The following is a 72,089-nucleotide window of genomic DNA, read 5'->3' as shown; positions in this document are numbered from 1 at the left end:
TTCAAACTCATTAAGATCTGCTTAGGAATAAATATAATAAATAAACTCGTAAGCATCTAGAAGGGCACTGAATTCCATCCTTTTGAAGAATCAATTCTGTATTCCTCAAATTATTCTTGAAAATTTGGAGGGTGAATATAAAAAGCACACCTCCTTTACCTAGGTATTAGTTTATAAAGATACATAATTTTCCAATATAATGATTTAAATCAAAATCAAGAGCATTTTTTTTTTAATTTTTATGATTTTTCCAAATTCATTTTGGTAGTGTTTCATTAGCATTTTAGAAGTACTTATATTGCTTGCTATCTTAATGGAGGGGGTTGTGATCCTCAGATGCTGGAATAGCTTGCAGCAAGGCTTGAGGGAAAGGAAAAGTGAGTTTCTTCATGTTCCTTCTCTTAATTAAATTAGAAATTAAAATTTTCTAAAAAGGTTGGGATTTAGGAAAAATGACTCGTAAAATTAATAATTTTCAATTTATTTTCCCATATTTCTTTTTCCTCCGCGTCTTCCATGGTATTTGAACAAGATAAAATGATTTCCTTTGTGTTGTTTTCCCTTTCCCTCGCTAAATTCAACTTATTGTCATGAAAACAGTGAAAAGGGCCATCGTTTGGGGTTATGAGAAAGTCCTGATTGAAAATAATGTGCAAGTACTCATTATGGCTATTCTAGAAAAGGAAGCTCCACCAGTGGATATTGAGACGTCAGTAAATTGGCTCGAAATTTGTGCTTCTGTAACTTTGTTCATATTAGTTGTAGTTATAACGAGGCACTCTATAGGGTGGCAAAAGACGGCCTTGCTGTTGGACTGGATGCTGCATTGAGGAAGATTTTCCTCTATGTATTGTTCATTTGATCCTTCAGGATTATAGGCCTTCTGGTCACTAACTTCTATTTAATAGCACTTGTCTTTAAAAATATATATACACATATGTAATTGTGAACTTGGAGGGAGTGTGGAGGGTCATGGTTGCAGGGACATCCATTCAGTTTTGGATAATGATATAATTTAGAATAAATTATACTATCCTGCCTGAGGTTTGTCAATTCCCACTCTTGGTTTCATAATTCCACTTACCTCTCCTAAGTTTGTGGTTTATGTAACAGATTCCCCACTTTTAGGGCACTTGGAGACAAATAGAATATGCTGATGTCACCAGTAAAAAATGGATAGGTCAGTTTTGCCCTTCTAATGCCTTAGATGATAGCAAACATTTCATGGAAAAAATGGTAAGTGGGATTATGAAACCAAGAGGGGGTCTATTTGGGATATTGACAAACCTCATGGGAGGTAAGTGAAATTTATCCTATTATTTATTGCGGTTTGAGCGGATTTCAGGTCTTTATTTGAACGGACTGAGATGTAGAGAGACTATTTTATGTGTTAATTATCTTATTGCAGCTTCATTGATTCTTTTTAGATAGTTTTAGACGACTACGAGTATCAAATAGGAAGATAGTGGTTTTGTAGTATTTGAAATATCTTGACTTGTTAGTTGGTTTCAGAACTTGATTGGTCTTGAGTTATTATGTTTATAGCACTTATTTTTAAATGTTCTGGATGTTGTTATCATTGTCAACTCACTTGCTTTTGAATTGTTATATCCTTCTCGGGAATTCTCTTTTGCTACTGCATTCTGCAGTTGGTAAGTTGAACTGTTACATTATGATCTTGCTTGGGTCCTTAATGTCACTGTCTGTGCTGATGTACAAACCAAGCCTGTGATGCAGACTCACAGCTTAGTCTATGGAAACTTTACTCGTGAAACTTAGCTCGGGCAAAGTTTTAGTGCAATATTAATGCTTTTGAACTAACATGTACGTAGTTCTACAGGTGAGTGGGGTAGACCATAAGACATCCTTCATGGCCTTTTTTTTTTTGTTGGCCGTGTGGTTGTGCGGAGAGGGGTCTCATTTCTCTCTTTTAATTTTTTGTCCGTCCTTGTTCTTGCTATGCTTCTTTGATCATCATCATCAGTTCCTTCTTGGAGCAGATCATCTTTATAATGTAATTATTAAAACTTGGTTTTCATACTACGCTTATATTTCCGTGTTTATTTATTAGAGGTTCACATGGAAGGATGTGGTATGTGTCAGAGGCACTAAAAGGGCAAGGGAAGCCAAAGTTACAGGTTTAAGTGGTTTAAATGGTTTCTTGTAATACACTGAAGATATGTTCCGAGATTGAGAGGAATGGTGAAACATTATTCACAGGGCCAACTTTAACTGAAATTATATATATATAGATATAGATATTCTCATTCAAGTAGTTGCTTTCTAGTATTATATCAGAAGGCTGTCAACAGGCCAAATGGTAGTAGGCTTTGATCATTTTCACTTCTACATACCCTTTACAGTTACCGTCTGAAGTTCCTCCTAATCATCTGTATGCATGTGTAATCTAAAGCAACTGGAGAACTGACTATATTTAGATGTATTCGTAGTCTTTGTTTCTTTATCATATTAATCTGAATCCGTTCCTGAAAAAATAGGTTGCACGTATGCTCACTGTTAAGCGGGAAAGAGAGATGGAGGATGGAATTAACAAGAGGCTGTCGAGAAAGCTGGATCGACAATGGAAGAAAAGTATTATTGTTAGACCACCTCCATCCCTAAAGAAGTTGCGAGAGGAAGAGGCAGCTGAAGAAGCCAAGGAATCATCGGCATGAGCTAAATGAATCCCTTTTTGATGAAAATGTTTGTGGAGTTCTTAATTTGTGACTCTATTTCTGTATCAAACAGTTCAATGTCAATATTATGTTGTTCCTTCTCTACAAACCTTCATCTTTTTGTTGGAATGACTTGTGGTAACTTGATCTCTTATCCATTTCCAGTGAAAACAAGGCTGATGAGCATTTGTTCTCCTCATAAATAGCTCCATTTGTGGTAATCAACTCCTTCCTATCATGGTCTTTCAAAAAATATGTAAATAAATAAATAAAATCCTTCCGATCATATTAAAAGAAGTGGTGTCGGGTTGATCTATGCAAAAACAGCCGTTTAATAATCGTGGTAGGAACTATTGGCACGAGCATGACCCCTTTTTTAAACGAGTTGTATGGGTGTCTTGTTTAGCCTGTTTAATTTAAATGAGTTATGTTACTGGTTTATCAATTCAAGTATAACAGAAAATAAAATTCTTGAAAATGAGAATAATTTAGACAATACAATTATAAAAGAATCCAAATGCAATTGTCATATTGAATTTGTATGATAATAATTGGATTAAAACTGGTTGATTGGGTTCACCGGACATGATTAATTAAATAGGTTTAATTAGATTTAGCGAATTAACCTCCAAAATACATGACACAACACACGATTAATTAATAACGTGACCGTTAAGATCAATCCAAGCCCATTTTTTTCATAAACATTACTCTTTTTAAACACAAAATGACAAGTTCTTTTTCAATCAAAGATTTATCAGCTTCAATTTTTTCAATAGTTGCAAATATAACGGAACAACTACTGCAATTGTATGAACCATAATGCTGCAAATTTCGTTACATAAAAAGTTTGACATTTGTTGATTTTATTGAATGATTAAACTATTAAAAATGGGAAAATGAATAGAAAAACTAACTAAAATACACTAAGAAAAAAAATTGGATAGAAATTTAGGCTCCGTTTGTTTGGACGTAAAATATTTTTCAGAAAATATTTGGAGCAGCCCGATAAACTGAAATCAAGGAGAGAATTCAACGCGAAAATGCACAGAGGAATCTTCTGAAGATTATGGCAATTCTTCAAATTCAAGACAACAAGATTTTTCAGACGTTCAGATGAATCATGATTCAGTTCAGATGAATCAGCGGACTGATTGAAGACCCAATAGCAATCGGTGACACACCCAAGTTTCAGTTCAGATGAACCATGATTCCGGTGATCTCCCATCTGTGCAAATGAGAAAACTTCATCTTTGGTGTACTTTTGTCGGTGCGAACTCCGGCGAAGACTGAAGACATACCCATTTCGGTGATGGGGACACAACCGCGAGCTCCAAAACTACAACTACTAGCTTCGGTGACATTGATTGAACTAGCACACCTCTAGTTCAGAAGTATCCAGCTTTTCAGGTGATCTTCATTCTGCAGCAACAAGTCCGGCGAGCTGCAATCAAAGACCGAACAACCCCAGCATGTCTTAGTTAAGGTGAACAATAGTTCCGGTGATAGAAATCTAGTAAGTTGTAATTTCAGCAAGACCCATAACAATGAGACCCATGTTGGTAACCATCCAGTGAAGTTGCAAGACATGCATGCGACTCCGGTGAATAAACGGCGAGCTTTGTCCAACCTCTTTCAGTTCCCGTTCAGACCAAACAGAGAGCCAAATCGGAAAACAACACGACCAAACCGACCGGATGTAGAGCCGTGATGTTCATGGACCAAAAACAGAAAGCTTTCATCTTAATTCATCGCTCTTGAAGATATATATATGGATGTGCTCAGGATAGTGATGTTGTACTGCAGCGAATAAGGTCTGATAGTGATGGGTAGTTTAGTAATTTCAGATGTCAAGGAGAGGGTATTTCAATAATTTTGACAGGTCTGTTAGTGTATTTAACGGTCCGTCACACATAAGGGAGATCCGTGTAGGATATTTTCAAAAATAGGGGAGGTCCGCGTAATTCTGAAACACGAAGGGTGCTGCCTGTAATTATAGCAAACCATAGAAGAGGTCTGCGTAAATTATCCTAAGAACAAATATATTGAGGTTATAGGTGTGCCTTATAATCTTGGTCCCTGTGGCTGGGTTTTGAGCCCCTTTTGTGGGCCCTCCTTACCCTTGGGCTTGCCTGTACATCTTGTGCATTTATAAAAATAAAAATGTTGAATAGTTATAATTATTGAAAAATTAAATAGTTATATAATTTATCAAAAAAAATAAGAAAAAGAAGGAGATATATATATCCATTGTGTACATAGCGTTGCTGGTTGGATAAAATAGACCACATACAAGTCCTATAATAGGATCCACCTAAACCTGTTAATAAAGTCAGATAACTAGTGGAATGTAGAACATGATTTTGACGGGAGTTATGGAATTATAAGAATACAAACAAAATGAACCTATGAGGATTTCACATTTAGTGGACTTACCAATCAGATATTTATGCAAAGACCTTTTCTAAGAAATCGCAGAATATGATCACGGTCAGTCCACCTTTATGTTTTAAGCAACCTCAGAATGTGATCATGGTCAATCTACCTTTGTGAAAGACGTAGTGTCTTTATGCATCCAATTGTGTGTCGTGTTTATATAAAACAAAAAGATACATTTTTCGAATCGAGAGAATTCTGAAAGGGATAAATGTGAGTGGGGGACATTAACCCACCACTTTCATATAATATAATGTGCCCCCACAATCCTTTCTCACGTTCTACATCCATAATTATGCGTTGATAATTTAAAGTTGCACAAAATCTACTTAACCTGCAAATAGAAGAGTGTTGATTAAAATTAAAAATATAACATAATTAATGGTTTTTCGTTTTTGTTTTTTTGTTTTTTTTTTTTACATTACAGTATTGAAAAACCTATATATATTAGAAAATGTATTAATTCAGAATGTAACCTTACTTGAAGCTTTCAGTTGGTGCTGCTGGCATCATGCTTGTCACCCCATCATGCTCGAAGTAATAATCCTCATTTCTGGATGAAAGCAAGACCTTCCTCTTTCTAATGGCTGCAACGATAATCCAAGAAAGGACTTCCGTGAGTCACGATTTTCAAAACATGATACTTATTTTGAAACAGAGGAATAATTGATTAATAATTATTATTTTATTAAAAAGCAATAATGTTTTTTTCTACCTTTTTAGGACTTGGTTGGATGCAATTTTTGATGCCGGGAGGTGGGGGGTGAAAAAAGGCTAATTTTCATCGTGCTAATCAAATCTTAAGAATGTGAGTGTAAAAGGAGGGAAAAGTCCCTTAAATCAAGACACTCTTTTAAAACTGAAACATCGCGTATATACATATATTTCACAGAGATATTGAAAATCATAAACATTACTCCTTTTCTACACAGAATGACAAGTTCTTTTTCAATCAAAGATTTCTCTGCTTCAATTTTTTCAATAGTTGCAAATATAACGAAACAACTATGAACCATAATGCTGCAAATTTCATTACATAAAAAGTTTGACATTTGTTGATTTTATTGAATGATAAAACTATTAAAAAATGGGAAAATGAATAGAAAAACTAACTAAAATACACTAAGAAAAAAAATTGGATCGAAATTTAATCAAATATGTTCTGAAATTCAAATTGAAACTTTTAGTGTCTCTTTCTTGGCTATTCTGGGTAGCTTTTTACCTTTGGTTTCGGGTACGGTATATTTTAGCGTTGATCATGATTATATATGTATAGGTAACGGTGGATTATTAAAATAACTTTTACCTTTTTTTATTTTTCGTTTCCTTGCTAGGAATATTGCACCACATTCAAGTGTGAAATGAAAACACTTACTTGGCAGTATTAGAGGAATCGTCCAAGTTAATTTTTTGCATTATTAATATTATATATTTTAAATTTGAAATTGAAAAAAATTTAGTTTATATTTTAATAATTTTTTTTTAATTTTAAAATTTAAATTCTTATTAAGTATCATTATCCCTAGCTATTACATTACATTTTAATCCCTATTAATAGTACATTATATGTCATGTGATTTATAAACTTGAAAGTCGTAGCACGTATTATATATACAGCCAATGAGTCATAAAAGAATGAAATCTATTATACTGAATTTAATGATATTTCTAAAAATTAAGGATGCAACCATGAAGATATTTTTAAAACAACATTTCCAAATTATGAGGATGCACATATCATGAGTCTTATATAAAACTATTACTAGATAATACTTTACGTAGGTGGATGGATCAATTAAAGTGATAATTTGAAGTAGCACAAAATATCTGTTGGACGGTTGTGAATGTGATTCTTTATGCCTCCAAGTTTACTACTGTACATACAAATTTTGTTGTCCTGCAAATAGAAACAAAAATTAGGAGCAAAATAATAATTTTATTAATCAATAAAGATGGGATACAATCTTTTGTAATATTCTTTATAAAAAGAATAGTTCTCTGATTCGATCTCCTTTTTGTTGTTGGTTGGATCTAAGGGCTGTACGAGCTTGTTCTTGAATCGTCTTGGAATTTGGGTGAGAAACGGCACGATTTATTGTGCTTGTTGTTGATCACCATGGAATTTGATGAAAACCAGCACGATTTGATGTGCTTGGTGTTCTTCGCCTTTGGATTTGGATGTAGGGGATGAGAGCTTCTGTATTTCTCTCTGGAATTCTGGATCTCTCAATGCAGAATTTTTGTCCCCCTTTCTTCTTCCTTCAGGCCTCTATTTATAGGCTTCTTGGCTCTATAGGATGATGACATGTGTCATCTCCTGATAAGGATAAAATAATAACTGGGCCGCGCCGGTTACATAATAATAATTATTCTTAAAAATAATTATTCCAAATATATTTTATTAGGAATAATTATCTTTATATTTAACCAACTGGGCTGGGCTAATTAAATAATTTAAGTGGACTAAACTTGGGCCAATTAAATAACTTAATTAAACATTAGACCCATATTTAATGGGTCCATTTGTCAAAATTAAAGCCCACTAAAATTTTAATGTCTACAAATTGCCCCCACTTCGAGTCCTACGCTTAACAGGACTTGTCTCTTTTTTCAAGTGGGACTTGAAGTATCCAATGTTCTTCTTTTTTTTTTTTTTTTTAATTTTTAATTTTTACTTTCCAATTTATACAAATCCCTTGCCTATATATACCACCCAAGTCATAGGGTTTGACATCAATTTCAATCAGCTCTGAAGAACTTGTAAGATTGCAGCCTCTGAAGATTGTATTGGATTGCGGCATCTGCTTGAACACATAGGTATGAATGTTCTTTTCTTTTCTTTTCTCTCTCTTCTTCTTCTTCTTCTTCTTCTTCTTCTTCTTCTTTTTTTTTTTTTTTTTTTTTTTTTTTTTTTTTTTTTTGTCCTCCTCCACGTTTCCTGGAGGATTGAGATTTGATTTTTTTTTTTTTTTTTTGTTTTTTCAGGATTCAAAAGGACTTTTCCTATTACCGTCAAATGAGAATTTTGTGAATTAAAGATATATTCAAATACCTATTCTTGACAATGAATATTATTCATCTCATTGAACATGCACGGCCATATAAGAACTAACCAGCTTTAGTCTTGATCAGATTAATGAAGAATCTATTGTCTCTAAAGCCTTGATACTAAATTTTTCACTTTATGGGTCTTAATGTTCAGGCGAAGGAAGTATCATGGAATATTCCCTGTATCCTTTTTGCTGAATTGCCATACACTGAACTATATTGGAAGTGGTTAGAAGATGTCTTGGCGCGTTTCCACTACTTTCTATCAACACAACACCGAACTATATGGTGCTCTATTCGCCTCCCTATTGTCATATGATTGCAATGAAGATGTATTCAAAGCATTCCTTGAATATTGGCGCCCAACCACTAATACTCTTCATTGTTCTATTGGCGAGCTATCAATTTCCCTTCTCATTAAGGAAAACTTTATGATTAAGTTATTCTTTTCTATCTATCAAAACAACAATTATATGGTGCTCTATTTCGACACTTCATCAGAAAGCCAAATTTCTCTTTCAACAATATATCGGCGGTGAGCAAATCTTGTTTAACAATACCTCAGTGATGAGCAGAATTTTTCTAGGTAGCTAAAGTCTGGTGACGAACCAATTTATTTCTTTGCTCCTATACTTTGCCGGATCAAAACTATGACGATAGACCAAAATTCTTCTTTGCAGCTACACTTTGGGGACGGGCCAAATTTCTTCCTTGCAGCTATACTTTGATGGTGTGCCAAGTGCGACGAGCATGCATGATGAGTGACTTTGCCATTTTGCAACAGTGAGGAGGTTGGTTTTTTTTTTTTTTTTTTTTTTTTTTTTTTTTTTTTTTTTTTTTTTTTTTTTTTGTTGAACCAAGATATTGTCATTTGTTTGTTTGTTTAGCCGTTCACAGTTTATACTCTTGTGGGCCAGGAGTTGTAGATTTTTTTTTTTTTTTGAAGGACTGAACTTGAAACAAACCTCCAAGTTGCCTACGTACCCTTACAGAGATCAAGTCAATGACGTAGTTCGGTTAAAAATAACTTTTTTTTTTTTTTTTTGTTTTGGGCCGTACACAGTTTTAGCTCATGCGAGCCAGGAGCATAGTGCAGTTTAAGCTCGTATGATCAGGTGCATAGCCTTCATGGGTAATAGCGCTTCAAGAACTTGCCATTAATGGGCCCCACTCTTACTCCATCTTCATCAATAATGAGATATGCGCCGTTAATATAGATTTCACGAACAACATATGGCCCATCCCATTTAGATACAAATTTATTTCCCTTGCGATGATTCATAACAATTGGTCTTCGAACAACTAATACCAAGTCTCGAACTTGGAATGACCGAGGTCAAACTTTCTTATTGAACGCTTTAGAAAGTCGAGCTTGATAACATTCTAACTATTGTTGCGCTTTAAATCTCTTCCCATCTAACGCTTCCAGTTCTTGAAGACGCAAGATGGTATTTTCTTCACTTATAAGACTTTCTTGTATGGCAATTCTTAATGACGGGATTTGTTGCTCCAATGGAAGAACCGCTTCAACGCCATAGACAAGAGAATACAGAGTTGCTTGAGTAGGTGTACGATGCGTAGTGCGGTATGCCCACAATGCTTTTTCCATTCGCTCATGTCAATCTCTCTTAGTCTGGTTGACTACTTTCTTCAATAACTCACAAAGAGTTTTATTGAATGCTTTCGCGAGACCATTTGCAGGGGCATTGTACATGGAAGATTTACGTTGTTTGAAGCCAAACTTCTCACAAAGGTCAGTTACCCAACTGTTTTTGAAATTTGTTCCATTATCAGTGATAATGTATCGAGGGACACCATATCGATAAATAATGTTAGATTTGATGAAATCAACCACTGTTTCCTTTTTCACATGTTAATAGGGTGCAGCTTCTGCCCATTTGAAAAAATAATCAGTGGCAGCCAAGATATACAAGTGGCCCTTTGAAGACTTGTCTAGAGGACCAACTACATCTAATCCCCATGCATCAAATGGCCATGATGTCACAGTAGGATGCAACGGCTCCGGTGGTTGGTGTATGAAGTTAGCATAGAATTGACATACTTGACACCTTTTTGCATACTCCAAGCAATCTTTGACCATGGTGGGCTAATAATAACCCATTCTTTTGACGCGAAAGTGAAGTTTAGGCCCAGACTGATGAGCTCCACAAATCCCAGAATGTGCTTCCTTCATTGCATGGGTGGCTTCATCATTTGCGAGACAGCGAAGGAAAAGGCCCTCATATGACCGCCTATACAGCGTATCATTGTAATAGACGAATAGAGGTGCTCGTCTTCGTATTTCAGTCTTGTGGCGTTGATCTTCGGGAAGCTTTCCATGTTCCAGATAATCAATGATAGGGAGTCTCCAGTCTTCTTCCTCTTGTGTCCAATAAGAAACCAAATTACTTTCTTCAAATTTATCTTCCAAGACTTGTGGCAAGACCCATCATTGACATACAGGAACATTAACCAAGTCCTCAGCAGTTAATGCCAATGTTGTAGCTAAATTTGCCAAAGCATCAGCTATCCGATTTTCTTTCCTCGGAATGTGTTATAGCATGACGCTATCAAATCGTTCCAACAAATGAGAGGCATAACGATGGTATGGCACTAGATTATCTTTCTTAACTTCATATTCTTTAAGAAGTTGGTTAATCACCAACTTAGAATCTCCATATACTTTGAGATCCGTGATCTTCATCTCATTTGCCATTTGAAGGCCGATAATCAAGGCTTGATATTCAGCTACATTATTTGAGTAGGTTTCAGCGAGTGCAAAAGAGTACGGAATAACATGTCTTTTTGGAGACATAAAAACTACACCTGCTCCGGCCCCATCTGACCGTGCTGCCCCATCGAACAACATCATCCATGGCGCGAGGATGTCCACAAGGAAGACTTCTTCATCAGGAAAATCTTCAGAAATTTCCCAATCGGCTGGAATAAGATGGTCAGCTAAGAAATCTGCTAGGACTTATCCTTTCACTGCTTTTCGTGGCACATAAACAATCTCAAATTCGTTGAACAAAATTGACCATCTTGCCAAACGTCCGGAAATGACTGGTTTAGACATGACATATTTGAGAGGATCAGCTCTTGCAATAAGATGTATCGTATGAGCCAAGAAATAATGCCTTAATTTCTTAGAGGCAAAAACAAGTGCAAGACATGTTTTTTCAATTAGAGGATAATTTCGCTCTGTCGCGGTGAGCCTGCGACTTAAGTAATACAAGGCTTTCTCTTTATGTTCTTTATTATTCTGAGCAAGTAGGGCACCAAGCGACTCTTCTTGCACAGTAATATAAAGTATGAGTGGTTTTCCAGGTACAGGTGCTCCTAATACCGGAGAATTTAGAAGGTACTTTTTGATGCTATCAAAAGCATTTTGGCAAGATTGGTCCCAGTTGAATAGGGCATCTTTCTGCATGAGTCGGTTGAAAGGCTGACAACGACCAGCTAAATTTGAGATGAAACGACGAATGAATGCAAGTTGACCTTGTAAACTTCGAAGCTCACGTAAATTCTTTGGAGGCGACATCTTTTGAATGGCCTCAACTTTATTATGGTCGATCTCAATACCACGATGGCGTACGACGTATCCCAGGAATTTCCCTGAAGTCACACCAAACGCACATTTAAAGGGATTCATCTTGAGTTGAAATTTTCGGAGGCGATTAAATACTGTACGTAAATCCTGTAAATGATTTTTTCGCTCTTTCGTCTTAACCACCAAGTCATAAATATAACATTCAACAATCTTGTGCAGTATGTCGTCGAAAATCCTTTGCATGGCGCGCTAGTATGTTATTCCTGCATTTTTGAGTCCGAAGAGCATAACTTTGTAGCAGTATATGCCTTTAGGAGTGCAAAAGGCAGTTAGTTCCTCATCTTTCGGAGTCATTCTTATCTGATTGTACCCAAAGTAACAATCCATAAACGAGAGAGCTTCATGCCCCGTGGTTGCATCTACAGTGAGCTCGGGGATGGGAAAAGGAAAATCATCTTTTGGGCATGCCTCATTCAAGTCACGAAAGTCTACACAGATCCAAATTTGTCCATTTTTCTTCTTCACTAGAACAATGCTCAAAATCCATGTCGGATATTTGACCTCACGAATAAACTCCACTTCAATCAAATTGTTGAGTTCTTCCTCTATCCTTGGAATTAGCTCAGGACAGAAGAAACGTTGCGACTGCTTAATTGGACGTGTCCCATGTTTGACAGCAAGATTGTGCACTGCAATTTTAGGGTCAAGACTGGGCATCTCTTTATATGTCCAAGCAAAGACATCCTTGTACTCAGATAACAATTGAAAGTAATTATTTTTTTCTGAAGGGCTTAGGAATGCACTAACAAAAACTGGTTTGGGTTAATCATCAGTCCCTGAGTTGATTTCTTTGAGTTGATCAACAGTAGCTTGCCTCCCGTCTTCTAGTGTTGGTGGAGCTTTCTCAATTTCATCTGGTTGTTCAGAGTCAGGTTCCTCTTCAACAGTAATGTGGTATGAAGTAACACAAGATGATTTTCCAGTGTCTTCTGTTCTATCCACTTCTTTTGAGTGATTAGTGAATACAATGGTTCACCTTCGAGTTTTTAGTGTAACATCATTGGTGACATCTATCTCTGTCTTACGTTTCATTCACGAGGGCACTAGGCTCTGAACTTCACTATTGTTCACCACATCAATGCTTGCTTCCTTTGATTTCCCACTCTTCTTATTTTTTAGCGGTGCATCATTGATAGTACCAATTCGAGCAAATACTGACTTTCGAGGTTGAGGTTGTGGAGATTTTCTTCCTTGGTCATGAAAGCTCATTCTGTTAAAAACAGAAGCACTAGGCAAACTGCTGACATGAGAACTTGAAACATTTGATTATTGGCTCGACAACCTGTTGAAAACAGATATTCGATCACATGAAGCTCCAATACGGTCGAAGATCGATTTTTGATTCATAGTCTGTTGATCTTATTCATCCTCAACTTCTTCAAACCTAATGTATAAGGTGTTTGACTTCTTATCCTTTTTTGTGATTTGAATTCGAAGTGGCTCAGGTGTTGCGAAACCGAGATCGGACTTGGGTGACATGATTTTATGCCCCTGATCTTTCAACTTCTTCTGTGTCTCATTTAGGCCATGTACTTTCTCACCGGTGACCTCAGAATTCAGTTTTCCAAGGCTTGCAGGATTTGTAAAATCATACCCTGACTTAGCCATGAGTTGGTATGCTTTAGGATCGAAATCCTTCATCCGTCCTTTGTTTTGGAAGTGGTCCATGATCGACCAAAGATTGAGAAGGCCGCACGAACCCTTTTAACGGAGGCTGGAAGACGAAGACTTTTGAATTTTAGTGAGAGGAAGAGTTAATTCTCCTTGTAACTTTTGCATATCTTCTTTTTCCTTGGTTTGTGACATCTTCAATTTAAATTCATTGGTTTCAATTATCTCGATGACAGGTGACTGCCCTTTTTATCGTTGAGATTTTGGAACATACTTTAAAATAGGTTTCGTCCGATGTGCTTTTATCGAGAGCCCTCGCGTTTTAGCTACCTTTACAATGTCTGTCACTGAAACATCTAATGGATTATTTAAGACTTCTTTTGTTTTTGTAGATTGAATCTCTTGGGTAGACGGATGGCTTGGGATGGGCACTTCCGAAGGTGTATCAGAATCGATATAGAACTTGGCATCGGCAAAATGAGATTCTGCTTCCGTAAATGGTTTATGGTCCGCCACAACCGTTTGTACGCCATTCTTGTAGAATTTGAAACACTGATGAAGAGTTGATGGAACGACGCCATTACTATGTATCCAAGGCCTTCCTAACAACAAATTGTAGGATGTCTTTGCATCAATCACGTGGAATAAGGTTTCAGCTTGGAGCTCGCCAATAGTCAGCTTCGCCTGAATCATGCCAATAGCTTTTTGTCCTCCTTGGTTAAAACCTTGAATAATCAGACGGCTACGAGATAACTCGTCGACTTTGATGCTGAGATTTTTCATCATAAATTTTGGCTGAGATTCACCGCTGATCCACCATTAACAAGAATTCGAGTAACTTTTTGTTCGCTCATGTAACCGGAAACGAAAAGAGGACAATTATGCGGCTTTGAACCTAACTAAAGATCTTCGTCAGTGAAAACAATTGGTGCATAACATGAATCAAGTGTACCTTCAACTACTTCCTCATCATCAAATTTTTCAATGATGGCTGCATCCTTTGCATGGTTCTCCACAGTCTGGGCTTCATCTTGATCATTGCGATTCTCATCATCAGGGCTCGTTTTCTTGGTTGAAACCATGTAAGCTGTCATAACTTCATCATCTAGATATCCTTCTGGAAAGAATTCTTGTAAAGTAATGGGCTTCTGAATCCCTTTGCTCATAAAGGCGTGTTTGGTTGATTGTGTCTTCTTGACCCATTGTCTATTATGACCATAATGTCTATGGCGGTATTGAATTTTCTTCTTCCTTTGCCCCCTGTCAGAATTACTAGTCTGGAGAATGTTAGCTCGTTGCTTCCGCGGTTTCTTTCTTGTCACCAGAGTCCATCATTCTTCATCATCTTGAGGAATGACCCTTCCAAATGTTGAAACGTTAAGTACACTTCCTTGGCCAAGATAAATGGGGATTGGTTCTAATGAGCCAAACTGGATGGTTGTGCAATATATATCAGAAGTTGAATTTTGAGAAGGAGCACTCCCCACGTCAGAGGTTGTCAAAGTAGCAGTAGTATGATTTGAAGTTACAGCTTCGTCTGTGTCCAACAAGATTTTTCCTTGTTTTGCCAGATTCATCACCACCTCCTTGAAGATAAAACACTTCTCAATTGGATGACTGATAATACGATGATATTTGCAGTATTTTGGGTCGTTAACACGTCCCATCTCTTGAGGGCATTTGCATTCAGGGAGTTCTATAACTTTACTTTTGAGTAGACATTCCAATATGCCAGGGACATCAGAATCGGGGAAAGAGTATTCCTTCTTCTCCAACTCCTTTAGCGTAGGACGCTGTCTTTCCCTCTCTTGAAACTGGCGAGGCTTTTTATCCTCTTTCTTGTCATCTTTAACAGATATCTTGATTGGGGTAGTCGAGATAGTCATGGAATCTTTAGCAGCGGTCTTTGACGACTTGTCGCCCTTCTTCCAGTCCTTCTTGTCTTTGCGTGGTTCTATGGTCACCGGACCTTTGCCGTCATGGGATTTCATATTGATCTCCATATCATGGGCACGTGTAGCCAATTCTTCAAATGTGCGAGGTTTTATGCCTTGTAGAATGTAAAGAAGGCCCCAATGCATTCCCTGCATACACATCTCCACAGCAAAGACTTCTGACAATCAGTCCTTGCAGTCAAGACTAAGTGCTCGCCACCGATTAATGTAGTCGATTACTGGCTCATCCTTCTATTGCTTTGTGTTAGTCAACTCTATCGTATTAACAGTACGACGAGTGTTATAGAACTTGTTCAAGAATTCTCATTCCATTTGGTCCTAAGTATCAATTGATTCTGACTTTAGGTCAGTGTACCACTCGAACACGTTTCCTTTAAGAGAGCGGACAAACTGTTTAACTAGTAAGTCCCCCTCTGTTCCGGCATTGTTACATGTCTCAACAAAATGGGCAATGTGTTGTTTGGGGTTGCCTTTTTCGTCAAATTGCTGAATCTTCGGAGGTTGGTATCCTACAGGCATCCTCATACTGTCGATTCTCCTTGTATAGGGCTTTGAGTACATGAAAGTGCTCTGTGAGACGCCTCCGTATTGGGCTCGGATTATATTCATTATCATATCTTGCAATTGTTCGACAGATAATGAAAAGACTGAAGAAGCATGATTGGTTTGACCAGTTGCCTGTTCTGTCACCGGCATATGTTTGGGGTCCTCCATGTGAGTACCTTGTGCGGTAGAATTGGGATTCTCCGTCGGCATTGCTGTGGAAGCTGTAGGATGCCCAGATGGTGGTGGTGTGAAAGTCGTACGATTCCGAGTTGGCGGTGCTGTGGAAGCTGTAGGATGCCCAGATTGTGCTGGTGATTCACCGAAGGTCTGAACTTCTAATTTGTTCATCAGTGTAGCGATCTGCAAGTCTTTCTCTTCAACAGTCTTTGTGAGGTTCTCAATGGCACGAGACATTGTTACTAGTTGTTCCTCCATCGTGGCAGCTCCAGTCATCATAGCAGCGATCACATCTGAGTATGATAGGCCTTGAGAGTTAACGTTCCTTGAGGTGATTAATTGCTCCGAAGTCTGACGTCGTGACTCTGGGGGCGAACCGACACTAGAGTGAGCATCATAGACGGAATGAGGTAAATTTGGTGGCGGAATCTCCTCTGGAACAACATCAGGGTTCTTGACATGTTGGGTTTTAGCCGGCTTTGCAGGGGTGGTTTTCACCATGCCTTGCTGATGTTTGGATGACGTCATTGCCTGGGACTTGCTGCGTGTCACAGGGCCCGCTAAGGTACTTCCGTCACTTGGTTTGGCCTTCGTGCCTCTTTTCATGGTGGCTTTAGCGTCGACCTTTGTAGTAGCGATGTTCTTTTGGGCTTTCTTGTCTGTCTGAATCTTAGGGGGAGCCATAGATTATGATAGAGAAGAAACTGGTTGATAGGAGAAAGAGATGAGAGGCAAAGGATATCCCACCAGGCGTGCCAGAAATTTGTACACACAAATTTTGTTGTCCTACAAATATAAACAAAAATTGGGAGCAAAATAATAATTTTATTAATGAATAAAGATGGGGTACAATCTTTTGTAATATTCTTTATAAAAAGAATAGTCCTCTGATTCGATCTCCTTTTTGTTGTTGGTTGGATCCAAGGGCTACACGAGCTTGTTCTTGAATCGTCTTGGAATTTGGGTGAGGAACGGCACGATTTGTTGTGCTTGTTGTTGATCACCGTGAAATTTGATGAAGACCGGCATGATTTGATGTGCTTGGTGTTCTTCGCCTTTGGATTTGGATGTAGGGGATGAGAGTTTCTGTATTTCTCTCTGGAATTCTGGATCTCTCAATGCAGAATTTTTGTCCCCCTTTCTTCTTCCTTCAGGCCTCTATTTATAGGTTTCTTGGCTCTATAGGATGATGACATGTGTCATCTCCTGATAAGGATAAAATAATAACTGGGCCGGGCTGGTTATATAATAATAATTATCCTTAAAAATAATTATTCCAAATATATTTTATTAGGAATAATTATCTTTATATTTAACCAACTGGGCTGGGCTAATTAAATAATTTAAGTGGACCAAATTTGGGCCAGTTAAATAACTTAATTAAACATTAGACCCATATTTAATGGGTCCATTTGTCAAAATTAAAGCTCACTAAAATTTTAATGTCTACAACTACATCAACTTCAACACCAACACCAATTTCGCTATCCCACATTAAATATAATATAATAAGTAAATACCTCACAAATTATATATATATATATATATATATATATATATATATATATATAATATGATTTAATAAAGGTGGATTTTTAATAAGTTTTACCGACCATTTTATAAATAAAAGAAAAAACTATTTAAGGCAAGTAATGATTGATTCAAGAAAGTTATGTTGTTATGGTTATTAATTAGGAAGTACGGACACTTGTCATATTTGTGTCGAATACCGACACTTCTCGGATACATATTCATAAATAAAAATTAATTTTATTATTTCGGACCCTTCATTAACACTTCCCGAATATTTTTAACATAAATCTACCAAGTAATTTTGAAAATAATATGATACTATCATGACAAAGTAGTGAAATAATGGTATATATGATATAAAAATCATTACAATAATAACATAATTTTATTTTCTAATTCATTTTAGAACAACACTAAGTATAGAAATTATAAATGAATTAAAATTTTATAATACTATTACTGAATAGATATATAAAAATAAAAAATTATATTTATATATAATGTGTCCACGCCATAACCATATCCTATTTTTTTAAAATTTGAGGACGGCATGTGTCCGTGCTACATAAGTTAGTAATTATATATTTTAAAATATTAATAACTAAAAAGAAACTTAATTATGAAATAAATTAATCATACAATACAAAATATTTGAGAAATAAACTAGAATATAAAAGTAAAAAAAATTAATCTAACTTAAAAATATTATTTGCTTACATATTGTGAGTTGATGATAATTATAATTTTATTTTGTTTGTTAAAATAATAACTAGCTAACCAACAAACATAATCAGGTAAAAAAAAAAAAAAAAACAGAAAAAACCCAACAAACATAAAGATGGTCCCATCTAGGATAGAAGATGAGGTTTGGATGAGTGAGCGCTTACCAATTGCATGGTGTAACAGATTGGAAACTTTCACCTAGTTGTTTGTTTATTCGAAAAAAAAAAAAAAAAAAAAAAAAAAAAGAATTGTAAAGTACAATCACACAGGACAAATATATACAAGTTATATATTTGTCATAAGAACAAATATATACAAGTTATAGGTGTGCCTTATAATCTTGGTCCCTGTGGCTGGGTTTTGAGCCCCTTTCGTGGGCTCGCTTTACCCTTGGGCTTGCCTGTACATCTTGTGCATTTATACACTTTTCATTCTTCAAAAAATAAAAATAAAATAAAATAAAAATAAAAATAAAAATAAAAATGTTGAATAGTTATAATTACTGAAAAATTAAATAGTTATATAATTTATCAAAAAAGAAAAAAGAAAAAAAAAAAGGAGATATATATCCATTGTGTACGTAGTGTTGTTGGTTGGATAAAATAGATCACATACAAGTCCTTTAATTGGATCCACTTAAACCTGTAAATAAAGTTGGATAACTAATGGAATGTAGGACATGATTTTGGCGGGAGTTGTGGAATTCTAAGAATGCAGCCAAGATAAACCCACGAGGATTTCACATTTAGTGAACCTATCAATCAGATATTTATGAAAGGCTTTTCTAAACAACCGCATAATATGATCACGGTCAATCCCCTTTTGTGTTCTAAGCAACTACAAAATATGATCATGATCAGTCCACCTTTATGAAAGACGTGTCTTTATGTATCCAGTTGTGTTTCGTGTTTATATAAAAGATACATTTTTCGAATTGAGAAAATTCTAAAGGAATAGATGTGACTGGAAGACATTAGCCCACCACAGTCAAGTAATATAATGTGCCCCCACAATCCTATCTAACGTTGTACATCCACAAATATGCTTTGTTGATAATTTGAAGTTGCACAAAATTTACTGAATTGTTGAATATATAAAAACATGTAAATTTATGAGCAACTTTTAATGATCAACACAATTTATAAAGTTATTACAACAATCTCTCAGGCAATGTTTGTGAAAGAAACAAATGTCTGATACAAATGTCTCAGCCCCCATCAAAACAAAAGCATCTTGAGGAAGAAATTTTATTGTTATGTAATCCATGTTAGGCTTTAGTGGGGACGTTTGACAAGGTTTCATGCCACTCACACTTAAGTAATACTACTAGCAAACAGACCCTTTCTCCATCTCAGCAACAATTAACATTCATGACAATTGACAGTGAAAAACTAATGCCCGAGTCACCATATGTGACTTAATTTTGGAGCTCAGCCCCCATCAAATTCTACAAAATTTCCCTGTATATCATCTCATGCATTATGGGTTTGTCCCTACACTGCACCATATCCTCAGTGCCTGTCCCGCCCCTCGAGTAGGCCGCTTTTACCAAAACACAGTTGCGGATAACTATGACCTCGTACATATAGAAATATATCTCCAATGCTGTTATTTTCAAATGTTAGGCTTGATGAGCTCAGATACAAAAGCAAAAGCAAAAGCAAAAGCAAAAGCAAACAAATTTTACAACCAACATTCATCATGATTTCTAGCCAATTTCCACGAATACGTGCGCGCGCGTGTGGATGTGTCCAAGTTTATCTTCAATTCATAAATGTTTTCTTCTTCCGTATTTACTGGGAAAAAAAAAGGCATTCTTCCAGATCCAGTTCTCCCAAGATTGTATTTAAAAACATATAAAACCAAAAACTAAAAGTGAATCTAATCAACTACATGCCCATCCCTTGATTCCATAATCATTAATCAATCGGAATCTCACCAGGGGAGGCTACTGCTCAAAGGAGTTTTGAGTTTTATCATAAAGATGTGTCCTTGTAGTAAAAGTAGACACCAAATTTAGAGCATAGAAAAGTTGCAAAACAAGTATCACTTCTTTCCAAACTTGCATCTTACACACGGATTCACAAAATGTTCAATAGAAATACCCAATAACTTGACCACCGACATTCTGTTGGATTGCCTCTTCATGATCTAAAACTCCATTTGGTGTTGTAATCACCACATAGCCCCACTGCATGAAAGGAAAGAAGAAGTCATTAAAGTCAATCGGTTCCTGTTAAGTGGGTTACAAAGTTGTGAAGAGACTGATATAGTAGTTGTTAGTAAATATTTCATAAGATCAAATGACTAACAATGATAGAAATATCTAAATCATTGTAATTTCAAAGGGAGCAAAATAATGGTTTTACCGTAATAGGAAAATTTCATCTCTTTTCTCCAATATATATGGTAGTGCTTCATAACTCATGAAGCTTCCCTTGGGCATAATGGTAAAAAATACATGATACTGAGTATTAACTACGGAAACTTTCTCAGCCTCAATAAAATAAAGAAAAAGAATGACAAATCGTAGAGAATTATACAAATTGGAAATGCATTCTCAGAGCAAATTTACCAAGCTAATGAGTTATCTCCTACTCATTGACAAGGTTTCATGACACACACTAAAGTACCAATGATAATTTTTCGTCTTCTTCATATTAGACTCTGTGTTAGATACCACCACGGCACCACTTCACAAATAATCATGGATGCGTGTTTGGCACCTTGTGAATCATGGATGCGTGATTGGCACCTTGTGAATGTCTCTGTAGTATGAATTTCCTAATTTTAGACAATTTTACGATACCTATAATACATTCACTCCCCAATACAAGACTCGTGTAGACAGTCTCAATTAATAGAAGTCATGCTCGAAAGTATTTGAAAGCAAGATGAACACGCCATTAAGCACTCATCCTTTGTTTTGATATTATACACATGGTCGTCATGCAATGGACCTAGTTATTAATTTTGAAGACAAAAAGAAAGAAGAGAGTAGTAGTTTTATCTATAATATAAATAACATACTGAAAATTATTATTATCAAACAATAATCTTTATGATATTTGTTGAGCTTCATCTTCTATAACATCAATCTTCAATATCATACCCACAAACCATCTTCAAAATGATTATGTTTTTCAACTATACATATGAAAATGCATCTCATTGCTACATCAATGATAGTCCACATTTGTTAGCATCCAATGTCCACATTCTTAATGTCTATTTGCCTCACAAAATAGAAATCAACTATTACAACGTATGCCACAATTTCACAGGATAAACAGATTGTTTGGTGGTCTGGAATGCAAAAAAGTATTAAAAATAAAGAAAATTAAATTACTAACAAAATGTCTAAAACTCAACACAAGAATTCCTAACAGAGTTCCCAAATCCTAAGAACCATACTAACAAAGTAGCAGTCTTTTGGCCATTAGTCTGGTCAAGACCAGGATCATGAAGATTCCAAATCTTGATTCAAATATACATATTGAACTAGTTCAACTGCAAAAATAAATAAATAAATAATAAATTAAACAAACCTGACGGGTCGGAAGCGCACGTATCCTATACTTTTCAATTTCATGTGCCTTAATGTCCTGCCTGTACGTGAGAACCCGGCAGTGATTTACCCTTCCCTGCAGTTCAACAGTTATCTTTCCTACTCTTTGAGGATCATATACTTGGAAATCTTTGATATATCCTGGAAAGCATAATAAAAAGTCAGCAACATATAGAAGTTGACTTGCCAAAAAAAGACATGCAGAAGCTGACAATATCATCCGAGGTTCATGAGCAACAAATATGTTGTGCTTCCATCGTGAGAGAATTGAAGCTTGACTCGGATAGGTAAGCTCATAGAGACAGCTTTCTTTCTGGTCTGATTATTCTATTGTCATTTATATAAGATACCAACAATTTACTTGACAAAGTCTTAGATACCTAAGTTCATATCTTTTAAGTAGCACAAATATTGTCACATATGCTAGCACCTATCTATTGCTCATTCAAGGAAAAAGAACCCTTAAATAAGTAGTAGCCAAAAAAATGTCAACATGTCAAATCCAGTTTTGGATTGGGCTTGGGTTAAAGCATCGGATCACCAAACTTAACATGATTCCCAACCCTAGCCTAATTCAAATATTTATACGTATAAAGATAATAGTTCCCCTGAGATTTTATTGCTGTCTTAGTGCTAGAATTATTATTTTGGAAACCATTTGAGTACTTGCTAAGAAGCATGGATCTATGAGGTGCCGTGTCCGTGTCCGACACCGACACTCCATGGACACTCCTAAACACGTGTCCGACACTACATGGCCGTGCCCGTTATTTAAAAATAAATGTTATTATTACGGACACTTAGCCGACACATCCAACACACTTGGTCGGCGCATTTCGGTCATTTGGTCAACACATTCCGGACGCTCGACCAACACATCCTACGCTCTTTGTTTTATATAAAACAAACAGACGACAATCCCGGAAACAACATTATGAACATATACCAAAGTGTTCAGCCTCCAAAGAACAAAAACACGAGTATAATGACCAGATAGGATAGTACTGTCATATATATAAATATATAACATATTCTTTTTTATATTCAAATGGCGTCACCTTCTAACTTATGTAACTTTAGTATAGAATTTATAAATTAATTAAAGTTCCATTATTGTCACATTCAATAGATATATAAATTAAAAATTATATTTATATTAGCCGTGTCCACGCCGTATCCGTGCCCTACATTTTTAGAATTTGACGTGTCGGCGTATTCGTGTTGTATGGTGTCTGTGTCCCATGTTCGCATCCATGCTTCTTAGAGTACTTGTAATTTTGAGGTATAATAGTTATTGCTACACATACCCAACCTGATTCCCAACTTGAACTTCCCAAACTAGGCTAACCTCTGTCTACTTGTCTTCATTTGGCAGACAACTTTACTACAAAGCTCTTGCAACCTAATACTAGGTTTGGATGGAGGCACCCAACATTAACACAAGGTTGTAAACTTGTAATAAGATAATACAAAATTGATAAAAGCCTTGCCTTTCACAAGAAAATTGAAAGTTTATATCCAGCAATAAAAGATAAATAAAAAATTATGTCATTTACAACCAATTTTAAGCAAACAGTCAGGAAAACTATATTGAACTTTGGGTATCCAGAACAATTTTTCAAATGAGAGGAAAAAAGAACGGGAAAAAAAAAAAGATGGAAAAGGCTAACAACTCCACTTTCGTTTAACAATGAAAATTTTTAATGATCCCATGGCTTGCTCATGCATTCAAGTCTCAACATCAACTCAGCTATCAAAATATCAAGTGTAAACATCTCCTTAGTTGATTTAAAACCACCTTTTAAATTTGGAAAATTTCTGCAACATCACCTATATAGGCTTTGAGCACACGAACATATAGCACATGCACATTATTTCACATATTTTAAAAATGACCAAACCTCACATTCCAAATTGGTAACTGCAATACTTCACTCGCCATTTTTCAAGATATTAAATCTTTATATAATGAAAATTGAATATCCTATTAACAAAGATGTGAAGATATTCTGTTACTAAAATTTTCATCTTTTCTCCAGCATTCGAGTTTGGAATTAGTGTGAAGTTCCACTAAAAACGTACTCAGTACAATATGCTTTATATAAGCACTGTAAATCAGCCACTCCATGACCTGGTTGAGCAACATTTGCATCCTTCGGATTGAGTTGTGGTTGGAATAATTGACACAAAACCAACTGGCCTATATAACAGCTCCACACATAAAACATGGTGCAATCAATAGGAACTGAACTAGAAAGTCTGTGTCCTCTATATTGAGCTTATAAACCATAAGAATTCTGTTAAAAATATTTTCAACATACAAACCACAGCCACCAATTAACTCCCATCTTTCTTCAGGACTGGCCCTCCTATTGCATATTAAAGTCTCAACAATGACTCTGCCTCTGTATATACAAGTTCAGCTCAAGGATGAACTGCAAGCCATCCTCTTTGACAGTTTTACTAACTATAGATGGTTGGACACTTGCAAATCTCCAACATGATCGTTGACCTAAGCTTTTACCTCATCATATTTAATAGAATTCAATTGGATTGAACAACTATACATCGACTTTCGAAAAGCATCACAATGTTCTCTAAAAGCCAACTTCCCATCCCATGACAAGTCCCTGGTCTTCTTTCAAGAAGCACGTCAATCCTACAACCACATTTGATCCCAATCCCACATCTCCATGTAATCCTATTTTGATTTCAATCATCAATGCAAATTCACCAGTAAGCTACTAGTTGACATTAGATGTCAAAATCCCAAGCCCTTCCCTTCCTAGACCCACACATATTCTTTCATACAATTAACTAACAACATGCACGAGCATCACTCTAACTTTTATATGTATATATATATATTTTCTGAACCACTAGATTCACTTGGACAAGGAAGGTAAAAGCCAAAAGCAAACTCATTTAGAATTTCCCTCTACAGATTTTTAAAATGAGAAGCCCCAACTGTCAATAAGACCCAAAAACCCAACTTTTAAGTCTTTCAAAAAAAATAAATTAAATTAGAACTATTAAATCACCCTGGATAAATAAGAGCAAGCGAGCCAGTGAAACACAGGTCAGTAGAGTTGACTATCGAGGTTGATTTACACAACACCAACACAATTAAATTCATTAAATGTACAAATAGGGACAAGGATTGTATCAAACAAGTTGAGAATAATCCACAGAAATTTACAATAAGCCTTGAATTTGGGATTCGAGAAAATTTAGTACAAATCGATTCGGTGCTCCCAAACATAACACAACACACAATTACCTGATGCCGTATTCGTTCAAATCAACATACTCAAAATCATCAATAAGAAAATAGAAAAACAAAAAATAAACAACAATCAAATAGTTAATTATACAACTTAGGGTAAGGAACATACATAGATACATACATATCTATATGTGTGTGTTGATTGAATACCTCGCTTTTTCATGATGTTGAGAAAGGAGGCCATTACAGTGGAAATGGGCTGAAGCTGAGCAGTGGCAAAGCCTCGCTTCTCTGCATTGACGAGCTTACTCAGAGCTTCGTTCAAAATTCTTCTTCCCATCTTGCCTCTTCTGTACTGTCCTTCCACTCTGAATCCCAACCAGTCCCCAGAAAAAACCCTTGAATTCCTCTCACTTAAGTCCCTCCCGAGCTTCGTTCAAAATTCTTCTTCCCATCTTGGATTGTTGTAGTTTTGTGGTTTGCAGTTGCAGAAGAGAGAGAGAGAGAGTGTTGCAGAGAGAGAACGAGAAAAGAGTTGGAGGCGGGGACCCTTAAATGATTAACCCTAAAAATATTATATTTATATTACATATTTTTGTTTTGTTTTCTTTTTCTTTTCTTTTATTTTTTATTTTTTATTTTTTTTTACAAATATTACATACTTAAGTTTATTAATTTTTATTTTAAATTATAAAAGGGTATAATAGTAAATTTACTGAAATACTTTCCTTTTATTTCTTTCCCCAAACATAATTATTATCCTTCCCTTTCTTTCCCTTCCTTAATCAACCAAACACAATACTAAATTAAAATTATCCTTCCCTTCCCTTTGCCTTCCCTTTCCCTTATAACTAATCTTATCCTTCCGCTTTAAACCCACCCTACCAAACATAGCCTGAATCCCAACCAGTCCCCAGAAAAAACCCTTGAATTCCTCTTACTTCAGTGCCGACCGAGCTTCGAAATGGTGTAATAAATCTTACTCTGTTCTCGGGTTGGGTATCCGACCCATTTTGCCACATGGCGACCCATTATACTTAGTATCCGAATCAAAAATGATACGAATCAAACTTATAAAGGGTCACAAAACACAAAGTTTTGATTCATATCATTTTTAATACCATAATTGCCCTTATTTATTAGGATTTGAATTTTCGTTCCCAAATCCCTCTTTACGCTTTCTACTATGTTTCAATTGCTTATTCCACTCTTTGGGGTACGTGGGGCACATTTTTTCATCTCAGTCAGTTGCATGTGGCTGACTTTTGGGCTAATCCGTCACATCTATATCTGGTTGGGGTTTGTGGGAATGGTTTGTTTCAACGTTACCGGTTGTACTTGGCTGCAATTTGGGATTCACTGTCAATCTTTTACAACTCAATTTGTGCTGTTGGTGGGTGTTAATCAGCCCAATGCTCCATACCTTTTAAGCTTTAGGTTGTTATCATGACAAGTCATGACGTAGCTTAGTCTTGGTCTTATGCTCAATTTGCGCTGTTGGTGGGTGTGGATTATTCATTAAATGTACAAATAGGGACAAGGATTGTATCAAACAAGTTGAGAATAATCCACAGAAATTTACAATAAGCCTTGAATTTGGGATTCGAGAAAATTTAGTACAAATCGATTCGGTGCTCCCAAACATAACATAACACACAATTACCTGATGCCGAGTTCGTTCAAATCAAACATACATTAACCACTCAAAATCATTAATAAGAAAATAGAAAAACAAAAAATAAACAATAATCAAATAGTTTCTGAGCTGTGAACGTTAATTGGAAAATTGGGGAACTGATATCGAGCCTCATTTAGTTGGTGAGAAAAAAAAAAAAAAAATGAATCTCATATGTGTCAGATGTTAATACCTAATTAAACGAAACCCTAAAGGCTTGCATTACTCAAAATCATTCTGCACTTTTCTTATCTTTCATTTCGCTTGGTTTCTCCATGGAACAAACAAGATTAATTATACAACTTAGGGTAAGGAACATACATAGATACATACATATCTATATGTGTGTGTTGATTGAACTAGATGATACCTCGCTTTTTCATGATGTTGAGAAAAGAGGCCATTACAGTGGAAATGGGCTGAAGCTGAACAGTGGCAAAGCCTCGCTTCTCTGCATTGACGAGCTTACTCAGAGCTTCATTCAAAATTTTTCTTCCCATCTTGCCTCTTCTGTACTGTCCTTCCACTATGAATCCCAACCAGTCCCCAGAAAAAACCCTTGAATTCCTCTCACTTCAGTGCCAATCGAGCTTCGAAATGGTGCAATAAACCCTACTCTGTTCTCGGGTTGGGTATCCGACCCATTTTGCCACATGGCGACCCGTTATACTTAGTATCCGAATAAAAAATGATACGAATCAAACTTATAAAGGGTCACACAACACAAAGTTTTGATTCATATCATTTGTAATACCATAATTGCCCTTATTTATTAGGATTTGAATTTTCGTTCCCAAATCCCTCTTTACGCTTTCTACTATGTTTTAATAGCTTATTCCCCTCTTTGGGGTACGTGGGGCACATTTTTTCATCTCAGTCAGTTGCATGTGGCTGACTTTTGGGCTAATCCGTCACATCTATATCTGGTTGGGGTTTGTGGGAATGGTTTGTTTCAACGTTACCAGTTGTACTTGGCTGCAATTTGGGATTCATTGTCAATCTTTTACAACTCAATTTGCGCTGTTGGTGGGTGTTAATCAGCCCGATGCTCTATACCTTTTAAGCTTTAGGTTGTTATCATGACAAGTCATGACGTAGCTTAGTCTTGGTCTTATCTAGATTTGGTTGTTTTGTATGTTGTTTGTGATGCTTTGTGGGTTATGGATGCTTATGGTGTTTGCTTTATAATTACAGTTTGGCTGTTTTTGCTTGGGTAAAAACAAAATAATAATAATAATAATAAATAAATAAATAAATAAAAAGACAATAGTACCAACACTAAAAATGAAAAAAAGAAAGAAAAAAAAAGTGAGAGTACTTGTTAGTTTTATTGTTAAAAATACATATATATATATATATATATATATATATATATATATATATACACAAACACATATATATTGAATGGAGAGGTAACCACCTTGAGTATTTTTTTACCGAGATAATTCGGTTGATTAGAAGAATGTACCCAAAAAAAAAAAAAAAAAAAAAAAAATAAATAAACCAATTAGAATTTAGAGAGAGCAACAAAAACACATTCTCAAAGTCGAAAATAAACAAAATACAACAACAAAATTGAAACAACACCCATACTTCTGCTCAACAACATAAGGAAGACAATAACACCAACACCAATAAGAAACGACCAATTAGAAATAAGTACAAATTGCTGAAGAAAATTTCAATGATACTTGAATTATAAAACAAATATAGAATAAAATATTAGAGTTAAACGGAAACATAAATTACAGAAAAAATTTGTAAATTCATAAGCACACAAAATTGACCATATGACATAACAAATGATTTTATTGACAATTCAAAGTTTTATATGTTCTTTATTTAAACGATGTTACAAGTCCAGCAAGAATTTTAAAACTACTTTGTTGTCAACAATTTGAAAACTAAGTATTATACATTCCAGTCTTTTTATTTACTTTTTATATAGTCATGTCAATAGATACATACTTAGCTTTGTCAAATTTTAATTTAAGAGAAAATTAGGAGAAACATCAATGAATTAGAGGAGTTAGAATTGTAAAATAGTCCAAGAATTGTAAAAGAGTCCCATGTATAGGAGTTAGGGGATTGAACCTAATATAAAATTTTAGGAAAGGTTAAAAATAATTTGATATGGAGGACAATTATGGTATTAAAAATATAAGAACTAAACCTAGTGTGATGTGGGGACTCTTTTGTAATTTAATTGTAAGAGATAAAAGGCATGGAGTGCCATGCTGTTGTTGCTGCTGCTGCTGCTGCTTTTTTTTTTATTTTTAATTTTTTTTAACATCTATTTCTGCCTTTGGATGTTGTGAGGACCTTTTATTGCACAATTGAGTATTAAAGTTGAAAATATATCCATGGTAGTGTAATGTGTTTTTGAACAAGTAATTGGTATCTCATAACCCAAATTGTACTTTGGGGGACAGATTTGATACAGGATAAACCGATTTTCTGCACGAAAGTTATAAAAAAAAAAAAATAAATAAAAAATAAAATAAAATAAAATAAAAAGTACACTCAATGCATGATGCTATTATCATTGTGAGTGCTGAAATGATTAAATGTATAGAAAATTAATTTTTTTGGTTTCAAACTTGTGATATTTATGTCATAATGAATTGACAACTCCAAATAAATATAGAGTAAAATTAAATTTTAATGTAAAAAATAACTCTAATTTTAAAGTTGTAGGCGGTCAAGTAGTTGCTGTGATGTGGTTACACTTAATCCCTGGTGGTCTTTTTGCCATGTAGGGAATAGTTTCGCTCATTATATTGCAAAATTTTCGTCATATGGAGGAATGCTTGGTCGATTGGCCTTTGCGCTAAGAATATACTCCCTCTGTTCCAAATTAGAAGTCTCTTTTCAAAAGTAGAAATTTTTTAAAAAATATACCATTAATGCATTGTCCCATTTAAAAAAAATTTAAATTCAAGTCTGACTATATATAATTATATTTTTAATTTTTAATTTTTTAAGACTTCAAAGGTATGTAAAAGGTGCGAAATCTTTGATCATCTGCTTCAGGTGCTGCAACAAGATGTTCCAATATTTACACAAATCAGAGGCATATTGATGGAATAGAAAACGAAGTTTGAATTTGACTGGTTTGGACTAGTAACCTTCAATTCTTCATGAAGCGCAACCAATATTTTGTTCGGCCGTTTATGTCTCTGCAAGAATTGTAAAGTGAATCAGACTATGAAGTTCAAAAAGAACACATACAAACAACAGAATTTGATGCAATTCTTCGAATAAACGTTTATCAAATCCTAGAAAGAACAATTTGATTCTCTGAACAAGCTGTTCCACAGATTTCCAAAGTATCAAGGCACTTTACTTATAGTAGATATTTAAATAGAATTAGAGTTCGTTTTTTTTTTTTTCTTCCCGACAATAGGATTAGAGTTCATTCTTATACATAAATAAAGGACATTAACTTGCTTCCCTCAATTCTCAGGCTCCTCCGCCCAAACATACACACACACACACACATATATATATATATATATATAAGCACACAAAAGCATGAATTCTAGTCGTTCAGTAAAAGATTCCTGAAAGCTCCATATAAGCATGGAATTGAAAGTTCAGATTGTCTCAAGACAAACACCATAAGCTCTATTCTCAGAGAGAGAGACATTCTTTGAACTACAAATTAGAGAATATAAAGACCGAGAAATTCTATTAAGAGGTCAAAATTCCGGAAGCTTTTACAGTTCCTGTAAGTTACCTGGTTGAAGGCTGAAGAATTTGCAGACGTCTAGTGTTAAACGTAACCGTGCAAGTAATGTGTCACAGGAAGGTCCCACTCCAGGTTAAAGGATGAGCTTTATTAAGAATGAAGTGAAATCAATCAAAGTATACATGATGTGGAAATTGTAACTTTTACACCACCCAGTAACTTTGAGGATGCTTTTCTTGTCAATCCATTGATTTGAACTTTAATTCTTGCTTATCATGCATGCCAAAAAAAAAAAAATAAAAAAATGACTAGTATCATACATGCAAAAATTGAAGTTTATCAGAGATTGAGAGTTACCTAATTAACATTAATTCTAACCTAGAAATTCAGTTTAGTATTTTATTAAAAGAAATATGAGTTTAAGGATTGAGCACCTACCTACATCCAATCAACTTGAATTTTAGTGCGCACAACAAGTATCATCATAAACACATCCGTATGTAGAGAGGCAGTTTTCCAATTTGAACCCGTGGGGCCGTGACCTCTAGGTCTCAATGGAGCAACATTACCGTTGCGCCAAAGTCCGCCATCTGACTTAGTAAAACATAAATCCCATTAAAATTATAACTCAACTAAACAAATCCATTTTTACAAACTACTTGGGGTCAGCTACATAAATCATTTTTTCCATTCTGCTCTATTTTATACCATAGCCTCGATCAAACCACATGTAACTATATCTTCCCCTACAAACTCTACACACGTTAACTTTGGTCTTTTATTCCACTCTATCTTAGGCCATAGTCTCAATCAAACCACATGTTACCATATCCTTCCCTAGTAACTCTACACAAGTTAACTTTGGTCTTTAATTCCCTTCCCCGTGGACTATGCCGCTCTTTCTAACTAACGCACTAAGTGGTCTTCTTTTCACATGCTGAAACCATCTTAATCGATTTTTTCTCCAATTATTGTTATTTCAACCATCTCACAAATGTGTTCATTTCTATTTTTATCCTTTCTTATCTTGTCGCGCATCCATCTCAACATTTACTTTCCCGCACTCACTTTATAAATATGTTGTTTTTCAGCTGCCCAACATTCTGACCCATAAGAAAAGGTGGCCTAATAACTATTTCATAGAACTTATTTCTCAATTATAGTGGGATATGCTGATCCCATAATATACTAAATGCACTCCTCCATTTGACCCATCCTCCATAAAAGCTACAGGCAGACATAAAAGTTGCTATTCTTAACAAAGATGCAAGTCAATCATGCCTCGTGAAGAATAGAATATGTTGAAAGATACAATGGCGATAAGATTCCTTTAACTGCTACACACCGACGATACAATTCCTTTAACTGTTACTTTATGCATATATATGTATAAAGAATATATGCAGTTGTATTGTGAGAAGTAAGTTGTGTTTTTGTTTCTGTTAAAGGAATATATTAATACCTGTAGGACTCTAAAATCTTATTCAATGAGCAGTAGCTATCATACTTCTCACAATACTCCTGCATATATTCTTTATACATATATATGCATAAAGTAACAAATGACAGATAATATATGAGTGGATGTAACAACTCAAATGATTTTATAACACTAGCATATAAAAGAGGGAAAAGAAAATGAGAATAATTAATAAATTAATGTAAGATATAAGTGTGACTACTTACTGAGATAAATCCTTTATTGGTATAAATCCTTTATTGGTCCTTTGAGCTCTGGCTCCTCCTTCTCATACTTGGAATAAGAACAACTGTTATCGTCTGAAGAAGATTCCCTCCTCTTTAGACCACCATCATTACTCTTCGTTAAAGAGGCATCCTTTCATCCATTACTCAAGTCTGCCAATGAATTAGATTTTTTCATTTTACTTACTTTCTTGGAATTGGGAACTAATCCTCGTTTAGAGTCACGCTGTTGTGGTGCACCCACAACTCCACAAGCACTTTCTAATTGGTATCTCTAAAACTTTCCCGCCCAATATTCTGATTCACTCCAGATGCATTATGTCTAGTTTTACTACTCTCATCTGCGAATTTGTCGAAGTGGGACCCAGTTTCAGCATGATCTACTCTTGAAAGGAGTTGTGACAGAGGTTGCACAACCCTATTATGAATTTCTGAGGTATTGTTAAATCTTTAATGTGATTTTCAGAGGTCCTTTTAGATGAAGTAATATCCAGATTGCTGGGAACCTCAAATGGCCTGGGGAAAGCTTTAAAGAATCTGCAGATATTTTCCAGCTGGTTTTCCTTTACTTAAATTGGAGTTCCAGCAATCAGAAGTACTTGGTTTGTTTTCCGACTGTTTGAAGGAACTTTTTCTTTCAAATTGCTTCTTAACCCCTGCTATTTCCTCAGGCAACGGCTCACAAAGTTCACCCAACTTCAAGTCCAACAGCTCTCTTCTAAGTATGCTGCCTCTCCCATTAATGACGGGGGATCTGTCCACATCAGTTCTGTTATCAAACGTATGTGAGTTTGAAACCTGTCCAGCCTCCTTAAATTTTCCAGCCACTTCATAATTTGCATAACGGGAATCAGCTGGTGCTAAATGTTTGTCTCCAACACCATCTGCCTTTGAAACTCTTGGCAACTTTTCTCAGAATAACCATCTTCATAGTGAGTTCTATGAACTTTTTCTTTCTGGATGGCAAAACCTCAATTCACTTGAAGGCTCATTTCAGAATGCTTAACTCCGCGTCTCAAGCTCTCAGCATGTTTAATAGGTCTTTCAGCCGGATCAGGAGCCTTAACCCGCACACTAATATCTATAGACCTTCGGTCAGATTGCTGAGAATCAGAAATAGGTTTTCCAGGGATTGCTTTGTTGTAACCTTTTTGTAAGCCAGAATCAGTACTTCCATCCCTAAGGGCTTGATTTGTCATGGATGGGCCCTTATATAAGGGTCTTTGATGAGCCTATTAGGAGAAAATGTTTGAGGATTCTCTGAGAACAGGGAGTCCCTCTCCCGATAGCTTTGTGGTTGAGCCAAGCTTCCTGCTTTTACTCTTTTAGCATGATCCGATTTCTCAGCAAGGTGCTTTGAATCTGAAACTCTTTTGGATTTACCCTCAGATATTCTCTCAGAACTATCAGACTGCTCATGCTTAAACGCATCCTTGTTTCCTCTTTCGTTGATCAAGTTTCTTGTATAGACTTGGGTTTCTTGATGCTAATGACGATCAGGTGAAATATATTTGTTCTCTCGACTCTCTTCTAAAGCTTTTTCACCTTATTCACCAGGGGTTGAATTAATAACTATAGCCATCTCATTCTTCTGATCATCATCAGGCAAATCTTTCTTGATTTCAACTATCTCCAAGCCAAGGCCATCTTGTTTGTCATCACTCCCATTTTGTAAAGGTTCAGCATCACATGTCCTCCATGGAATTGGGGATCTAGAGAACCTTGGTTCAGAATCTGGCATCTTATGCTTGGATTCTTTGTCATCATCGCTTGTCATAATATCTACATCCTCATCAGACCCGTCCTTGCTGTTAGAAGAGGAATCACTTTCACTGTCGCTACTACTTCCACTCCCACTTCCCACTGGGCTTCTACTTCTGCTTCTGCTTCTACTATGGCTACCACTGTCACTGCTGTCGCTGTCACAATCACTATCACTTCCGCTGTTACTAGAGCTACCTGCTGGCCCTTCACTGTTGTCAGAAACCTTTTTGTCACCAAAACGATCAGGTGAATGATCTTGGATATCAATTTTATCCAAAGAATCTGATTCTTCTCCGACTTTAGTAGTCAACTCTACATGTTCCTCCGCTCCTTAATAGCAGCTTGTTCTGCATAGTCCTGTTTGGCAGCAGGCATTTGATCACGGTTGTCTTCAGGCACAGGTGCTTAGAGACGACTATTTTCAGAATAACTGCAAAAAGAAAACATAAAATATCAGATCCATGATGGTGAGGACTCAGACATATGAACAGCACTATGCACAGTGAAACAGTTAAAAAGGATTACAAACGTATATATGGTGGTACTGATCAGGCTAACCACCAAGTAACCTTTGCAATCCTAACAAAAACAATAAACCGAAGTTATGGATCATGGTAGTTTTAATCAAAAACTAAAAACCAAAGTTATGAACCACCACAATGTCAACAGATAACCTTATAAAAAATTGCAATAAAGAAGCTCATTCATCATGTCAAAGTAGATACCTGGATTAGTCATCAAAGTCATAAGCAATATAGTTAAACAAATTCATGTATGTTGAAGTGATACCAAATCAGAAGTAAATGCATGCAGTTTCCAAGAATTATTCCAGTCTGAGAAATAATGGACAAGAAAATTGAGATTACTTAAAATCATAATTCCCAAAACGTAAGAATATCAGATCAAAGAAACTAGAAACTATATGGTAAACAAAATTTCCAACATGCATAAAGATTTAGATTCCAGAATCTAAGTGAATGACTTACATGCAATTGGAACACAAAAGAAACATGGGTAAAATAACACTTATGTTACATCTTAATAATTTTTTATTTCCCCTGTTGATTTAGTATTTATTTATTTAATTATTTCACTGCATTCAGTTTCCCCTTAATGTGAGAACGGTGAAGTGCAAAACATCGATCTGGCTACAAAGTAAACATGTAACAGCCACAAATACACAAGTTTCCACTTCTTCTCTTCAACTTCATTTTCACTTCTACTTAATTAGTCTTGTCTTAAAAAAGAGAAGTTCTAACCTCTTCTTGCAGTACCGATTTCTCTGACTGGAAACTAATGCTGTGCCTTATGTTAACAATTCTTATCTTTATTATCCTGTTTACTTATCCATTTTGTGATCTATAATTGAATTCTATTAATGACGGACTAGAAAATGAAATACCTGATTTTTGTCTTTTGTTGACTATTGTTTGCTAAAAAATGAAGCAGAAAAACAACCATAGTACCATACTATTGAAGGGACCAACAACCCATAAAGTAACTTAAAAATGGTAGGTACCTTCCACTTTCTGATGAAGGTTTCTTGAAGTTTTCCAATTCTTCTCCTGGTTTCTAGGGATATCTTCCTGGAGCTTGGAAAGTGTAATACCTCGATATTTAAAAGATTTATTAATTGTGATTAATTAATTTTATTTTATTTTTAATTGATTTGTTTGATTTAATTAAAATTAATTGCTTTTATTTTGTTTTTAAATGATTTGTTTTATTTAATTGAGTGTTATGATTTAATTGTTTTATTTGTGTTAAACTATATTTCGCGATTATGTTTGATGAATTGGTGTGATGTTATGATTTGTGGAATGTTATGATTGAATTGTTGATTTGTAATGTGTGTATTTATGCTTGTGTGAATTGATTGTTAATTGTTTTGTAATTATTAGATTTAATTTAATTATTTTATTTATTTAAATTAATCGGGTTGGGCTTAAGGAATGTTAAACCAAAGGATATGGTCTTGGACTGGAATGAAACCTTATTAGGTTAATTAATAAAGGCCTATGGTTATTTTATTATTTAAATGATTAATTTTGGTATAATTATAAATATATATATTTAATTATATATATAAATATAATTAATTAATAAGTTTTACGGAGAATATATATATTTATGGATATATATATATATACATATATGATATATGATTTAATTAATCAATGGTTAATTATGAGAGATATATATATATGTATTTGTGATATAATATATGTTTATATATATTATATTATTTAAAGAGTATTATTTTTATTATTTATATTATTTTATTTGGTAATCCTATTAGGAATAGGATTTAAGTTTTTATGTGTATAAATAAACACATAAGGCTTTAGGGTTAAAAGTTTGATACGTTAGAAAAATAAGAGAGATAGAGAGAGAGGAAGAAGAAGGGCTGACAAGGAGGAGGTCGGATCCGAAAAGGAGGATGTTAGAATTGGAAGAAATAATTAAAGCTTGAAGCGCCGGTTTCGTTTCGAAACCTTCAGGCGAGTTCTTCTCTAACTTTCCTCTTAGAACTCATAAGGATTTCACCTTGAGTATCAATGTATAGATTAAATTTATTTGTTTAAAATAATGTTTAGATTGGAATAATTAAAATTATAAATTATTATAATTAATTTTTGGATTATGGGAATTTAATTGATATGTATAGGTGTTACATATATATTTTTTCTAAAATCAATCTACAAGTGAGGGTTAATTATCATTTATAGAATTTTTAGTAATATTCTGGAGTTTTTCTAAAATTTCTGGAATTTTTCTGGATTGTTTTATAATTTTCTGATATTTTTTTTATTATATATATAGTTATTTATGTGTATAAATATAATATACATATATACTATACACGAATTTGAGGATGTTGTATCAAATTGGGAGTGCAATCCAGTGTGATGCGGTTTAGAGTAGGATGGTGTGATACCCCCTAATTTCGGAACACGGGTTAATCAAGTCCGCGCACAAAATCAGGGGATATCAAAACAATTAAAGTATTTAAACAAGCACAGAGTACAAAAAGAAATAAAAAGAATAAATAATACGCTGAAGAAAACTAATAAATAAAACTTCCATTAATAACTTGTCAATGGTTACAACTCGGGAATCCGTAACTCAAGGACCCCTTAACCAAAATCCACTATCCATAAATTCATTAATAATTACTAAAGTAATACTATCCTACTTTGAAATAAAATAGAAAGAATAGATAAGTCCTCCAGCTGCGGATCCTCAACCTTGAGACTTGAATTTCTAATAACCTGAAAAATAAATCGTGGGTTAAACCCTACGAGCAAGTTCTTTCTACCAGACCTCTGAAAACCAATAAATAGATCATCTCTGATAAAAAACAAACCTAATACAGTCTTTATCTTTAATGTACATAATTATATACAATATAACTATCACAACTATTACCAAGTTCATTAATTCCAAAACCATTATCAATGATTAATTAATAATCATACCTGGTCCCATCCACAATTTCTTTTAAAGAAACTCCTCTAACCTTAACTCCATCCTAGACAGTAATTTAATAATTTAAACCATAAAGTATAATTAAAAGAACATTATATCCAATTCCAAAACCAATAATGATCATAAGTATTTAAATCACACGGTCAATATCTAGACTTTGACAAATCATCCATGTCACTACCAGTATTATTTTATTAATTTGTATAAAATAATACACTAACCTGTAAGTATTAGATTATTCTACTTTAAGAATATCTAATCCTAATCCAACTTACACAAACAGTAATTATAGATGATATATTTTAATCATCTAACACATAACAATATAATTAAACTTTGACAAATCAACCATGCCATTATAAATATATTTGTTTATATATTGGCAATTCATCCATGCCTCCTTAAGTATGTTTATTTATACATTGGCAAATCAACCATGCCTCCATAAGTATATTTATTTACACATTTGGCAAATCAACCATGCCATTATAAATATATTTATTTATACATTGGCAACTCAACCATGCCTCATTTAAGTATATATATTTATACTTTTAAATTAACAATTCAACCATGCCTTCTGTGTATGTATTTCATTCATACAAATACTTAGGCAAAATATTTACCCCTATGGCAACTTATCCATGCCTACAATTTAATCATGTACCGATTTTAAACTTAACGATGATCTAAATCACACATAGACATCCCACGCATATCATACGCATAATATTAATTTAATAACCAACCTAATATGATTTAATCAACCGTAACATTATACCAAATAAGAATAATAATCTTACATGATACATATACATACATATATATTGTATAATATACATATATAACACCATCCACAACAATATTTGATTATTTAAATCACATACATACATATATATATATATATATATATATATATATATATACTTCCTTCCGTAATAAATTATTAATTAATTATATTACTCCAATATATGCTACTAAATATAGTAGTAACACTCCCCAACTCTCAAAGCCCTAGTAATCTCTCTTATAGTGTTCGCTTTCAACCCTAATGAGTTTAAAGTCAATTCTTGGGCATCACTGGACCCCATTGGAACTTTCCAGGACCCCACACGCCTCTCCACGCGCCCTCACGCGCCACCACACGCGCCTAAACACACTACACGAGCATCCACGCGCCACCACAAGCTGGCAGGTATCTTCACGCGCGGTACACGCGCCTGTTCTTCATTTTGGATGACGTGGCTGCTTCTGGTTGGCTAGAACTCTGGGCTTTAGTGAGCTACGTCACACTGGATTATTTGTATGTTGACTGGACCAAGTCAACGGTTCAGATTCACACACACATAGAGCTCCATGCGCCGCGATGCACCGGATCTCTTCTTTGTTGAAGAGATCGATCCAAGGGCCTAGATTAATGGTGCATTGAATCTCCATGTATCTCTACCACACTGGATTATTTCAATTATATCAAACTAATTGTATGGCCTAGATCTGCGGTTGTTCTAACTTTCTATGTACGTGAAGACACCGGATAACACCCCAGTTGATGCGCCATTAGCAGTTACGTAACAATGCATAAAAAATATATATATATAAAAAAATTAAAATAAATTCCAGAATATTCTGAAAAAATACAAAACACATTCTAAAATAATTCTAAAAATCTAGAAAAATTCCTGAATATTCCAAATAAATTCCAGAAAATAAAGAAACCCTAATAAACCCTCTTGGATCATAAATTCACCTATAGATTGATTTTAAAATATATATACAACACCTATATTTATTAATTAAAATCTAATAATCCAAAAATTCAATATAATATTTTATACTTTTAATTAATCCAATCCAACAATGATTTTTAAATAAATAAATTTAATCTTAACATTCATACTCAAGGTGATAAACTTATGAGTTTTAAGAGGAGAGTTAGAAAAGAACTTGCCTGAAGGTTTCGAAACAAAACCGACGCTTTAAGTCTTCCAATCCAAACGTCCTCCTTCTCAGATCCGGTCTCCTCCTTGTCAGCCCTTCTTCTCTCTCTCTCTCTGCCTCCCTTATTTTCTAACGTGTAAACTTTTTAACCCTAAACCTTATGTGTATATTTATACACATTAATTCCTTTAATCCTATTCTTACTAGGATTACCAAATAAAATAATAATTATTATCTTTAAATAGTATAATATATATAAACATATTATATATATATATATATATATATATATATCTTCCATAATTAACAATGGTTAATTAAATCATATATTATATATATATCCATAAATATATATCTATATATATATCCTTCCATAACATTTATTAATTAAGTATATTTATATATAATTAAATACATATATTTATAAGGATACAAAAATGATCATTCTAGTAATCAAATAACTATGGGCCTTTATTATTTAACCCAATAAGATTTTCTTCAAGCCCAAGACCACATCCTTTGGTCCAACTTCCCTTAAACCCAATTCAATTAAAATAAAATAATTAACTTAATTAAATTAAATCTAATAATTACAAATAATTAACAAACAATTCACACAAGCATAAATACACACAATTCAAACAAATAATTCAATCACATCATTTCACAAAACAAAACACCATATAAATTCAACAACTGAAATCACACAATATAATCTAATTAAACTAAAACAATTAATCTAAGCACTCAATTAAAACAAATAAAAATAAAATAAACACAATTAATTCAAATTAAATCAAATAAATCATTTAAAATAAAATAAAAGTAATTAATTTTCATTAATAATTCCTTTAAAATATCGGGGTATTACAGATGGTGTGGATGCGTATCTGGGCCACTGATGCATGGAGATGATGGTTAGAACCGATCAGGTGTGGCGCGGCGTACACTTGATATGGAGCACACAGATCTGGACCATTGAAGATAGCAGATTGATTCAGTGCAGCGCACCCACAGGGACGGGGTGCAATCGGCCAATGGGAGCAGGCCGCGTCACCAAGAAAGGTAGCCAGCGCGCGTGGCTGCGCGTGCGCGCGCGTGGTACCGCGTCTTAGCGCTTGGATGCGCGTGAGGCCACCTGGCAACATGTGGTGGCGTGTGGAAGCGCGTGAGGAATGTTTGGAAACTTCTAACGGCGCGTGGTGGCGCGTGGAGAGGTGTTTGGGGCCTCGGAAAATTCCTGTGGGGTCCGGTGATGTTCCAGAGTTGATTTTAAGCTTGTTGGTGTTGAAATCAACCCTCAAAGGATGTGTTATTGTTGTTTGGAGAGTTATAGAGTATCACCACGGTATTTACTGGGTGTATATATAATTAATTAATAACTTGTAATGGAATGGGGTATAAGTATATATATATATATGTGTGTGTGTATGTGGTGGAGCGGGTCGTTACAAATGGTATCAGAGCCTGACCCAGCCGGAAGTGTGCCGATGGGGACGTCGGGCCTTCAAGGGGGGTGGATTGTGATGACCTTGTGGGTGGGTGTGCCGTGGGTGGGTGCGAGAGACACTAACAAGCTATCACACTGGCGAGCTACAGGTGCACAAATCCCACATCGCCTGGGTAGAGGAAAGGTGAAGTGCTTATATGTAAGTGCATCATCTCTAATTGGTATGAGGCCTTTTGGGGTGAAGCCCAAGAGCAAAACCGTGCGGGCTCAGGCCCAAAGCGGACAATATCATACCATGTGGTGGAGTGGGTCGTTACAAATGGTATCAGAGCACTCCAGGTTCAAGTGTCCCCAGGGTGTCTTTCGTTGTGTGACTTCCGCGTTGTGTACTCTTTTAATTAGAGCTTAAGGTTAGGATTCATTGTATTCTATATTCGGTCCGTTAGTGCGTCCTAATGGTAAATCGTTGAGTCTTATCCGAAAAGGGTAAGACATTGATGTGGAAGGTATTTGGGGAGGAAGGAGTATAGGCGCCAGAATCGTATGCTAAATTAGTATGTAGGGAGATAATAGTTATTGTGGAAACTAATTGAATGGCATAGACTACGAAGGCTGATAGTTTACGTTCACATAGTAAACGTAGGTACGGGATAGAGTAAATAATTGAATTGTAGAAAGTTATTACTTCTACACTCAGTGTTGTTCGGGGGGGATGAATGTAGTTACAGAATTGGTTTTTAAGTTCCATTTTGAGGATTGGGGTGTTCCAAAGTTATTTAGATCAAATTAGGTGATTTAAATGGTTGAAATCAACTGGTTAAAATCTCAGAATGCATAATATACATTAATATGCTAAGGACTTGAACCGTATGGAATTTTAATTAACTTACATGTTGTGAATGAAGGATTTATTTACTTAATATTATTCTAGAAATTTCAATATCTATTTATGTGATTTTAATCATGTATTGGCATATAGTATAATCATGTATTTATCGGATTTTTATTATAATTACTTCTGGATTATTTGATATATAATTATATATGTTGCATGAAGTATGGGTTTTATGGATTGATGCACCATTAAAATAATATGGAGGTATTTTAGGGACGGATTAACGGAATAGTTAAGTCCTACCTATTTATTTATGGATGGTATGGTTTAATGCACCGGTATGGGACGGTGGCATTTCAGGGACGGATTAACCAAAGAAGTTAAGTCCTACCTATATATTTATAAGGGAACGGATTAACCATAGAGTTAAGTCATACTTATTCGTGTCAGGTCAACGGAATAGTTGGATGGCATGCCATTGAAAATATATGGTTGGATAGTTTACTTTTATGTTTGGATATAATGGATTATATATATATGTGCCACGATATGAGCTTGAGTCTCAGGATCAGTGGTTAGGATGGAGGCGTAAATTGTCGACTGAGATGGGTAGCTGGATTTAAGGATGTGTGGGCCCTGGTAGAAGGAGGACTCGTGACCACCTTTGTGTTCGTTTTACATGAGATACCCACTATCCGGTTGAGACTGCCTTAGTCCAGTGAGAGTCTCTAGTGTGTATTTATATTTATCAATTATATAAATATGGAATTAGCTAATTACGAGATGTGTCTGCTAATTATGAATATGTGTGGATGGGTTAATTTCCACACGGATAAAGGGAACAATGAAATTTGAAATTAAATAATCAAAGTTTTCATTTCATGGATTTGTCAATTCCGAGGACGGAATTCCTTTTGTTAGGGGGGAAGAATGTAATACCCCGATATTTTAAAGATTTATTAATTGTGATTAATTAATTTTATTTTATTTTTAATTGATTTGTTTGATTTAATTGAAATTAATTGCGTTTATTTTGTTTTTAAATGATTTGTTTTATTTAATTGAGTGTTATGATTTAATTGTTTTATTTGTGTTAAACTATATTTCGCGATTATGTTTGATGAATTGGTGTGATGTTATGATTTGTGGAATGTTATGATTGAATTGTTGATTTGTAATGTGTGTATTTATGCTTGTGTGAATTGATTGTTAATTGTTTTGTAATTATTAGATTTAATTTAATTATTTTATTTATTTAAATTAATCGGGTTGGGCTTAAGGAATGTTAAACCAAAGGATATGGTCTTGGACTGGAATGAAACCTTATTAGGTTAATTAATAAAGGCCTATGGTTATTTTATTATTTAAATGATTAATTTTGGTATAATTATAAATATATATATTTAATTATATATATAAATATATTTAATTAATAAGTTTTACGGAAGAATATATATATTTATGGATATATATATATATATATACATATATGATATATGATTTAATTAATCAATGATTAATTATGAGAGATATATATATGTATTTGTAATATAATATATGTTTATATATATTATATTATTTAAAGAGTATTATTTTTATTATTTATATTATTTTATTTGGTAATCCTATTAGGAATAAGATATAAGTTTTTATGTGTATAAATAAACACATAAGGTTTTAGGGTTAAAAGTTTGATACGTTAGAAAAATAAAAGAGATAGAGAGAGAGGAAGAAGAAGGGCTGACAAGGAGGAGGTCGGATCCGAAAAGGAGGATGTTAGAATTGGAAGAGATAATTAAAGCTTGAAGCGCCGGTTTCGTTTCGAAACCTTCAGGCGAGTTCTTCTCTAACTTTCCTCCTAGAACTCATAAGGATTTCACCTTGAGTATCAATGTGTAGATTAAATTTATTTGTTTAAAATAATGTTTAGATTGGAATAATTAAAATTATAAATTATTATAATTAATTTTTGGATTATGGGAATTTAATTGATATGTATAGGTGTTACATATATATTTTTTCTAAAATCAATCTACAAGTGGATCTGTGACCCAAGAGGGTTAATTAGCATTTATAGAATTTTTAGTAATATTCTGGAGTTTTTCTAAAATTTCTGGAATTTTTCTGGATTGTTTTATAATTTTCTGATATTTTTTTTATTATATATATAGTTATTTATGTGTATAAATATAATATACATATATACTATACACGAATTTGAGGATGTTGTATCAAATTGGGAGGGCAATCCAGTGTGATGCGGTTTAGAGTAGGATGGTGTGGATGCGTATCTGGGCCACTGATGCATGGAGATGACGGTTAGAACCGATCAGGTGTGGCGCGGCGTACACTTGATATGGAGCACACAGATCTGGACCATTGAAGATAGCAGATTGATTCAGTGCAGCGCACCCACAGGGACGGGGTGCAATCGGCCAATGGGAGCAGGCCGCGTCACCAAGAAAGGTAGCCAGCGCGCGTGGCTGCGCGTGCGCGCGCGTGGTAGCACGTCTTAGCGCTTGGATGCGCGTGAGGCCACCTGGCAGCATGTGGTGGCTCGTGGAAGCGCGTGAGGAATGTTTGGAAACTTCTAACGGCGCGTGGTGGCGCGTGGAGAGGTGTTTGGGGCCTCGGAAAATTCCTGTGGGGTCCGGTGATGTTCCAGAGTTGATTTTAAGCTTGTTGGTGTTGAAATCAACCCTCAAAGGATGTGTTATTGGTGTTCGGAGAGTTACAGAGTATCACCACGGTATTTACTGGGTGTATATATAATTAATTAATAACTTGTAATGGAATGGGGTATAAGTATATATATATATGTGTGTGTGTATGTGGTGGAGCGGGTCGTTACAGAAAGTAGCAATCTGATGCTCAAAATATAACGAAAAGTAATAAATCATTTACTGTTCTTAGAAACAAATTAAACAATTGCACCAAGGATTGCCACCACTTAATTTTTTTAATATTGGTTCAGTCTTCCTTACAGAATTGGGCATTGCATCTCCAATGGATTTCTCTAAGGCCTGTGATATAAAAATGATTTCAAGGAACACAAATAGATAAACCGTGATAAAGATTTAATGGATGTTAAGGAGCATGCTCAAACAGTTAAAGGAAGTTTAGAAATACTTGGATTTACTTCCAGCAAATCAAACCAAACTTGAAGTGGTTTGAAGTTATCCACATGCTTACCTTTAGGCTCATTCACTCGAGGTTCTCCATGAGCAGAGAAATCAGCATGCTTTGCAAATTCATTTGTTTAGCCCCCAGATTCCTTCTTAGTCCTGTTTTTTCCCGTACTGCTCCACTAATAGTCCTGCCAGGAACTTCTTTCTCAGAGCTGGTAACATTCTCTTTACTAGTGCTTGAAATGGGTGTAACGTCTTCTACACTTGTTTGACCCTTGGTAAGATTTCCGGCTATGAATGGAAGAATTAGAATGCTCAGGTGGAGATGGTAGAGGTGAAACTGAGTGCCTGCCCTTTGCAAGAGTTGTTGAGAACAATCCAGATTTATTTGCAGCTTTTGGATGGCCTCCAACAGCAACTAATGCAAGACAATAAAAGAAAAGAAAAAAGGAAAAAGTATACTCATCCTCCGGAATTTGTATATGAAAAATCTTAAGAGTCACAGCTAAATTCCTTGAGCCTTCACACACAATTGTACAAAACATATAGTTGAACATTAAAAACAAAAAGCTTATTTTATATCCCAACTACCAGGAGGTGGATCGACTTTACGCTTCTTGAATGGAGGCTCTTTCTTTTGTTTGAATCTCCACGGATTAACTGAAAACAAGGAAACAGTCTAGATATAAGACAGTGATATAATGCATTTAAACCAAAGTAATCAGCTAATGAGGAAATTCATAATTTCCATAATTGTTATTCCAAATTATCATCTCCAACATAATCTAACATCATCCAACTCCCAATCCTATAAATGACGCCACAATCGCACATCCCATGTGATCCTACCGTTATCAAGCCGATAACAGTTGGAAACCAAGGCATGTATATCGACAGCAATGTACAACAAAAACCAATAAAGGCACCACTGAGAAAGAGTGATGTGGTCCATAATAAGATGAAGATCAAAACTGACATCATGGTTGAGATAGTAATGAAAAATAAGATATCATGTGGTCTGATTGTAGTTATGCCATAGATGGAGCCGAATGATGAAACAAGAATCAAGTAGCCAACACCAAATAGTCGAAATAAGGCATTGTTACTCAACTAGGTTTTCGTATTACTTTCCCAAAGCCACGAGAAAGACTTTTTTAATAGGTGTGCCAGCTTTCATTTGTGTTGATGTGGGTGTGAACATTATCAACAAATTCAATCTACAACAACAACAACAAATGAAACCCTTTCTCAATTACTTGTGGTCGGCTTGAATCCTTTTTTTCCATTATGCTTTATCTAAGGTCATAACCTCATTGAAACCTTATCATATCTTTCCTTATTAACTTTAATCATGTTAACTATTGTTCTCCCCCTCCCCTGGCATTACCCTCAATGTGGACCATGGCACTAAAAACGGGATCTTTTTTGCACATGTCAAAATCATCTTAATTGATTTTCTCTCATTTTATCTCTAATTGGTGCTAATTCAACAATCTCGTGAATGTGTTCATTTTAAATTCTATCATCAACAATTCAATCTCCAACAACAACTCAATATTAGAATATGGATGAAGGCATGCGTATTGATGACATATCCATGGAGTAATTCCTAATTCATATATATAAACAAAAAAGTGGCTAGATTTAAACTAAAAATAATAGAAGTAATATATGGTTTAGGCTCATTCCACAAGAAATATCACTCTAAATTGTTTGCCAATTCCAATCATAGATGCATGAGTGAAAATGTAACCATGGCATCCGACTCCGTTGAATGGGAAGCATATCTAGAATATCTCAAAAAAGTAAGAGAGAAAACTTCCATCGGCATTGTTGCATATGACATCAGGCTTTAGTGAATTTTTGTGGTCCATTGGTCTTCATCGTGGAAATCCCTAGTAGTCGGATAATAAGGGGCTTAAAAGCACATATACAGTCACTGGACACAAATATGAAATGATGCTAATATGGGATATGACAATTCCTGAAGAATTAAGACACGGACACGGCAAATAAACCCCTTCTGTTGAAGAAGTGGTTTTTGAGAAGAATAAACTCGCAGACAGTCAAGCTCCTATGATCGTTGTAGCAAATTTGAAACCTCGTTGCAAAAAGCGAGCAAGATTCTTTCCATTTCAGTTTGCAACTTTTTACAATTTCAAACAAGTAACAAGCATAAGAAAATCCAGTAAAAAAAATTGTTTGATAAATTTCATACAAATATATATATATATATATATATATATATATATATATATTCATTATTTTTTGGCCACCATATAATTGAAACTTTTCAAAGAATTTCACGTACTTTTAAATCAACTCATCTTTTTTCTAAATTTTTTAAGAATTCCCTTTAATCGGACAGGTGTCCCGTGTGTTGGTGTGCCCATCAAAAAGTGTCTGCAGCATGTCTGTCTCATTTCCGCCATATGTCCAAAAAGAAAAAAGATTCAAACACATAATTTGATGTGTCCGACCTTTTAAGTGTATCCATGCTTCCTAGGAGAGGGGTCTTATTGAGGATTTATCAACACCGATTGACAATGAGATTTACCAAAACTAGACCCTAAAGTGGCAATCCCACTGTTTATTACAAGCAAGAATACAGTTCAAGCACAAATCACTAAGCATCCAAGATGATAATAACCAAATATACTAATAAGCCTTTCTAAAATCTGTGAGAAAATAAGATAGACGGTCATGAAATTCATAAAATTTGGAGAACAAAAGGCTGATATCATGTCAAAAGTATAAGCAAGGCACATTATACCACAAGCAGTTCCATATACATATGCCCAAAGGTTTGTCAACTGTTAATGTTGCCAATAAAAAGCCAAACTATATATCATGCCTAACATGCCCATCTTTAGCCTCATATAGAGATCATGAATCCATTCCAAATCATTTGTTTTTCAACATATAATTTGGAAAATAAATAATAACCAAAACGTTCTTGGAGTTCCTTGAACCTGAAATTTGGTCCCATTTCTTTTCATCCTCTCAGGGATTCAAATTACCAGGGTGAGAAAGAAAGGAACTATAGTCAATTTTATCAGATAGCAACTTTATATACCAGAGTTTGAGTGCTACACAGACTACTCGTGTCAATCAACAGTATAAACAAGAGTTGAGCATTTATTCAAACAATTCTTCTGTGTATGTCAGCAAGGATTAAGAACTGGAAACTATGGGAAAAAGACACGCCTGTATTTAAAACATACCCTCCACAGAAGCCAATGCCTTCATTTGACTCTTCATAGATGGATTGCATGTTCAAAACAATGGCTCTGCAATTAAGAAAACGTAATGTAATCAACTTAAAGCATAAAACACTCCAAGCAGTTTAAGAGCTACGACATCATTCTCAACAACATGCTCTAAGTCAACCTTCAAGTAACTTCTATCCCAATGGTATAACCACCCTATCCTCAAATAGGATGGGAGGGATTCGAGCCCGGGTGTGGGCAAAAAAAGAGAGTACTTACCTGATCAAAAATGAAAATAGAAAATAGAAATTGTTTTTCAGACACATACAGAATCAAGATATTTCATTAATGTAAACCAGTATTTTTTTCATTAGGTTACATAGATACACAAGGATAAAAGCAAGTTGGGAAAAAAAACATATAAATATGTTTAGGCCACAACTTAAAGTAAAAACGAAACATCCTTCAAAATAATTGCACAGCTTACTTGCATGATTTGAGCTTTTTTCTCAGCTTCCTCCGACCGCATTTTAACATGGTTCTTAGTTGACTCATCCAAGTCTCCAAGATATCATGTACATTCAATTTGTGCCGGGCACACCCAAATTCAACGAGCAAGCCATTTCCATCTTCACCACTTTGACGTTCTTCTTATATGTCACAGAGGTCACCCATTTCGCGCGAACATGTAAATCTGAAGTCCTTACCATCCAAGTCAATAACCTGATGCAACGACAGACTGCTTAAAGCTATGATTGATTAAAAAATTAAAATGACAAAACCATATAAGGGTAGCTAAAAACTTAAACTCAAATAGAACCCTTTAAAGTCGTTGGAACCATGGAATCTTACACAAGACGAGACAATTCAGAAAATTAGATATGCAGCAATAAACTCCAGCCACACATAATCCAACACATGATGAAGAAAGTTAAAAATAAATAAATAATTGGAAATTGGTTGGAGAAGGAGGTTACAAAATCTTTTAGAACAATATGAAACGTCCAGTCACTGTGAATTAACATCACCAACAAATGGTAAAACAAGAAAAGGGAAATACAACATTTGCATGAATTGGTACTTAATGGCCTAGTCTGCTTGCCAATGTCCTAAAGAAACCACTTGAGTTACGCCTTGTTATTTAGTAGGAGAAGGGTTAGAAATTAGAAAGAAAAGATGCCTTGGTAAAGCTAAGTCTACCAAGAAAATAATGGAAGAAAGGGGGAGGGGATTTAGTGACCAAAACTGCTCCAAGGAACATGTACATATATCACCCAAGGGACAGTACGAATGGAATTTATAGAAAGCCATAACTGAAACAATTTAGTTCTCACAGAAAAGAACTACAAATGATACTGCTACAGACCGATAATGAAAAACAAAAAAACCTATTATTCTAAAAATAAATATTAGTACAGAGCTGGGTTGATGGTAGGTGTTGTTATGATTCATATGTACCCTTTAGCTTTACGAAAACATACACACAACTAACTCAGCAGCCCAATAGAGGACAAAGGAATGAGAATCCCATTGAAGGATGTCTTGATAAATACTTTGAAGATCATGCAATAGTTCAAAGGGTTTTGAAAGTTCTCTGTTGTTTATCAAGAAACACCCTTTTTGCCCTCAATAGTTGGTGTGATAGGCTATTAATGAATTAAGAATTTAATCAAAATTGGAAAGCTTTTAAGAGAAGTGTAGAAATTGAACCCTTTGGTTATTTTCAAACAAGTACTTCATTTTTCAGCAAGCATGATCTTAGCCCAATCAGCCATATAGATCAAATATGCATTCTATTAGCATGTTCTGACTTTTTTTAAAAGCATTCAGATGTGGGGCATGACACAGGTGAAAATTTAGGCTCAATCCAGAAAATATGCAGTACATGCAATATATAATCCTACCAAAACTGTTCCACTGTCACATAGTTGCATGTTTATTTGATGTAATGGCCCAAGGAGGGCCATGCTACTTGTTTTATGCATTCCTCCTACCTCTTCTTTCTCCTAGTCTCATATGCGTATGACCAGTTTAATGAAAGATAAGACAGAAATTCTAATAAAGAGGAAGGCCTTATGGTGGATACCTACGCAGAATGACGACAAATGGGAAAGTTATAATCTCCACCACAAAATAGTGCACCTACACGGCTTCATTGACATTAAGACCGAAAGGTGTAGTCAAAGTACAACAGAACTCAAGTAGCAAGCTAATGTCTATTAAAATGTCTATCTGGGGTTCAACAACAGAAATCAAGCAGCAAGCTAATGTCTATTAAAAGATCTTTCTGGGGTTCAACTTTGAATAATATTACAGTATATTCTAACAAGTAATAAGACCAATGTTAGCAGCAAACTTACCCTTTCCAAAAATATCATGCATTACTTGTGGAATAGTGAAGGGCATTCAATAATGAAACAATTAATTAATTCTTACTCACCGTGATGCACCGAGACTTTAAAATAAACCTGTTTTCCTTCTCTAAAATTCTTCTTTTTAGGCATCATCCGGTATTGTCCACTATCTCTATTACTGATTACATAGCTTTTTCTGACTATCTCAATGTTAAATCTGCATGCATAGTCTCTGAAACTCTATCATGCTAAATTGATACACTGAGTACCTAATAAAGTTGAATTCGCAAAGATTTCCTCTTCCATCAGTTAAATTGAAAGTACAGGTTCCTAACTCAACAAAAAAGCGCAGTGAATCATCGACATAATCCAAACCAAAGTACCATCAACACTATTAAAAGACATCCATGTATTGGATAGAAGCAATAAAAATGCAAATTCACCATTGTATTAATGCCGGAACAATCAATCCAGTAACAATACTAAGTACAAAACCAAACTATGCATCAAATTAAGACCTCAATTTCAATATCGACGATAAACAAAACCAAGTAAAGGACAATTTCGAATTATCTGCTAGTAAAGGACCATATTCGAATTATATGCGATGTACCCAATTATGCAGAGTTGATGAAACTTACGTTCCCAGACAAATTACTCCCATTGGAGTCGAATTTGATCCGTGCTGTACCGCCCTGTGCCTCAACGCGCTTGATCTCCTCGACGAGGTCTGGGCGAGCCGTATAATCATGGCGAAGTTCAGAGGGTTTCCGGTGACAAGACTGAACGTCTCCTCGACTTCCGGGAGCGGCTGGTTGAAGGTGGAGTGGATGTTGTGCTTGCGGGCGGCGGCGCCCCCGCCCCCGCCCCGGCCTCCACCCCTTCTCCTCCGCCGCCTCGGCCGAGCTTCCCGGAGCCTCCGTACATTGTGGGTCCGATTCGTCGCGTTTGGGGTTGACGTTTGGACCGGTTGTGATGAATAGGTTCAACTAAGTACGACAATTTTTTTGAACGGTGCTGCTCTCAAACTCTCCACTCTCGACGTTTGAACGGGTTGTGCGGAAAAGGCTGAACTAAGTTACACAATTCTTCAAAGCTCCCACACTGTGCGCTATCCTGGCTCTCTAATTTTGTACTCTGTATGAGAATTCTCTGAAGTCACTTCGTCTTGTCCCACATAATTTCGTCCATAACTTTGTCTTGTCCCACGTTACTTCGTCCATATTTGGTGACATCCTTATTTGTTTCAATGTCATTGAGATGAGTTTAGAAACAATAATTACACAAAATAGCTTACAAATCTTCAAACCTGATTCGTCTTCACACTTCAGAGGTGAGTTCAACATCTCCATAGTCTGTAGGACCAAAGCTCCAACTCCAAGCCTTCCCAAAGCTGAAAGTTCCGAGCCTTATTATTTCCACATCAAATCTGGACGTCACCTCTGTATATATAATTTATACTCTCTCTGTCTCTCTCTCTATATGTGTGTGTGTATATATACATATATTCTTAATTCTTGCAAGAATTCATTATTTTATTTTATTTATTATACCTAATTGCTGTATGATTTGTATCTTCTTATTGTCCGTTTATGGCTTTAAGTGGTAATTTATTATAATTTTTATTATTAATAATTTTCATATATTGTCTGTTATGCAACATTTGGATGATTTAAATTAATTTCAAATGTAGGGTTTGAGTTTTGACTGAAATGCGTTTTTTTTTTTTTTTTTTTTTTTTTTTTTTTTTTTTTTTTGGCCCCGGCAAACAAACTGCCAACAGACTAGTACAAGATCAAACAACCAGCAAAACGCAACAAGGCATCAACAACACAAAGGAGAATCACGAAAACCAAAAGCACAACTACTCCAATAAAATCTAACACTAAGCTAAGATATGACTACCATCATGATAACCAAAGCTTAAATGATTTCTGGAGCAGTGGATTGCGACGCACCAGCCAACAAAGCAATTTTAGTAGCAAAAGACTGAGACAAATCCGATGTAAAGGAATCCGTTGCCTGCGTCCCAGTCCTTACAAATAAAACTGATTGCGTACCCATAAAGCTACTAGGAGTACTCAAATCTGCCATCGTACTAACCACACCACCGTCCACAACTTTCAATTTCTTATCCTTATCCCCCTCAACTCTTGCAGCAAGAGAGCCACCTGAGATAGATTGAAGGCGTTTACGGCCCTTATGAATTGGAGACGAGCCTTGACTATTAGAGGTAGCAGAAGAATCAAATTGACGTCCTTTCGACTTAGTCACCTTGGCTTTCCCCTTCTTCCATTCTTTCGCCATTTGATCCCATCGATCCAAAGGCAATATTCTACCTTTAATAGGCGATGTAACCTAAGCACAAAACATAGCTTCATCTTGCTGCACTGAAGCCACATGGCTCTGAGAAGAAGAACCCGAAAGCAAACCCCCTTCAGGCACAGGGAAATGTTCACCAACTGGATGAAAATCCTCAACCACTCCTTTCCCTTTAGGGTCGATAACAGGCATTGCTTGGACATCGATAGCACCCGTAGATCCCTCCCCGTGACCATCCCCACCAACAACGCGCATGGGATCACCAACACTCGACAAAGCAACCACTGCAGGTTGAACAGGAATCAACTGCTGAAACCTTTGGCCCTGGGAAGGGTTCCCAAACATCCCAGGAGACTCAAAATGCCATCCATGGATTTGACGGGATAAAGAGGAATTACTGAAAAAACCTTGGTGGTCAGCCCCATCCGAATCATTAACTTCAACATACAACCACTTTTTACCTAAGTTATCCCCCTTAACATCACTCAAGTCTCTCTCCAGGAGCCAAAGATCCCGACCAAGAAAACCTTCAACTCCTAACCACCCACCATACTCTGTTAAACCCACCGGAGAACACACCTTTTCAATAACACCACATGAAAAACAAAAAGAGGGTAACTTTTCAAACTTGACATGAGCCCGCGATTCAACACCAGTATGACTAGTTAGCACAACATGACGACTTAGGCAAAAGTGGTTGTCTAAAGACTGAAATACTGACTTGTCTAAAGTTGCAAGAATGTTAGAGTAGAGCCCAGAGAGAGATTTTGTTGCGACTTAATAACTCCTTTCATCTTGTCATTTAAAATCCCACATGTAAATCTCTCAAAACCTCGTTCTAAAACTATTAAATCTAAATTTATGATTTCTTGTAGTACCCTTTATTATTACGGATCATTATAATTAGCATTCCAGTGGATTTTAATTGATTGCTTTTATCATTACCTTAGTTTTCATTTCTTATATGCAATTCTCTTTGTCAGACACATCTCATCTTATTTGGTTTCTTTATTGTTGGTACAACATGTGGAATTTCTATCATGGTGAATACTTGTGGAACTCCTAGAATTGCAAATGTGTTGACTGATACATAGAACTGAATGCCTTTTTTTTTTTTTTTTTTCCTTTTATTTATTTATTTTTTTGTCATGGAGAATATTGCTAGTGTGTTAAAAAAATGTCACCACTAGAGCAAGAACACCACTTGAAAATGATTGCAGTGGAATCCATACATTTTAAATCCCTCGATGGCTCAATCCTGATGGAACCTTACGGATTTCTACTTAGATCTAGCTGTTAAGAAGTTTTGAATTTGTGTGGCTTGAAATTCAAGACTGTAAGAGCATAGACATCTCTATTCTGTTCCTTCAGAGCTTCAACATCTCACATATACTGAGAGAAGCTTTTCAAAGTTGAAGTTGATCAAATTATATCTATGGTCGACGATGTCACAAATGGATTGACTATGATATCTATTGCAAAAGATATATTTGAAGAAACTTTATTAGAGCACTTAAATTAATAATTTTGCAATTTAAAATGCAAGACGGACAGATTTACTTTGTTATGAAGTTGAATTATAATTTTTGTGACTAAGTTTTGCTAAATAATTCCTTTTAATTTTCTTATGTGAATTGGATTGTGTTCTTTATAAAACACCAAGAACGAGTTTTGTTTTGTGTATTTTCAACATTAACTTATTTTATATTCTCATCGTCTTATTTTAATGAAAGTTTCGCATTCTTATAATTTTTTTGTGTATGTGAAACCTTATATATAAAGGGTCTTGCATTTAAAAGTTGGCCTAGGGCCTCTCAAAATTTTGAGAATCTCAGGGCGGGCCCTGCACATAGTGCTGAATAACTAATGTCATACATAAATCTAGCCCAAAAAATTAGAAATATCAGTCGACGCCTAAGGACCAGACATTGACTGAAAGCCCCCAACTGGTCGACGTGTAGCCATTTCACATCAACCCAGTCCTGTATACATGTAAAAAAAAAACCACACTCACCACCTTCACCATCAAAAGAAGATATTCACATAGTGCTGAATAACTAATGTCACACATAAATCTAGCCCAAAAAAATTGGAGATATCAGTTAATGCCTAAGGACTGGACGTCTATTGAAAGCCCCCAACTGGTTGACGTGTGGCCATTTCACGTCGACCGAGTCCTGTATATATGAAGAAAAAAAAAACATACTCACCACCTTCACCATCAAAAGAAGGTATTCACATAGTGCTGAATAACTAATGTCACACATAAATCTAGCCCAAAAAATTGGAGATATTGGTCGATGCCTAAGGACTAGATGTTGATCGAAAGCCCCTAACTAATTGACGTGTAGCCATTTCACGTCGACTGAGTCCTATATACATGAAAAAAAAAAAACCACACGCACCACCTTTACCATAAAAAAAAGGTATTCATATAGTACTGAATAACTAATGTCACACACAAATCTAGCCCAAAAAATTGGAGATACTAGTTGACGCCTAAGGACTAGACGTTGACCAAAAACCCCCTGGTCGACGTGTAGCCATTTCACGTTGACCAAGTCTTGTATACATTAAAAAAAAAAAAAGCCACACTCACCACCTTCACTATCAAAAAAGGTATTCACATAGTGCTAAATAATTAATGTCGCACATAGATCTAACCCAAAAATTGGAGATACCAGTCGACACCTAAGGACCAAACGTCGACCAAAAGCCCCCAACCGGTCGACGTGTAGGTTGTGTAGCTACTTCACGTCGACCGAGTCCTGTATACATGGGAAAAAAAAAGGCTATGACTCTTTTCATTATTTTGTTGAACATCGAGTATTTGATTGATTTGTGACATTAGTTATTGAGCACTATGTAAATTCCATTTTTTAGGGTGAATGTAGTAACAAATAAGTCGATATTCTTCACTTTTGTAATTGTTGCATCCAACCAAACACGTTCTTAAGTCGTGCGACTTGAAGAAAAGTGAAAATGAACCCTATACGAGGATCCAGGCTCAAAATGAGGCTTTTTTGCAATAACTTTCATTAATTGCACAATGGCCCCTCCAAAAAGTAAAAACTGCACTAATGACCCAGAATGAAAATATCTTCCAAAAATAATTTCTTAAAAACCCCTGAAATAAAATATCTTCAAAAGATATTTATAAAAAACATCCCAAGAAAAGAAAAAGTTTCCAAAGAACTTTACATCCATGCCCCCTATGGACACCGGGAGCAAGCAGAGTACTTTTCTACAAAAGTAAAGATACGTATTTCGTGGAAACCACTCAAGATGAAGGTACTTGGAGTCAAAAACCAACTTCGAGAAGTGAGGTTGTGCCAAAAAGTGACAAATGGGGAAAAGACAAAATAGGAAAAAAGACGAAAAGTGAATAGTATCGAAAAACGAAAAATGCGAAAATGACTCGATCCTTAAAGGAAGTTGTCAATCTAAAGGAAAGAGTCTCAAAAACCATTTTTGGGCACTCGAGACAACACTAAGTGACAAGAAACCAAACTCAGAAAAGAAATTTCAACGAAAAAAATTCATCCGTAAAATTCTGAGGAAAAAGGAAAGGAAGGAAATGACCGGGTCATTACAACATACCCTCCTTAAAGAGATTTTGTCCCCGAAATCAAGAACACTCCCAGACGAACCGAACAAAGACCGTACACAAGGTCACATCAAGGAACAGATCATAAAGTACCCAAGGACAACTCCAAAGGTCTCAAGATCAACGAAGAGACACGAAACCGCGAACAGTGAAACACCTCTCCAAACGAATTAACATACTAACCCAATGTCAACCACCTAAATGAGATTAAGGCAACTACACATCGAAACAAGGAATAAAACCAGAAGCAACATGGCGGTACGAACAGTGACTAGAACCCGTCCACAACGTACTCAAGGTGCGGTAGCATCGACAGCATCAAGTGCCCGCCCACACTCACATTACTAGCTGGGTAATGCAAGGTAGCATCGACGACAACTAGCACTCGCCCACACATAACCTGTATGGTAGCATGACAGTATAAAGCCCTAATTCGTCACCTGCCTCCCAACAAGCTCACTCGTGAAACCCATCAATACAAATGACATCAATGTCAAATAATCATTACCAAAAGCACCACGGGAACCAGGCATTCTGTGAGAGTTCCAATATGGTCCAAAAATGTCCAGCCGGACCATCCTGGCCAATCCCAAAACTCTGACAACAATGTCATAGGCACCGTTACGCTTAAGGCCTTAAATCCTCAATACTGGAAAAACTAACAACCCCAAGTATCAAAACACCGTTGTGAACCACATCTGTCACGAATCTAAAGCCTGACAAGTTTATGCCCTCAAGCCAATGGATCGGACTTTACAAAATCAAACAATATCATCATCGCCTTAGCCACAACGACTCCCAACAAGATAATGCACCCAAAATCCTCCACGTCATCCTAAAGCTGACCTATTACAAGGCTACACCTAGGATTCAAGACATCGAATCAAGCTCACACACACAATCCTGACAACCAAGGTCATACAACCCCAAGCACAGTACGGAATGATAAAGGAATGAACTAATAAAGCAATTAATCATAAAACATATATACATATGCAAGTACATATTCACAAGTATACTAAGAATTATCGAAATGGAAACACAATATATATGTACATGTACAAGTATACAATCACAAGTATACTAAGCAGTACTAAATCCATGCTAGACAAGTATACAGGCTCAAGTATACTAAACCAAAACGGAATTAAATAAACAACGTTTAAGCATACTAGGTACAAGTATACTAAACATAACTGAAAATCTACGCAGCAAACAACTAAACACATAGTGTACAAGGGCAATCAAATATGTTGCCTATCATATAGGGGTCAAGCATCAGAGACACGCTACACATCACCTATGACGCTAGTATGACAAACAGATATAGTAAATGGAAAACACACTATCTATATCATTACATAACTACCAAATAGTCACATCCCCTAAACATGTTTCTAAGGCATGCTCAAAATAACAAGGCATATAAACATGTAAGAATGACTGTGCAAAAAATAATCCCACAAAATCAAAAGCAAGAAGGGATGGAATGCCTCTTAGAAGGACAACTCACAAAAAGGAATCTGAAAAACTAGGATGAGTCCGATCTCTCTCCGTGAGGAAATAAATCATCTCCCCATAATGAACACTAAGGTTCCTAAAACAAGGAGTCCACAAGTCTTTCCCAAGACTAGCTCAAACACAAGGTGGAATCCTAAAGCCACACAAAACAAACAACGATGTAATGGATAGTTCCAACTCTAACCATCAAGAGACACCAACAATAAACTCAACTCAAGACACCGATAAGTTCGGTAGGAACTCTACAGGATCCTATTGGAACCCTAAACATAACCCCAAGACTCCAATGATGAGGGATAGTAATTGAGTGCACCAATGTAATTAATTACACAAAAACACTCACACCCCAACCTAAGCTCGTAGGACTATTCAAGGCAAGACAAGAAGAATTCCAGGTCAACATACTTATCAAATCCCTAACCATCACTCTAAGAAGAAAAGACACCAGAACCCCACCATCGAGGCTCAAGAAAATAAACCTCCAAATCCCCAAGGAAGGACTCGAGTCAATCCAACTTATCATCCCGTAACGTTAGAAACAAGACCCCAATGACGTCACCACATTAAGGTTACCACGAAACCCCAATAGATGATGCCCTAGCATCAATCTCAACCAACCAAACTGGGACAACCCGCAATGCCTAAACAAGACATAAAAATAATCAGCTACTAAGCAACATAGCAACAAGTTATATACTTAAACAAGTAGTAAGGAATCACATAAGGCATGTCAATGTATGCATCATACAATCATGCTACGAAAAACAAGCACATGTAATACGCTACGGCAAACATGTATTACCATCATGCTGAGCATACAAGCATAAATCAACATGCTAAGACAATCATGCATATACAATGTACTAAAGCAAACAAGCACATATATCGTGCTGAGTCAGTTACAGTAAACTTCTGAACATACATCCACATAAGCACGTAAACATGTTATTAAGAAGCAACTAAACACATAGAGCATGGCAACACAAGCATGATATGCACCCAAAACCCGTCGTCCTAAGGTTTTCGAACATAGGAGCTCTGATACCATCTGTGACGACCCTAGTTTTTCAAGCAGTGCGTCATGTGATGAACCGAAGATTGACCCGACAACGGATCCGAATGCGGAAACGAAAATAGAGAACAAGACTTTAATAAGTTAAAGTGACCTTCCATGAGGTCGTGAAACTCAATGAGAACTGATGCGGAAGCAAAAGATTAAAAATATGACAAATAAGCCCCCAGGGGCAAAATAGTCATTTCTGAAAACTGTGGACTCGGGTGCCACCGAGCACACCGCTGGAAGGACAACAAAAAACTAATCAAGATGGACTCAAGAATCGCATGATTCGGAGTCCAGACGAAGGAGAAACGGCATGATGAAGAAAAATGAGCACTTAAGGCAAAAAAGGGTAAACTGGTAATTATCCAGGAAGATCCAGGTACAACCGAGCACACCGTTGGAAAGACAGGGAAAAATCAGTCAAGTTCAAAAAAAAGTTCACTCCATTTGGAGTCCGGACGAGGGAGAAACGAGGGTTTGAAGTTGAGACTTCGCGGCGGCCCGACAAAGGCAATGGTGCACCCGGCACCCATGCGCGAGCCCACCGGCACCCAATGGCATGCACATGTTGACAGCAAGAAAAAAAAAAAAAATGAGTCTCCAGAATTGAGGCTTGAAACGAAGGCCTAAACGAATTTTATTGGAAAAACACGAAGAAGAAACCCCCCCCTAAAATCGAGTTTTCTACCCGATTACGTGAAAGGAAACGAAAAAAAACTCACTCGAAATCCCTAAAATGCCCCTAGATCAGAACTGGTCAAGAGGGGCAAAAAGCTGCTAAAATGCAAACTGGAAGCTGAAACTTCATGAGGGATTTTCGGTACCAAGACAACATTTTCTGGAAAAACACGAAGAAGAACCCCCCCCCCCCCCCAAAATCACGTTTTCTAAGTGACTGTGTGAAGAATGGAATTTAATTTCTGAAGGAAAATCCCAAATATGCAATAAAGATGTGAAATGAGTCCATATGAGCCTCATTTCACCAAAGAAGAGGCTTTGCCCGGAAACGACCATGCACGCAGACATAACTTACCTATTAGGATGTGTTATAATAGTCCACAGCTTAAAAATACCGCCGATGCAAAATTTGACCCCCCGAAGGCCAAAAAGGCAAAAATGAACGAGAAATGGGAAATTTGAAAAAAGCAAAATTAACAAATGATTTCAAATTACCGTTTAGCCCTTGGCCACACTTCTTACATGATTAATGAGACCCTATGAAAGAATAAAAATGGAATTCCCACACCCGATGTAACCATGGTGAGACAATAACTTGTGATTTTTCAATATTTTCATAATATTTCATGAAGTCAAGAAATACATAAAATGCAATATAAATGTCATTGGCCTCCGGCCTCATCTCATACATGTCAAATACATTGAAAAGAGTATACTTATGTACACTTTACATATATGGAATTAAAGAATACAAGTTTTGACACATGAGCTACTAGTAGCATTTCATGCTAACATTTTCATGAAAATGATACTTCAAGTCTACAAAACTTCCATGGCATAGTGTGCATCCCAAATCAAAGTCCCTGTACCTAAAAAATGTCCCCACTATGTGGGTGAGTAACGTAAAGCTACTCGTAGGAGATGAGCATGCATCGACCTAGCATTTTACAATTATATCACCTTAAGGTGAAACATGTTAAAGGGGCTCATGCCACCTAATGTCTATGTCAAAGTGAGACTCAGGGATTATCCTAAGCTACTCATGCAATTGAAATGAACAACGACATACAAGTATACATGCTCAAGTATACTAAACCGTATTAAAACATGATACACGACATACAAGCATACATGTTCAAGTACCCTAAATCATGTTAAATAAGAAAAGCAATATCCAACATGCAAACACAAGTATTCGATATATGTATAGAGTACTCATAAATCAAGTATACAAACACAAGTATACTAAGCTAAACAAAATATGCATAAGACAAGTATACACGGCACAAGTATATTAAGTGAAATTTAAACTCATGGAGCAAGTATACAAGTTCAAGTATACTAAATAGGATTCACATACCCAAAGTAAGCATCAATTCTCAAGCTAAAACAAAAGAACAATATCAGATTAAATTCAACACATACAGACGAGCAATTTAACATATAATAAGCATGCAAGATTCAGTTAATGTCTAATTAAAATCCTAGAGATCATCTAGGTATGCACAGAACACAGGTCAAGGGGAGAGAGACATAATAGAACTTGCCTGTGTGGTTTTAGAATCAAAACTTTGTCGTTATCTTCCTAAACGTTCCGACGACGTCCGTTTACTATCAACCCAACACCCTACTGCTCAACCTTCCCTCCTCTTAGGTCTAACCTGTAAGCCACAGCCGAAACCCTCACTAAACATGCTCTATTTTCTCACAAGTCATTGTTATGTCGCTCTGCCTTCACTATGCCATGAATAGGGTTCTAAAACCCTAGGCAGACATATGACATAAATGTTTATAGGCAATTACAAACCCTAAGTCCCATTAATTGTAGACTGAAAAACTAATTAAACCCTAGTCGGCCAAATCGTGATTCCATAACAAAAATAAAACCCTAATTTCACATTAAAATTAATAATACAAAATTAATTCAATTAACTCATTTAAATAAACTAATAACCCATTTAAACAATTAAAACTAATTTAATCCAATTAAAGAAAATAAAATACAATTAAATACCAATTAAACAAACAATTCAATGAAACAAAACAATTAATCAATTAATTAAAATAAACAGGCAAATAACCAAATAAACAAATAAAAATGCAATAAAATAATTATTAAAAATATCGAGACTATCCTTTTAAAATTAGGGGTATTACATTCTTCCCCCCTAACAAAAGGAATTTCGTCCTCGAAATTCGCTCTTACCTTCTTTTAATATTTCAGGAAACTGCGAGCGAATTACATTCTCCCGTTCCCAAGTAGACTCAGCCTCATTGTGGTGACTCCACTGAACATGTACTAAAGGGATAACCTTATTACGAAAACTTTGATCCCGGCGGTCGACAATACGACACGATGGCTCCAAATATGTCGCATCCGGCTGCAACTCAATCTCCCCAACATCGATATGCTGATACCAATCCTCATCTTACAGAAATTTCCGCAACATGGAAACATGGAACACATTGTGCACGTGATCCAAATTATCCGTAAGTACCAACCGATAAGCTACAACGCCAACTTGATCCGTAATCATGAATAGACCGACAAACCGCGGTGACAATTTCCCTTTCTTCCCAAAGCGCATTATTCCTTTTATAGGAGACACTTTGAGCAGAACCTAATCCCCAACCTGAAACTCCAAAGCACGAGTGCAATGATCGGCATAACTCTTTTGTCGACTTTGGGCAGTGTGCATGCGATCCCTAATAAGAGCAATCTTCTCAGAAGTATCCTTAATGAACTTAAGACCCAAGAATCTGCTCTCGCCAACCTCCATCCAACAAACAAGCGATCGACATGGTCGACCGTACAATGCCTCAAACGGTGCCATTCCAATTGTCTTTTAGAAACTATTGTTATATACAAACTCCACCAGTGGCAAGTAATCCTCCCACTGGCCTTGAAGTCAAAAACACACAAACGAAGCATATCCTCCATGATCTGATTAACCCTCTCGGTCTGTCCATCAGTCTGAGGATGATAAGCAGTACTAAGATATAATTCTGTACCCAAAGCCTGCTGAAAACTCTTCCAAAATCCGGATACAAAGCTCGAATCTCTGTCCGATATAATAGACAATAGAATGCCATGTAACTTTACAATCTCTGTAATGTAAAGTTTTGCCAGCTGCTTCGAAGTGAAGTCAGTGCGAATAGGCAAGAAATGAGCTGATTTAGTCAATCGATCAATGATGACCCGAATGGAATTGTGATCCTTAAAGGAATTAGGCAATCCCTCCACAAAATCCATAGAAATGCTTTCCCATTTCCACTCCAGTATAGGTAGTGGCTGTAGAGCTCCTGGCGGCCTTTGATGATCAATATTGACCATCTGACAAGTACTACATTGAGAGACAAACATAGCAATTTCCCTCTTCAAACCTGCCCACCAAAACTACCGTTTCATATCCTGATACATCTTATCTCCTCCTGGATGAACAGAAAACTCAAAATAATGAGTCTCAGTCATCACATTCTTCCTCAAATCATCAGTAAAAGGTTCCACTAAACGTCCCTTGTACCTCAAACCTCCATCAGTCCTAACATAATAAAATAGGACCTGCCCAGAAGTTATCTTTGCAATTTTGTCAATGCACTACTGATCCGTGAGTTGCGCCTTCAACACTTTACAAATGATAGAAGGTGTAACTTCCATGCAAACCATGAAAGCATCCGACAACGTATCCACCATCTTTAAAGCATTCTACTCAGTGGTGAATAAAGCAGAATGACTAGCATCGGGTCGACGATTGAGTGCATCTGCCACCACATTCGCTTTCCCTAGATGGTACTGTATAGAGAAATGATAGTCTTTCACAAACTCTAACCATCGACGCTATCTTATATTCAACTCCCGCTGAGTGAACAAATACTGCAAACTCTTATGATCACCAAATAATCTGAAGGATTCTCCCAACAAATAATACATCTAAATGCGTAAGGCAAAGACCATAGCTGCCAATTCCAAATCATGTGTTGGATAATTAAGCTCATGAGGCTTAAGCTTTCGAGATCTATATGAAATCGGTCGCTTCTCCGGCATCAAAACACATCCAAGACCTTGCAAAGAAGCATTTGTGTAGACAAGATACTCAATCCTGCTATGTGGAGTAGACAGAACCGGTGCAAAAGTCAACTTAGTCTTTAGCTCATCAAAAGCTTTCTAACAGTGCTTATCCCACACGAACCGTACACCCTTTTTAGTCAGATGAGTGAGTGGTCCCACTATCTTAGAGAACCCCTGGATGAACCTCTGATAATATCCTGCCAATCTGAGGAAACTCCGAATCTCGGTAGATGAAGTAAGCTGCCCCCACCCAACCACCACTGAAACTTTGGCCGGATCTACCGCTATTCCCCTTTCTGACACCACGTGACCCAGAAACTTCACTTCTCGTTGCCAAAATTCATACTTCTCAAACTTGGCATATAACTAGTGTTCACGAAGTGTCTGCAACACTACGCGAAAATGTCTAGCATGATCGTCCTCTGACTTAGAGTAAGCCAAAATGTCATCAATGAAAGCAATGACAAACTGATCTAAATAAGCCCTGAAGACTCTGTTCATTAGATCCATGAAGACTGCTGGTGCATTAGTCAACCCGGACGGCATTACACGAAACTCATAAGATCCATATTTAGTGAGAAACGCTGTCCTTGGAACATCCTGCTCCCTAACCCGAAGTTGATGATATCTACAACGCTGATTAATCTTAGAGAAATACGTAGCTCCCTTCAACTGATCGAAAAGATTATCAATCCTGGGTAGAGGATACTTATTCTGAATAGTAACCTTATTCAACTCCCTGTAATCTATACACAGGCGAAACGAACCATCCTTATTTTTCACAAACAAAACCGGTGCTTCCTAGGGTGAAGTACTCCTACGAATAAAACCCCGGCTGAGTAATTGCTAAATCTGATTCCTCAGCTCTCGCATCTCCACTGGTGCCATCTTATATGGTGTTCTAGCAATAGGAGTAGTGGCTGGAGCTAAGTCAATTTCTCGACTAGGTGGCAACCCTAAAATCTCCTGAAAAATATCCGAAAAGTCCTGTACAATTGGTATGCGATCCAACGACACAGTAACCTCCTCCTCTATTTCCTCCTCCACATGAAACAAATAAGTGCTAGTGACCCCGTTAGAACGTGGTATAGCAACGACGTACAAATCCTGACCAGGTATGGTGAACACAGTAGACCTATCAAAACAATTTACTTGGTTATGGTAGTGAGATAACCAATCCATCCCAAGTATCACGTCTTAAGTGTGCATGTCCAGGACCGATAGATTGGCTAGAAATCTGAGTCTACTAATATCTAGTGTCACAGGCCCATCACTCTCATGTAAAATGACTGTATTGCCCAAAGGTGTAGAAATACCCTGAGGTCTATCACAAACCCGCGTCACCATCCCAGATAATGCAACAAAAAATCTAGCTACAAATGAGTGTGTAGCACCCGTATAAAATAAAACACGTCCCTGTGAACCATGAATAGGAAACTTACCCTCAAAAGCCTAAGGTGCCTTAACATCCTGTGGCATAGGGTTGTACACCCTACCATAATACAATTGCTGCGGTACCTATCCCTGAGGCTGTGGCGGTGCCGGTAAAGCTGGATATGCCTGTCCCTGAATTCGTGGAACCTGTGGAGCTGGTGAAGGTACTGGTACCCTCTGTCCCTGCTGCACATGTTGTCCTTGTCCTGCTTTAGGACACTGCCTGAAAGTATGACCATACTTTCCACAAGTGTAGCAACTACCCTGGAAAGTACCAAATGGCCTCTTTTGTCGGTTAGCCGGTGGCTGACCCTGTCCTGCTTGTGGTCCCCTATTCTGCTACCTCTGAATAGGTGCCCCATTCCTGTGAGCATCTGAACCACCCTTGTGCTTCTTCCAAGGCTGTTGTCCTTGGAATTTGCCCTTGTCATTATGTTGGTGTCCATTGCCATTCCCTTTCTTAGCTGACTGATTAGCAGAGTCTCTGTCACCCCGCTTCACACCCCGAGCCTGTCTGGAGTCCACGGTCAACTGATACTGCTGTAGAGCGGCGTCCACCACCTGAGCATAAGTAGTGTAGGCTGGACTACCTGTAATAGCTCGCTTAATAGACCACATCAATCCCCTAACGAAACTATTGCGCTTCTTCTCTTTTGTATCCACCTCATCTGGAGCAAAAAGAGATAAGGGCATGAACTGTTGCTCATACTCTGCCACTGTTATGTTCCCTTGATCTAAATTGAGGAACTCCATCTTCATAGCTACCTTGACTACATAAGGAAAGTACTTCTCATCAAATCGAGTAATGAACTGATCATAAGTCAATGACATCCTCTCCTCTGTGGTGGTAACTGACTCCCACCACTGTAGTGCATCCCCAACTAGCTTGAAGGAAGCAAACATCTGCTTCTGAACCTCTGTGCACTAAACCAGGTGAAGATAGCACTCGATATCCTGTTTCCACTGGTGAGTTACTTTCGTACTGGTGGAGCCTGAGAACACAGCTAGACTCCCCTTTGTGAAAGAACTCTTAGCCTTTTCTCAAGTATCTGTCTAAATAACCGGTGCTAGTATAGGTGCCTGCTGAATCGGTGGTTAATTCAGAAGTGCAGCTGTTACCCCTGCTTCTATAGCCTAAGCAATGAGGTCATTGAGGTGTGGAGGATACTCTGAATCTCTAACGTGATCTCGAGCCTACTGTACTCCCTCTTGCTCTTCATGAAACTGACCATCCTCATTCTGAAACTCTGCTATTTGCTGCTCTTCCTCCATTTGCTAATGCCGCAGGCGATCTTGCTGCCTACGTGCTGTTCTCCTTTGTCGACTGTTTATGTTCTGTCCTCTTCTAGCATTAACCATACTGTTAACATAGAAAGATAGACATCAGTACAATTTTAGACGAACCGTAAAGGAATACAATGAATCATAAACTTAAGCTCTAATCAAGAGAAAACGCTACGCGGAAGTCTTAATACGAAATACCCTAGAGACACTTAAACCTGGAGTGCTCTGATACCAACAGTAATACCCCTCGACTCCGAGACGTGTGTTGATCAGGCCCAAGCCCAAACCCGAGGGAATATCAAACAATTAATATTTAACAAACACAGATTACAAAAAGAATTAAGAAATAAATAGTAAAGCAGAAAGAATTAATTAATATAAAATCCTCAAACTTTAAAGATTAAAATACTCCAACTCTCCAAAACCTCCAAGAGTACAACTCAGGAATCCAACTAGTGGGCCCCTAAACAAAATCTCAACTGTAACTAAATAACTGGAAATAAAATCCAAACTAAAACATAAAGAGAAATCCTACGTAATCGAAGGAATGAGTGAATGTCTCGGCTCAGCAAGATCAAGCTCTAAGGCTGGAACTATCGAACACATGAAACAAAAAGAGTGGGTCAGGCACACGAACAAGTTCTGTTCTAATTGTAATCCATACAGTGACCCGATACGTAGATACAACTTAGATATCTCAACAATATCTAACTAGTCCATACATATATATATATCCACACTAAGGGACATTCACTGGACTATAAAGGGGTTTCAACCTGAATAGAAGGCAATATGCAAAAAGCACCAGAGGTGGGCATAAGTACCTAGACCTAATAGGGTACACCTCAACCTATCATACTCAGCTACGCATCCACTGCATATACGTGGCCTAACCATTGACTCTGAGACTTAAACTCATATTGTGGTGCCATATTCATATATTTAAAGTCCCTCAATTATTTGTTGATTTGACATAAGATTTATAATCCGGTTAGTCACTCAACTTATTCAGTTAATCTGACTTAACCATAAATAACAATTAATCTAGGTAGTCACTCAACTTACTTAGTTGATCTGACTTAAACATAAGTAGGATTCAATATTTTACAATTCATTCCCTTATTCTAATAAGGTAGGTCTTAGCGTTTTGAGTTAAACCATCCCTAGTATGCCACCGTCCCATACCGGTGCATACAATCCATAATATCCAAATAATTGACAAAATTTAATATAGTAATTCAACAATTTAAGTCCAACACAATAATCAATATAATTGATAGAACCTAGTTTAATAGTTCAGCAATTAACAACCATAACATTAATCCATGTAATTGCAGAACATCGTTTATTAATTTAGCAATTAGCATCCAGAGTAAGCATAGATCATGTCTGATAAATAAATAACCCTATAATGCATCCAAAATAAGATTTATAATCATGCTATAATTCGTTAAATTGTTAAAACAAAATTAAACAATTTAATTATTTCCATCCGTTAACAGCATGCAAAGTTGTTAAATTTCATACTATTCATTTCATTAGCATAACGATATAAATTATACAATTAGAGGTTTTAATAATCCCTAAAATCAATAATTAAAACCCTCAGTACTGTCCTAAAACAATTCAGAAAAATTAAACCCATCCAAACAGTGCCAAAAAAATATTCCATAATGTACTAACGTGAGAGAGACTGCTCTCAGAACTTGAGAGCAGGCTCCATCATGCATGGAGCCGGCTCCATGCCTCTTGGTGCCGGCTCTAGATGGGTGGGAGCCAGCTTTACATCCCCTAGAACTGGCTCTTCACTTGGGGGAGCTGGCTCCCTCTTCTATGGAGCCGACTCTCTCTCTCTTTGAGAGCCTTGAACCTTATCTGGCCTTCTGCTTCATCTCCGGCCACTTCCAACCCTTTTGTTCTTTATTAAAACTGAACCTAAGAGTCTAAAGTATATCCAGTATCATTCTAGTCCATTATTTAAAAGAGTTTGCAGTAAAAGGAACCATAAACAATTACCGATTTAACATGCTTAAAGATCAAAAACTGAAACCCAAACTTGCAAGAACAATATCAGACTAAATTCAACACATTCAGATGAGAAATTTAACATATACTAAGCATGTAAGATTCAGTTAATGTCCAATTAAAATCCTAGAGATCATCGGTATGCACTGAACACAGACCAAGGTGAGAGAGACAAAATAAAACTTGCCTGTGTGGTTTTGGAATCAAAACCTTGTTGCGGTCTTCCTAAGCTTTCCGAAGACATCCATTTACTATCAACCTAACCTCCTACTGCTCAACCTTCCCTCCTCCTAGGTCCGAACTTTAAGCCACAGCCGAAACCCTAACCGAACTTGCTCTGTTTTCTCACAAGTCACTGTTATGTTGCTCTGCCTTCACTGTGCCGTGAATACGGTTCTAAAACCCTAGGAAGACGTATGACATAAATATTTATAGGCAATTACAAACCCTAAGTCCCATTAATCATAGACTGAAAACATAATTAAACCCTAGTCGGCCAAACCGTGATTCTATAACAAAAATAAAAACCCTAATTTCACATTAAAATTAATCATACAAAATTAATTCAATTAAATCATTTAAATAAACTTATAACCCATTTAAACAATTAAAACTAATTTAATCCAATTAAGGAAAATAAAAATACAATTAAATACCAATTAAACAAACAATTCAATTAAACAAAACAATTAATCAATTAATTAAAATAAACAGGCAAATAACCAAATAAACAAATAAAAATGCAATAAAATAATTATTAAAAATGCCGAGACTATCCTTTTAAAATTAGGAGTATTACCGTCTAGGTACGCATATCCACATTATGTGCGATTTTTAAGTTGCCTTCTATTCAGGTTGAGATAGTCCTATGGTCTAGCGAGCGTCCTATAGTGTGTATTTATATATATGGACTATTTAGCTATTTTTGAGTTTTCTAGGATGTATCTGTGTATCGAGTCTCTATTTGGATTGTAGTAGAGTAGAACTTATTCGTGGGCCTAACCCACTTTTATTTTTCAGGTGTTCGACAGTACCAGGCTTAGGGTTTGTTCGTGCCGAGCAGAGACAGTCACTCATTCTTCCGACTACGTAGGACCTTGTTTCATATTTCTAGTTTGGATTTTATTTCGGTTTAGTTTTTTTTAGTTATAGTTGTGATATTATTTGGGGTCCACTAGATGGATTCCCGAGTTGTAATAAATATTGGAGGTTTTGGATTTAGTGGATTATTTAATTAGTATTTCAAGGATTTTTATTTAGATTCTTTTCAGCTTAATTATTTATTCTTAAATTCTTTTTTTGTACTCAACGCTTTTTTATATAATTAATTGTTTGGTATCCCTCGAATCTGTACTCGAACTTGATCACCCGTGGCTCTAGAATCGAGGGGTATCACAGTTTGTTACTCTAATTGTTCAATTAAAAACATGCAAAGTAAAACAAATTAAAGCTAAAGAGAGTAGAGTTTAGAAAATAGGAGAGGAGTCTTAGGGTATAGGAATCACCACTGAGCTCGTTCACTAAACCACGAGCCTTCATCTAATTTGGGAAAATTCATGTTATAAACCAAATGTGTGCTACTAATTGAAACAATGAGCATGGATATCAAATTCAAGAATGAATTGTCTAGTTAACAACAAGTAAACTAAGGTGTAGTGCAACTCATCAAGTCTAAGCATAAACCATCCAATTAATCAACAATTGTAGCACACATTAATCTAAAGAAATATACAACTTGCAACAATAAGGATGGATTATCAAACTCAAGCATGAATTGTTTACCTAACTATAAATTAAATGCAATTACACTACAATTAAGCTAAGATAATAAAATTAAAGTCATTAAACTAAAGGTGTAGTACAATACATCAAGCATAAGCGTAATCCATCAAATTAATCAATAAGTGTATTCAATAAAAACCATGCATAGCCATCACTAACACAAGTATAACATGGATCTAGTGTAGAGTATAATCCTCCATTAATTACACATAGTTATGCAACATAGAGAATTAGTAGGAAGAATTTAACCATAGAAATCATAGGAAACCCTAAATTTCATTATACACAAAGGCTAAGCATCCATAACAACAATAAGTTTCCCAAAAAGATAAAGACTAGGGTTTAAATTACAAGCCTAGGGCTCATCCAAGCCCTAAAGAGGGGTTTAGCCACTCATGGAGGAGGTGGATGTGGTCATGAAACCCTCAAGGGCAATCTCCAAGCATGGTTTCATCTTTTTCCTCTTGGTAGAAACCCTAGAGATCTTGATATTCTTGGCTCTTTTTTTCCCAAAACCCTAATTCTAAAGAGAGAAAAACTATCTAACAAAAGTCTATCTTATGAAATATTAGCTAACTCTTTACAAAATGGTTCATTGTCTTTTTCTACTGGACCTTTAGAGGCCAAAATAGGTCAGAAATAAGCCAAAAATTGATGCAATCCCGTAGCCCGTTTGGTAGGTGAAGATCCGGCAAACCACGTAGAAAAATATCTTGCCAGCACAAGTTGCGATCAATCGCAACTTGGTGGCATTATTCGACCTTATCTGTTGACAATTGGCTTGGCGATGACGTGGCTGCTGATGTGGCAGCGATCAATCATGGATTTCCTATGATCGATCACAGGTGATAATGAACCTCAGGCTATTTTTTTGATGTGGCACATAATTGATGACGTGGAAGTGCGATCGATCGCACCCGGCCTGCGATCGATTGTAGGCCCCTTTTTGGCAATTTTTTAAACTTTTTCTGGACATTCTCGGTGTATTTGCTTGACTCCAAAAAGGCTTTAATAGACCATTTTTAGCCTGTTTGAACCTTATTGACCTAAAATCGATAAAAACATAATTTAGAACTAAAACGGGAAATTAAAGATAGATGAAGGACTAAAATACCCTAGCTAAGGGCTAAAATGTGCAACATTTAAGCACTTATCATTGACCTTAATTAGCTTAGAAAAAGTTCTTTTCTCAGCCTTGAGATCCTCTAGAAATGTGTATACAATCACTAAAGAAGCTAAAACTACTCAATGCAACTTGAAAACCTTTGATGATGCTATTTTGTGGCATAAGAGATTAGGGCATGTTCATTCAATAAATAACTCAAAGATTTTGAAATTAAAAGGTGTAAAAGGCTTACCTGAATTGAAGTTCAAATAAGATCGTACCTGCAGAGCCTGTCAATAAGGGAAACAAACAGAGGTTTCATTCCCATCCAAAGAAATCAACACATTAAGACCACTTAACTTGGTTCACATGGATCTCTATGCCCTCTACCAGAACTACAAGTATTAGTGAAGCAAGTACTTTATACTTATTATTGATGATTTCAGTAGAATGGTATGGATCAACTTCTTGAAAGAGAAATATATTATGTATGTAACGACCTTGGATTTTTCAACCTAGTATGTCCTATGATGACCCGAACTGGATCCAGAATGTGGAAGCAAAAGATGAAACAATGGTCTCAAGAGACACAACACGTCCCTAAGACACCAATGTGACCCTCAATGAGGTCACGGAACCCAAAAAAAATAAATACGGAAGCAACACTTCAAAAACGGACAAGAATGAACCTAGGGGAAAAAAAGTCATTTCCAACATGAAAGTGGGTGTTATCGAGCACACTATTGGAAAGACAATGAAAAATTAATCAAGATGGACTTAAGAATCGCATGATTCGGAGTTCGAACGAAGGAGAAACGACAAGACGAAGAAAACACCCTGTTCGTGTCACTGAAGGA

At 36.1% G+C, this 72,089-nt stretch overlaps 1 protein-coding gene and 1 pseudogene across 1 annotated transcript; both read right to left on the bottom strand.

The window, feature by feature from the left end:
• Nucleotides 1–20,081: 20,081 nt before the first annotated feature.
• Nucleotides 20,082–25,671, bottom strand: LOC132284284 (small ribosomal subunit protein uS8my-like). Its single transcript, XM_059786376.1, has 3 exons — nucleotides 25,319–25,671; nucleotides 21,863–22,023; nucleotides 20,082–20,505 (listed from the first exon to the last, which is right to left on the bottom strand). Exons 1-3 carry the CDS (start codon nucleotides 25,446–25,448, stop codon nucleotides 20,407–20,409), a joined length of 390 nt encoding a protein of 129 aa, XP_059642359.1. The 5' UTR covers nucleotides 25,449–25,671; the 3' UTR covers nucleotides 20,082–20,406.
• A 4,040-nt stretch (nucleotides 25,672–29,711) lies between these two features.
• On the bottom strand, nucleotides 29,712–52,356 carry LOC132281140 (uncharacterized; annotated as a pseudogene).
• Between the last annotated feature and the right edge of the window lie 19,733 nt (nucleotides 52,357–72,089).

This window comes from Cornus florida, unplaced genomic scaffold (genome assembly GCF_030987335.1).
Source record: "Cornus florida cultivar Cherokee Brave unplaced genomic scaffold, ASM3098733v1 CherokeeBrave_3.0.0_Hap2_Chr11, whole genome shotgun sequence".
Lineage (NCBI taxonomy): Eukaryota > Viridiplantae > Streptophyta > Magnoliopsida > Cornales > Cornaceae > Cornus > Cornus florida.
Note: the sequence above shows the minus strand (reverse complement) of the source record. Positions and strands in the feature narration are given on the sequence as shown.

Excerpts from the sequence above, each read along its gene's own strand:
- LOC132284284 (XM_059786376.1), bottom strand. The coding sequence starts at position 25,448 with ATGGGAAGAAGAATTTTGAACGAAGCTCTGAGTAAGCTCGTCAATGCA. Across the intron at positions 22,024-25,318 it reads CAACATCATGAAAAAGCGAG|GATATATCAAAGATTTCCAA; the intron begins GTATTCAATCAA and ends TATGCTTTCCAG. Across the intron at positions 20,506-21,862 it reads GTGCGCTTCCGACCCGTCAG|TGGGGCTATGTGGTGATTAC; the intron begins GTTTGTTTAATT and ends CCTTTCATGCAG.